At 35.0% G+C, this 72,089-nt stretch overlaps 4 protein-coding genes and 1 pseudogene across 6 annotated transcripts; 3 read left to right on the forward strand and 2 right to left on the reverse strand.

The window, feature by feature from the left end:
- The first annotated feature begins 13,441 nt into the window (after positions 1–13,441).
- On the forward strand, positions 13,442–15,519 carry LOC115966837 (LRR receptor-like serine/threonine-protein kinase FLS2). The gene is made up of 2 exons (XM_031085986.1): positions 13,442–13,853; positions 14,133–15,519. Exons 1-2 carry the CDS (start codon positions 13,753–13,755, stop codon positions 15,517–15,519), a joined length of 1,488 nt encoding a protein of 495 aa, XP_030941846.1. The 5' UTR covers positions 13,442–13,752.
- Positions 15,520–16,326: 807 nt separating this feature from the next.
- Positions 16,327–16,988, forward strand: LOC115967388 (receptor-like protein 33). Its single transcript, XM_031086471.1, has one exon. The coding sequence runs from the start codon at positions 16,327–16,329 to the stop codon at positions 16,960–16,962; it is 636 nt and encodes a 211-aa protein (XP_030942331.1). The 3' UTR covers positions 16,963–16,988.
- A 731-nt stretch (positions 16,989–17,719) lies between these two features.
- Positions 17,720–19,173, reverse strand: LOC115968853 (diphthamide biosynthesis protein 3-like). Its single transcript, XM_031088369.1, has 2 exons — positions 18,794–19,173; positions 17,720–17,992 (listed from the first exon to the last, which is right to left on the reverse strand). The coding sequence occupies exon 1, from the start codon at positions 19,043–19,045 to the stop codon at positions 18,797–18,799; it is 249 nt and encodes an 82-aa protein (XP_030944229.1). The 5' UTR covers positions 19,046–19,173; the 3' UTR covers positions 17,720–17,992; positions 18,794–18,796.
- Positions 19,174–23,973: 4,800 nt separating this feature from the next.
- Positions 23,974–47,160, forward strand: LOC115968000. 2 transcript variants are annotated; one of them, XR_004086626.1, is made up of 16 exons: positions 23,974–24,524; positions 24,909–29,898; positions 29,999–30,187; positions 33,280–33,394; positions 33,972–35,028; positions 37,508–37,955; positions 38,364–38,417; positions 38,507–41,372; positions 41,473–41,586; positions 41,752–41,882; positions 43,235–43,327; positions 43,553–43,822; positions 43,931–44,579; positions 44,941–45,016; positions 45,096–45,870; positions 46,431–47,160. XR_004086626.1 is itself a non-coding variant. In XM_031087188.1 (15 exons), the coding sequence occupies exons 1-15, from the start codon at positions 24,241–24,243 to the stop codon at positions 45,193–45,195; spliced, it is 11,436 nt and encodes a 3,811-aa protein (XP_030943048.1). In that variant the 5' UTR covers positions 23,974–24,240; the 3' UTR covers positions 45,196–45,998. The 2 variants fall into 2 exon arrangements, 1 of the variants encoding a protein (XP_030943048.1); XM_031087188.1 differs by lacking the exon at positions 46,431–47,160 and having other exon boundaries at positions 45,096–45,998.
- Positions 47,161–64,046: 16,886 nt separating this feature from the next.
- On the reverse strand, positions 64,047–70,698 carry LOC115966838 (annotated as a pseudogene). The gene is made up of 8 exons (XR_004086399.1): positions 70,165–70,698; positions 69,935–70,072; positions 69,735–69,839; positions 69,470–69,643; positions 68,870–69,048; positions 66,818–67,057; positions 65,755–65,888; positions 64,047–64,928 (listed from the first exon to the last, which is right to left on the reverse strand). The product of XR_004086399.1 is annotated as an extra-large guanine nucleotide-binding protein 1-like (transcript).
- Between the last annotated feature and the right edge of the window lie 1,391 nt (positions 70,699–72,089).

Genomic DNA, 72,089 nt, shown 5'->3' on the forward strand with positions numbered 1-72,089 from the left:
AAATGCAAACGCGTTGAAAAACGTTTTTAGCGCAATTTAAACTAACACTATATCAGATTCTAGAGGCCTTACAGAGGAGGTGCATTATTTGCATTGCGTTTAAATAAATAATCTTGTACTGGACAGTGAGAATGAGATCACAGTATCATAGAGGAGGACTTCTTTTTGATGAGTCTCCCATTATCAGCACTTTTGAGTTTTTTTTAATACCATGAGGCACCTTCGACTTATCATAGTGGAGGACTTCTTTTTGCATAAGTCTCCCATGATCGGCACATTATTATGCTGAAAACTTGGTTTATTCACTTTATTGGGAGAAAAAGTCCAACCATTATCATGAACTTTTAAGACTTAAGCCCTAGCTAGTTTTATTTAATCAGGATTTTTATGTTGGAATATGAGGTTAGTGAAAGTGTATCCAAATAAACGATGAAAAAAAAAATCCACACCCTACTAATCAAATCCAGTCATGTGCACCATATATCTCCCTTTAAATTTTGTGTAAGCTTGTGATTGCTAAGTAGTAAATGGATTTTGGTTTGGATCAATTGCAAACCAATATAACAACAACATTTAAAGAAGTTGATGAGGAGGCCTTAATTGAATAAATTGAAATTTAAAGGATTCAATTGAACAAATGTTAAGTTAGAAGACTAACTTGAATTTTGGTCAAAGTTAGAGGGTGTGATTTTTAATTTATTCAGAAATTTTTTTTTTTAAAAATGTCCCTATATACAATCTCCAAATGCATAATAATAATAATAATAATAATAATAATAATAATAAAGACTTAATTTTTGAAAAGAAAGAAAGTTTGTATTAGAAAGATTTTACTATCTATTTTTTTAAGGAACATATACCTTGAATTTTAATTTTTTTGGTTTAATAACTTATGCATGACATAAGAGTTGAAGGGGAAAAAATGTTCCATTATCAATATATCTTCTATATAATATTAGCTTATAACCCCATGTAGATGCATAAATACATTTAAAAATGTACAATTAGATGCATATTATAATTCTTACATAAGTTACATACTATTTATGGCCATTATTTTATTTTTTCAACTCTTAAAAATGCTTTGTAAGAATATTATTTAGTAGAAAATGCAAATTGTTCATGCTTATTATTTTTTTTTTTAGGAAAAAAAAAAGTATTTTCTTACTTCTTTACTTAATTTGTTATTGTGATGCAATAAATTTATTTCATTTGTGCATTTTCCTAATAAGATATGAGCAACTAATTTTTAGAACATGGTATATTTTTTCGTTGAAATTTAAATTTTAAATTTTAATAATTTTTTGTAAGAACATCTAGCTTTTAAATAGATTGGAAGTAATTTCATATAAGATCTAAATAGAAGTAGTTTTAGATGGCCTTGAAATAGTTATATTGACACTTAACACAAATTGAAACTCATTTAAAATATAGGGACACTTCAAATTACTCATTTAATGTACTGCTGGCATCTCAGATTTAATATCAAATAGTTCTAGCTCTAGCTATATGGTATTAGTTTATTATTATTATTATTAAAATTTCCTTTCATTTTTTTTATTTAATTTTTAATTTTTGATTTTTTTTAAAATCCCATTTTATTTTGTTTGTTTGATTTTTTATTTTTGGACTACGGTAGCTTGTAACTTAGTCTTTCTTGATTATAGTTATTGTAAGGACTCAATTTGTACCGACCCCAAAATGGTATTGGGTTCGCACGTTAAGGGCCCAAACAATATAATTTGTAGAGCGTGGGCTTGAAAGGCTAGGCCTTGGTCACCGGACGATGGGTAGTCATGGTATTCAGGGTGGATGCATAGAGGTGAGCTAAGGTTGTCCGTGGATCTTGTCCATGAAACTTAATGTTCCTATTCTTCCTTTCCCTTTTCTTGGTACCCTCTTTTTCGGCCCCCTTCTTTTTGGCGCATAAACCTTTACATTATATAGCCCATCTCGGTTGATCCTGACCCTTCATCTGTTGATCAGGCAAGTACCTACTCGAGTACCTGTCCCATCAGCCGCCTCCCCCTACTTTCTGTTAGTTGCAATAACCGAAACCACACTGTTCAAGAGTCTTTTCCCATCAATATGGCTAGGACGTTTGTTAGCGCATTCAATGCAGAGGTGACGTCTTTTCTTTGAACCACTCCCACTCCGTACCCCCATGTGAGTCCCATTCTACTCGCTTTTTCTTCTGGGGGCGCTTTGGAGGCTTCCTTTGATGACGTGTCGTTCTTCCCTTTTAAGTCTTGGGATGCCGAGAACAGGGTCATCCCCGGCTGCATCTCTAGGCTATTTGGTCTTTCACTACTTGTCCTTGGCAACTACTCTCCTCGGTACGGGCCTTGGGTCCTAATGGAAAGTGGGCCGGGTCATAAGTTCTTTGGCCTCACAATAGCCCCTCAAAATCCTGCTGTCCGGATCCTCAGACGGATAGGAGGGTTTTGATGACATCAGGCCTCTATCAAAGCTTGTCAATCCTTGTCACCTATCGGTTCCCGAGACTCTTCGTCTGCCCGAGACACGTTCTTGGAGCCTTTGGAAGGTGAAACGTGTCTTCATTAAATGCGGGCGGCTCTGTTCTTCCCACGTTCAACGACGCAATGGTGATCTAACGGTGGAGATTTCCTTGCCTTTATGGGCGGGAAAATTCATGCAGTTACTTTCGTTGGGAGGTATAAATGATTTTTGGAACTAATTTGTCTTTTCACTTTTGCATTTAAGAGTTCTAGCGCATATATCCTGAGTTCATACAAACTTTCATCCAAATTCAAGTCTATCTCCAGCACAAAAAGCCTGTCCGAGGAACCTTTCCTCTTTTCTGTAAGTTCTCTGTCTTCACTAACTTGTACTTTTTCTTTTCTAGGTTTATTTTTCTCTTGTTCCTCTCCTTCTCCCGTCATCTTTTGAGTTTGTTTAGTAGTTCTTAAAGATGGTTAAATTGAAAAAATTGGTTGATACCGAAGAGGCGATGAAAAAATTCATTGCCGACTATAGGATTCCCCCCAACGTAAGTTTGAGGCACTGTAAGGTAGGGGAGTGGCATCTTCTGAGAAGGACGGGAGAGGTGGTAATTCCCATTCTCACCTTTGTAGAGGGGGGTATGAGAATTCCCATGGGACCGGTAATGAGGAGTTACCTTAGGCATTTCCAATTAGCTCCCACCCAGTGCGCTGCCAATATAATTAGGATTCTGGGTTGTGTGGATGCCTTAAACGAAAAAATTGGGCTAAGACTAACCCATCATGACGTAAATTGGTGCTACAATCTCCAAAATTTGAAGGGCAAATCCTACTACATGAAGACGAGAGACGATAGGGTTCGACTAATCCAGTGCCTCCTCGACTCCAACAAAGGGTTGAACAAGGACTTTTTTATCGTATCTGGGGAATGGCATGATGGCATCCCTTGCCCGATGGTAGAGGGAGAACCAGGTGGGGTATAAAGAGTAGGAGGGTGCCACTCCTTTGCGCCGTCTTAATTTGGTGTGATTCAGCTACTAACCGTGTACATGCCTCTTCTTGCAGATCCAAACGCCTTTCACCGACACTTTCATCTGATTAACTGGGTTGATTTTGAGACTGTTCTTCAAGCGGCGGTTTTTGTAAATGACGAGGATGGTCAAGTCAGAGCCGCTCACAAAATCTTAGGGTACAACCCCCTCCAAAAGCCATTTGTCGACCCAAAGCACGTGATCAGCGCTAACAATCCTCGGCTTCCGAAAATCACCGTAGTCGAGCACGAGTTTTTGATCTCCGAAGGATCTCCTGTCCCAGAGGGCGTCCCATTGGTGGACTCTTCGTCGTCTAATCAGGCAGCGAAGGACGAGGGTAATTTGGGTCTGTCCGATGAGGGTTTTGGGGCATTTGACCAAGCTGACCCATCCGAGGATCCTTCTGGTGATCTGGGTGACCCTGGCTTGTCCGAAGTGGAATTGTTATCAGTGGAAACATCCTCTCGAGCCAAGATTGGTCTTAAGAGAAAGCCCTCGACCAGCTTGTTCAACCTCATCGAGGGTCAGCCGGGGAAGGGTGCACAGGGAAAATCGCAATCCAATGCTCTAACTCCCTCACCTCAGCCCCAGCCCGTCCAGACCAGGTCCTCCTCTACTAAGTCGCAGCCACAATCTTCCCGCCCCAAACTTCCTGCTCCTCCCCAATCAGCTTTGCCTCCTCGGCCGGAGCCCACTGACTCAAAGAAAAAGAGGAGTCTCAAGGGTAAAGAACCCATGGATGGGGGAAAATCTCAATCCTCTCAAGAAAGGGACGAAGCCCCACGAGCTCAAAAACAGTTAAAGATCGGGCCCCAAAACCAGGAGAAAGGGATCGAAACCCAATCCGCGCCGAGTGCTTGGCTTCCTACCCCAATGCTCCACGGGAAGCCATTGCTGGAGAACGCGTCCATGAGGAACCTTGGGGACAATGAAGGTGGTTATGTGGCCGACGCGCTAGGGAGGACCATGCTGCTTCCTAATGATGTGGTGAAGTTGAAAGATATGGGAATGCAGGAGGTTTTCCTTAGCGCGAAGAGGTACTTGGGTATGGTAAGACTCTTGAAACCTAAGACTGTATCAATTCTTGCTCCCAAATTTTCATTCACAATATACTTGTCTCAATTGGCAGGCTATCCAGGCCACCTATAGGATAGAGGAAGAAGTTAAGGGGCAGAGAAAGACCGTAAAGCTTGAGCGCGATAAACGTATTGATGCTGCGCGAACCCTTAAAAAGTCCGAGGCTGACCTCGCAAAGACTAGGGAGGACTTAAAGGAGGCTGCCTGAGATAGGGATAGTGCCATGGCAGGTTTGACTGGTGCCTAAAAACAGGCCGAGGAACAAACAAAGCGCCTACTCGCTGCCGAGGAGCAGTTGCAGATTGCTAAGGAGCAGATCAGTGACTTGAAGAAGAAACTGATCATGGCAGACAACGCTAAGGGTGTGGCAGAATTTGCCAGGGATGAAGCCGTGAGGGCCAAGCAGGAGGCTGAGTTTGCCAGAACTGAGGCCGAAACTACTAGGGACAAAGCCGAAGATAAGGGTTATGAAGCGGGGGTGGCTAATACCCAGGCCTCCCTTGAAGCTTAAATCTCTGGAGTATGCAGGCTATACTGCTCCCAGGTTTGGGAAGAGGCCCTCAAACAAGCTGAGGTGGAAGCTTCGTCCGACTTGTGGAAGGCGAAGAGCGTATTTTATCCTCCAGCCATCCGTGAGACCGCCTCCACTAGCTCCGAAGCTATGAGCGCTCCACAGGAGGCTGAGGCTGCTCAGTCAGAAGCTGCTCAAATCATCGTCATTCCTAGCGAGTCGACTGAAGGAGGAGAGCCTCATGTTGCGACAGAAGCACCGGGAGGTCTGAATCCCGAGATGCCTCAGGAGGTCACCCTGTCTACAGTCAGTGCCCAGATCTCCTGTGCTGAGAAGCCAGCCATCTTTGTTTAGCCCTTTCAAGCCATTCTCCTTACTGATGTCCCCTAGGGCACCGAGGCTGATCTTGCCAAGCCTTCCCAAGAAAGGGATGTCTCCCAGGGTTTTGAGGCTAGTCCCGCTCAGTCTTCCCAGGATGTGGCCCAAACGAAATTGAAGAAGTAAAAACCCAGGCTGACTTTTGTATTTGTTTCTAGTTTAACTGTTAACTAGTTTCCTTTTTGGTTTGAAGACTTTAGAGTTTGCTTGTAGTTGAACTCCTTGACCACATATATGAAATTCTTTTCCTCCTTTTCCCTTTAAATTACATGTTGGTTATCCTTGCCGATATTTATTGTGGTTACGAATCTCATGGTTTTTGATCTAGTTATCTTAACATGTATGAATAGTTGTGCATATGATATACTTGGGATCATATCTCAGAGTTTGAATTTGTACCTATACATATTTCTGAGGGACTAAAGGCATCATCCGAGGTGCCGTGCTTGTTATTGGGCCGTATCTGGTACTTAGATTTTCTTAGAGTATCTAGTTTCCCCATAGGCCTGAGTCCGAGGACCATGCAATACCTTAGTTCTGTCCAAAATTTAGATTTTCTTTAAGTAGTTGGTTTGCCCCTAGGTTTGATCCGAGGACCATGCAATACCTTGGTTCTGTCCAAAACTTAGAATTTTCTTTAAGTAGTTGGTTTCCCCCTAAGTTTGAATCCGAGGACCAGGCAATATCTTAGTTCTGTCCAAAACTTAGAATTTTCTTTAAGTAGTTGGTTTTCCCATAGGTTTGAGTCCGAAGACCATGTAATAACTTGGTTCTGTCCAAAATTTAGATTTTCATTAAGTAGTTGGTTTCTCCATAGGTTTGAGTCTGAGAATCATGCAATACCTTGGTTTTGTCCAAAACTTAGAATTTTATTTAAGTAGTTGGTTTCCCCATAGGTTTGAGTCCGAGGACCATGCAATACCTTGATTCTGTCTAAAACTTAGAATTTTTTTAAGCAGTTGGTTTCCCCATAGGTTTGAATCCGAGGACCATGCAATACCTTGGTTCTATCCAAAACTTAGATTTTCTTTAAGTAGTTGGTTTCCCCATAGGTTTGAGTCCGAGGACCATGCAATACCTTGATTCTGTCCAAAACTTAGAATTTTCTTTAAGTAGTTGGTTTCCCCATAGGTTTGAGTCCGAGGACCATGCAATACCTTGATTCTGTCCAAAACTTAGATTTTCATTAAGTAGTTGGTTTCCCCACAGGTTTGAGTCCAAGGACCATGCAATACTTTGGTTCTGTTCAAAACTTAAATTTTCTTTAAGTTTCGAGGATTAACCCTCGGCCAAGGTGCGGGGCATTGACCTGACGATGGAAGCCCCTAGAACTGCCCGCGCCACTGGTGCTTCAAAACGTAACCCCTAGTGGAACTTTATATTAGGGCCACAACAACAAATTGCTGGAAGTGATGGAGGGGCTTTCGCAGGCCCTTGTTTGACAGGAGCTCGAACCACCGTTTGTGCCAATGCACAAGTCTTTCCCACAGACGGCGCCAATTGTAAGGACTCAATTTGTACTGACCATAAAATGGTATTGGGTTCGCACGTTAAAGGCCCAAATAATATAATTTGTAGAGCATGGGCTTGAAAGGCTAGGCCTTGGTCACCGGATAATGGGTAGTCATGGTATTCAGGGTGGACGCATAGAGGTGAGCTAAGGTTGTCCGTGGATCTTGTCCATGAAGTTTAATGTTTCTATTCTTCCTTTCCCTTTTCTGGGAACCCTCTTTTTCGACCCCCTTCTTTTTGGCGCATAAGCCTTTACATTATATAGCCCTTCTCGGTTGATCCTGACCCTCCATCCGTTGATCAGGCAGGTACCTACTTGAGTACCTGTCCTATCAACCGCCTCCCCCTACTTTCTGTTAGTTACAATAACCGAAACCACACTGTTCATGAGTCTTTTCCCATCAATATAGCTAGGACGTTTGTTGGCGCATTTAATGCAGAGGTGACGTATTTTCTTTGAACCACTCCACTCCGTACCCCCATGTGAGTCCCATTCTACTCGCCTTTTCTTCTGGGGGTGCTTTGGAGGCTGCCTTTGATGACGTGTCGTTCTTCCCTTTTAAGTCTTGGGATGCTGAGAACAGGGTCATCCTCGGCTGCATCTCTAGGCTATTTGGTCTTTCACTACTTGTCCTCCGCAATTACTTTCCTCGGCACGGGCCTTAGGTCCTAATGGAAAGTGGGCCGGGTCATAAGTTCTCTGGCCCCACAGTTATGATTTAAGTTTTTTAATTATAGCTTTAAAGCAATTTTATTCTAATAATCAAACTGAAAAAATCCTTTAAACACATCTAACTGCATACATAGTCAACGTTGTTGTTGTTGTTGGTTTTTTTTTTTTTTTTTGGAGATTGATAGCCAACATTGTTAATAATTATTTTTTGAACAAAACTTAAGTATAATACTTAGACACAGTTCCTTAGATTCTCTTTTTAATATTTAGCCATATGGATTTTTTCTCATAAAATAGAAATGTATTTTTAATTAAGTATTGTCACATGACTGAATTTTAAGAGAGGAATTTAAGGAATAGCACCCAAAGATTATACCTAAATTTTGCCCCCTTTTTTATATATAAAACTAACCGAAATTTTGAAACTATCCCATGTTCAGTGAATTGGTAACTACTACATTTGCTTGAGGCCAGTTTACATAGATCTAATACTCCTGCTTAATTTTCACAATAAATTAGGGTTGCATTTGGATACTTGAATTTGAATTTGGACTTGGATTATAATTTAAAAGTGTTGGATTTGAAATATATTTATTTCAACTCTATAAATATTAAAGTATGTCATATGGATTTATAAAATTCTATGGTTTAGAAAGCTATTTCAAACTCAATAATTTATCAAATTTGAATCTCTAACTTTTTGTAAACTATCCAAATTAAGTATTTAGATTTTTTAATTTCTCAAATCCAAATCTATATGCCCAAATCCTACCATCCAAACTCATAGGAGTATTCTAGTTAATTCTTTCCAAACTATTCCTAAATTAATTTAAAAATTAGAAGAAAATGTTGGTTGAGCTTTTGTTAAAGCTGCGTTTAGATTTTAACGGGGTCATGAGGCACTCAAGTGTCGTTGTTGTGCTCATCGTCATCAAGGATAAAGACATTATTTATGCTAGTCATAAGTCTATTTGCAAGTTTTTCACACTTATGCTTTTGAGTCATTGAATAATATAAATGTTTTTATCACTATAGGCATTAACATTATTCATCTTTAATTTTCTTGAAATTTTGCAAACATAAAGGATATAAGAAAAAGATATAATCCAATGGTGGATTTGTCAAAATTCACCTCCACTAAAAAGATATTAAGTAAGTTTGTAATTTAAGACTATAACTAATTTTGTAGCTAAACTTTGTCCTTCCTAAATTAATTTAAAATTTTCAAGAAAATGTCAGTTGAGCTTTTGTTAAAGCTTCACTTAGATTTTAACAGGGTCATGAAGCACTCAAGTGTCATTGTTGTGCTCATTGTCATCGAGGATGAAGATATTATTTATGCTAGTCATAAGTCCATCTGCAAGTTTTTCATGCTTATGCTTTTGAGTCATTGAATAATATAAATGTTTTTGTCAATACAAGCATCAACATTATTGACCTTTAATTTTCTTGAAATTTTGCAAATATGGAGGATATAAGAAGAAAATGTAATCCAATAGTGGATTTGTCAAAATTCACCTCAAATAAAAAGATATTAAGTAAGTTTATAGTACAAGGTTACAACTAATTTTGTAACTAAATTTTGTCCTTCCTAAATTAATTTAAAAATTACAAGAAAATCTTGGTTGAGCTTTTGTTAAAGCTTCACTTAGATTTTAACGGGGTCATGAGGCACTCAAGTGTCATTGTTGTGCTCATCATCATCGAGGATAAAGACATTATTTATGCTAGTCATAAGTCCGTTTGCAAGTTTTTCACGCTTATGCTTTTGAGTCATTGAATAATATAAATGTTTTTGTCATTACAAGCATCAACATTATTGATTTTTAATTTTCTTGAAATTTTGCAAGTATGGAGGATATAAGAAGAAGATGTAATCTAATAGTGGATTTGTCAAAATCCACCTCTAATAAAAAGATATTAAATAAGTTTATAATATAAGACTACAACTAATTTTGTAGTTAAACTTTGTCCTTCCTAAATTAATTTAAAAATTACAAGAAAATACTGGTTGAGCTTTTGTTAAGGCTCCATTTAGATTTTAACGGGGTCATGAGGCACTCAAGTGTTGTTGTGCTCATTGTCATCGAGGATAAAGACATTATTTATGCTAGTCATAAGTCTGTCTGCAAGTTTTTCACGCTTATGCTTTTGAGTCATTAAATAATATAAATGTTTTTTTCACTACAGGCATCAACATTATTGATCTTTAATTTTCTTGAAATTTTGCAAGCATGGAGGATATAAGAAGATGATGTAATCCAATGGTGGATTTGTCAAAATTCACATTCAATAAAAATATATTAAGTAAGTTTGTAGCATAAGGTTACAACTAATTTTATAGCTAAACTTTGTCCTTCCTAAATTAATTTAAAAATTACAAGAAAATGTTGGTTGAGCTTTTGTTAAAGCTTCACTTAGATTTTAACGGGGTCATGAGGCACTCAAGTGTCGTTGTTGTGCTCATCATCATCGAGGATAAAGACATTATTTATGCTAGTCATAAGTCTGTCTGCAAGTTTTTCACGCTTATGCTTTTGAGTCATTGAATAATATAAATGTTTTTTGTCATTACAGGCATCAACATTATTGATTTTTAATTTTCTTGAAATTTTGCAAGCATGGAGGATATAAGAAGAAGATGTAATCTAATAGTGGATTTGTCAAAATCCACCTCTAATAAAAAGATATTAAATAAGTTTATAATATAAGGCTACAACTAATTTTGTAGTTAAACTTTGTCCTTCCTAAATTAATTTAAAAATTACAAGAAAATACTAGTTGAGCTTTTGTTAAGGCTCCATTTAGATTTTAACGGGGTCATGAGGCACTTAAGTGTCGTTGTGCTCATTGTCATCGAGGATAAAGACATTATTTATGCTAGTCATAAGTCTGTCTGCAAGTTTTTCACGCTTATGCTTTTGAGTCATTAAATAATATAAATGTTTTTTTCACTACAGGCATCAACATTATTGATCTTTAATTTTCTTGAAATTTTGCAAGCATGGAGGATATAAGAAAAAGATGTAATCCAATGGTGGATTTGTCAAAATTCACCTTCAATAAAAATATATTAAGTAAGTTTGTAGCATAAAGTTACAACTAATTTTATAGCTAAACTTTGTCCTTCCTAAATTAATTTAAAAATTACAAGAAAATCTTGGTTGAGCTTTTGTTGAAGCTTCACTTAGACTTTAATGGGGTCATGAGGCACTCAAGTGTCGTTGTTGTGCTCATCATCATCGAGGATAAAGACATTATTTATGCTAGTCATAAGTCCGTCTGCAAGTTTTTCACGCTTATGCTTTTGAGTCATTGAATAATATAAATGTTTTTGTCACTACAGGCATCAACATTATTGATTTTTAATTTTCTTGAAATTTTGCAAGCATAGAGGATATAAGAAGAAGATGTAATCTAATAGTGGATTTGTCAAAATCCACTTCTAATAAAAAGATATTAAATAAGTTTATAATATAAGACTACAACTAATTTTGTAGTTAAACTTTGTCCTTCCTAAATTAATTTAAAAATTACAAGAAAATACTGGTTGAGCTTTTGTTAAGGCTCCATTTAGATTTTAACGGGGTCATGAGGCACTCAAGTGTTGTTGTGCTCATTGTCATCGAGGATAAAGACATTATTTATGCTAGTCATAAGTCTGTCTGCAAGTTTTTCACGCTTATGCTTTTGAGTCATTAAATAATATAAATGTTTTTTTCACTACAGGCATCAACATTATTGATCTTTAATTTTCTTGAAATTTTGCAAGCATGGAGGATATAAGAAGATGATGTAATCCAATGGTGGATTTGTCAAAATTCACATTCAATAAAAATATATTAAGTAAGTTTGTAGCATAAGGTTACAACTAATTTTATAGCTAAACTTTGTCCTTCCTAAATTAATTTAAAAATTACAAGAAAATGTTGGTTGAGCTTTTGTTAAAGCTTCACTTAGATTTTAACGGGGTCATGAGGCACTCAAGTGTCGTTGTTGTGCTCATCATCATCGAGGATAAAGACATTATTTATGCTAGTCATAAGTCTGTCTGCAAGTTTTTCACGCTTATGCTTTTGAGTCATTGAATAATATAAATGTTTTTTGTCATTACAGGCATCAACATTATTGATTTTTAATTTTCTTGAAATTTTGCAAGCATGGAGGATATAAGAAGAAGATGTAATCTAATAGTGGATTTGTCAAAATCCACCTCTAATAAAAAGATATTAAATAAGTTTATAATATAAGGCTACAACTAATTTTGTAGTTAAACTTTGTCCTTCCTAAATTAATTTAAAAATTACAAGAAAATACTAGTTGAGCTTTTGTTAAGGCTCCATTTAGATTTTAACGGGGTCATGAGGCACTTAAGTGTCGTTGTGCTCATTGTCATCGAGGATAAAGACATTATTTATGCTAGTCATAAGTCTGTCTGCAAGTTTTTCACGCTTATGCTTTTGAGTCATTAAATAATATAAATGTTTTTTTCACTACAGGCATCAACATTATTGATCTTTAATTTTCTTGAAATTTTGCAAGCATGGAGGATATAAGAAAAAGATGTAATCCAATGGTGGATTTGTCAAAATTCACCTTCAATAAAAATATATTAAGTAAGTTTGTAGCATAAAGTTACAACTAATTTTATAGCTAAACTTTGTCCTTCCTAAATTAATTTAAAAATTACAAGAAAATCTTGGTTGAGCTTTTGTTGAAGCTTCACTTAGACTTTAATGGGGTCATGAGGCACTCAAGTGTCGTTGTTGTGCTCATCATCATCGAGGATAAAGACATTATTTATGCTAGTCATAAGTCCGTCTGCAAGTTTTTCACGCTTATGCTTTTGAGTCATTGAATAATATAAATGTTTTTGTCACTACAGGCATCAACATTATTGATTTTTAATTTTCTTGAAATTTTGCAAGCATAGAGGATATAAGAAGAAGATGTAATCTAATAGTGGATTTGTCAAAATCCACTTCTAATAAAAAGATATTAAATAAGTTTATAGCATAAGGCTACAACTAATTTTGTAGTTAAACTTTGTCCTTCCTAAATTAATTTAAAAATTACAAGAAAATGCTGGTTGAGCTTTTGTTAAGGCTCCATTTAGATTTTAACGGGGTCATGAGGCACTCAAGTGTCGTTGTGCTCATTGTCATCGAGGATAAAGACATTATTTATGCTAGTCATAAGTCTATCTGCAAGTTTTTCACGCTTATGCTTTTGAGTCATTAAATAATATAAATGTTTTTTTCGCTACAGGCATCAACATTATTGATCTTTAATTTTCTTGAAATTTTGCAAGCATGGAGGATATAAGAAGAAAATGTAATTCAATGGTGGGTTTGTCAAAATTCACTTTCAATAAAAATATATTAAGTAAGTTTGTAGCATAAGGTTACAACTAATTTTATAACTAGACTTTGTCCTTCCAAAATTAATTTAAAAATTACAAGAAAATGTTGGTTGAGCTTTTGTTGAAGCTTCACTTAGATTTTAACAGGGTCATAAGGCACTCAAGTGTCGTTGTTGTGCTTATCATCATCGAGGATAAAGACAATATTTATGCTAGTCATAAGTCCATGCAAGTTTTTCACGCTTATGTGCTTGAGTCATTGAATGATATAAATGTTTTTGTCACTACAGGCATCAACATTATTCAACCGCTTGACTTAGTAGGTAATTGCAGAAACACGAAATTGTTAAGTACCAACTGACGGCATGTGTTCAGTTAGTTCTATCTATAAATACTTTCATTGCAATTTGCATTCCACCACGCATCTAATTAGAACATCATCATGGAGGTTTCTTTTTGTTGCAACATGTTGATGCGCTTCCTTTACATAATCTCTTTGTTTCATCTTATGCATTCGTCTCCTTCCAGGCAACTCTGCCATGAAAATGAGAGGTCAGCCTTGTTGCAATTCAAGGAAAGCTTTATCATAAACAAGTCTGTCTCTTTCTATGATCCTATTGCAAATCATAGGGTTGAATCTTGGAAACTAGAAGGAGAAAAAAGTGATTGCTGCTCTTGGGATGGTGTTGACTGTGATGAGGACACAGGTCATGTGATTGGCCTTGACCTCGCAAACAGTTGTCTCTATGGTTCAATCAACTCCAACAGTACTCTCTTCCATCTTGTTCACCTTCAAAGCCTTAACCTCGCTTACAACAACTTTAACTACTCTCAAATCCCATACGAGGTAGGCAACCTTTTTAAAACTGACATATCTCAATCTCTCTTCTTCTATGTTTTATGGTCAAATCCCATTTGAAATTTCAAAGCTGTCCCAATTGTCATCCCTAGATCTGTGTTGCAATTATGATTATGATTTGCCTTTAGGCAAATACCTCCTGCAATTCAAAGAGTTAGGCTTAACAAGCCTAGTTAGAAATTTAACCCGCATAGAATATCTTGATCTGAGTGGGGTGAACATATTCTCCACGGTGCCTAATATCTTTGCGAACTTGTCTACTTTAAGGTCCCTTTATCTTCATGACTGTGGAATGCATGGGGAATTTCCAAAAGGCATCTTTAAGCTACCAAATTTACTGGTTCTCGACATGAAGTATAACGAAGTTCTCACTGGTTCTTGGCCTGACTTTCAAAATTGGAGCTCTCCCCTTGAGGATATGACCCTTGCAGGTACTAGTTTCTCTGGTGAGCTACCAGCTTCAATGGGAAATCTCGGCTCCCTGATTGCTTTGGATATGTGGAATTGCAACATCTCAGGGTCCATTCCTTTTTCAATCGGTAACCTCACAAATCTCAGTTACCTTAAGCTTTCACAAAACACTTTGGTTGGTAACATTCCATCTTCAATTGGAAATCTTATCCAACTTATGTTTCTAGACTGCTACGCTAATCAATTGACTGGTCCAATCCCTTTTGAGCTTGCAAACATTACACAATTGACTACTCTTAGCTTAGGAAAAAATCAATTAACCAGTTCAATCCCCTTTGGGCTTGCAAAGACACAACTAAGTTTCCTTTACTTGGGTTTTAATGGATTAACTGGTCCAATCCCTTTTGATCTTACAAACCTAACACGACTAACCATCCTTGGCTTGGGCAACAATAAATTGACTGGTCCAATCCCTTTTGAGCTTGCAAAACTAACACAATTAACTATCTTTGCCTTGTCAAACAATCTTTTAACTGGTCCAATTCCTTTTGAGCTTGCAAACCTAACACAATTGACTACCCTTAGCATGAGCTATAATCGATTAACTGGTCCAATTCCTTTCGGGCTTAGGAAGCTAACACGATTAAATAACTTGGATCTTGCAGGCAATAAATTTCATGGTCAGTTTCCAATCTTAATTTTCAATCTAAAGAATCTTAAGGCTCTTGATATTTCTGATAATCACCTCAGTGGTATTAGGTGGATTTGCAACATGACTTCTCTTGATGTCATTGATGTTTCTGATAACTATTTTAGTGGCTCACTTCCTCAATGCTTGCACAATATGCTCCAAGGAAGCAAATTGAGAATGATTAGTTTGAGAGGAAACAAATTCCACGGATTGTTACCAAGATCATTAGCCAATTGTACAATGCTAGAGGCCATTGATGTTAGTAACAACCAATTCAATGACATTTTTCCCTCTTGGTTGGGAAATCTTCCAAATTTAAAGCTTCTCCTCTTGCAATCAAACAAATTCTATGGTAAAATATTAGAAAATCCTGAATCCAATCATGAGTTTCCTAACTTGCGAGTACTTGATCTCTCTTACAATAGTTTTACAGGAAAATTACCCTCAAATTCTTTCAGGAATTGGAATGCCTTGAAATTGGACAATGAAGACCACCTGACATATATTCAAGCAGAAAAATCTTCCCGTGAGGGGAGTTTCAATGCATTTTAGGCTGTGTTTGGTTCGCGTAAAATCATTTCCGGAAAATATGCTATTTTCCGGAAATGCTATTTTCCGGAAAGGAAAATGTTTTCATGTGTTTGGCTGTCACAAAATTCATTTTACGGAAAATTAATTTTGGTGTTTGGTTCGTTTAATCAGTTTACCAGAAAATACATCAAATCCGGCGAAACGCTCGTCCGACGAGCAGCCGACGAGCGTCCGACGAGCGGCGCTCGTCGATCGACGATCGCGCTCGTCGATCGACGATCGCGATGGACGAGCACGCTCGTCGATCGACGATCGCGATCGTTCGATCGCGATCGTCGATCGACGAACGCGATCGTCGATCGACGAACGCGATCGTCGTTCGACGAACGCGCTCGTCGATCGCGCTCATCGATCGACGAGAGACGAGCGCGCTCGTCGATCGCGATCGTCGATCGACGAGAGACGAGCGCGCTCGTCTGTGCTCGTCGATCGCGATCGTCGATCGCGCCGACGACTCGATCGACGATCGCGATCGTCGATCGCGCCGCTCGTCGGCGCGATCGTCCCTCTCTCTCTCTCTGATCTGGGCTCTCTTTTCTCTCTCGCGCGATTGTCCCTCTCTCTCTCTCTTTTTCCGGATTTCATTTGAAGTGAAAATGAAGACAGAATTCATTTTCCGTGGTCAAGGCTTCAAATTTCGGTCAACCGGAATTCGATTTCCGGAAAATAACGTTTTCCGTCACAGCCAAACACCCCATTTTCCGGAAATTGATTTCCGGAATTCGTTTGAAGTCGAATCAAACACAGCCTTACTGGTACACTTATTCAATGAAAATAACAAACAAAGGCATAGATATGGTATACCACAAGGTCCAACAATCCTTTAGAGCCATTGATATGTCAAGCAATAAGTTTGTTGGAGGGATTCCAGAATCTGTTGGAGATCTAAGAGGGCTTCATATGCTTAATATTTCCAATAATATTCTCACTGGACACATTCCACCATCTCTAGGGAATCTTACAAAGCTAGAATCATTAGACCTTTCTCAAAATAAGCTTTTAGGGGAGATTTCACAACAATTAACACAACTTACTTTCCTTGAATGGTTCAATGTTTCTCATAACAATCTCACTGGCTCTATACCACATGGGAAACAATTTGACACATTTGAAAATAGTTCGTTTCAAGGAAATTTAGGCTTGTGTGGGAATCCATTATCAAAGAAATGTTGGAATTTTGATTCTTCACCACCTTCACCTTCAATTTCTGAACAAAGTCAAGACTCATCTGGGTTTCTCTTTGATTTTGGTTGGAAAATAGTTCTTGTTGGGTATGGATTTGGACTAATCATCGGAGTGATAATTGGCAATATTGTGGTAACAAGAAAACAGGATTGGTTCATGAAGACCTTTGGAATGAAGCAACGGAGACGAAGGCACATGAGAAGGGAACCTAGAAACTGAGAACTCACACCTTGCAAGGAAATAAATATGCCCAATCCTTTAAAGTTTTTTTTTAGCCTTTTTTTTCTGTGTTTTGGTGTTTAATTTGTTTCTTCTTTTTTATTTTTTATTTTTAATATTTTGGGTTGGGTAGTATCAGTATTAATCTATATCATATCATGTGTAATGTGTTTACTATGTGTAATTAAAACTGTATTCTACATATCATGTTGAATTAAGGTTGTATGAATTATATCTTTCCATTAGTTTTTTTTGGAAGTTTAACACAAAATCAATAGTATTACTATTGATGTAGCTGTGACAACTAATTGAACGACAGCAACGCAAGAAGAACTCTGCCATCACCTTTTTTCCTGCCTCATCTACTTTAATCACTGTCTAAACAATATGTGGCTGGACTAGTGGTTTTCACTTTTCACCACATTTCCTAAAATAAACAAGATGGACATTAAATCCATTAAGCTATCAGTGTATTGTCTATCGATATGAAACCCCCTGCATACATTAAATACATTCTCAACATAACATTTAACAAGTTGCTGTAACTTAAAGAATTTGGGATAATAATATTCTCATAGAAGGGATAGTACCACTATCTCTCATTTTAAATAATTTTTAGAAAAATGTGAGAGACAACATTTATTTGATTTTGTATGGTTTACTTGGGTTCTTATTTTTATTTTTTTTAATGTCACTGGTCTTAGATCTAGCTTATGACATACAACCATTCAAGGATTTCACAGTGTCATACACCAACTGAGAGATCATCACACAAATTATGTTACGTGTATAAAAGTGTCAATAGGATCTAGGAAAATATATCATAATTCTAGAGAACTTTTCGTGGATGACACTAACAACAATTTCTATAAATATGCTATAATTTCAGTCAACAAACTCTTAGGTAGAATAGCAAAAATCCTCAATCATCAGTTGTACACCTATGACTTGTCAAGCCCGGACAAAACTTAGTTGTGAAAGAATATCCTCATTCCTCTGTACCACTTTTCACCCCCACAGCTCATACAATCTGCAACACACAAGCATTGAAGTCATGAGCAAATGTGTCTTCAATGATCAAAGTAAATATCTTCCATTCTACCACTTTGAGCAACAATACAACCATCATGAATCACAAGCAAACAAAACTTGTAATAGCAGTGATTAGGCACAAGTTAATATACAAGAATCCTCTTTGCTATTAATAAATGTAATGCAAATTCTCAGGAACGCACCACACCACACCAGCCAATGAACTATAGATAAACTGGCACCTTCCTCCACCCATAATGATAAATGATGGAATGGTGGGTTAGAGGCTGTTGATTCAAGACCGCTGGGTGCGTGTTTAAAATACTATTTTGGTCCCTAAATTTTACCAAAAGTTTGTTTTTCATCTTGAACTTTAAAAAGGTTCATTTTTTGCCCCTAAACTGCTTTCTGTCCATAAACTATTGAAAAAAAAATACTTTTTTCATCTCTATTTTAGTCTCTAAACTTTTTTTTTAATTAAAAAAAAACTCTTTACAAAGTTTAGGAACAAAAATAGTATTTACCCATATATTCACACATACACACACATCAGAAATGCATTGATTCCAAACCTTTCAGGCCTTTTTACAAACAAAGAGCACGCAGTTTTGATTGATTCAAATAATTAAAAAACTACAAATTGCAAAGGCAAGCAATAATGATTTTCCTCATATTACGTTTCAACAATTCACAAATTTCCCACAAATTAAATAGCACAGAAAATCAAAAGCTTCCACTTTTAGATGCGTGTATATGAAAAAGAATCAGAAAATTTGATAAAAGTGAGAGAATCGCTTACTTATTAAGCAACGGCGATAGGTTGGGTAGGGGTGTTGTCGTTATTGTTGGTTTTGGAGTCGGCGAGAAAGTCATCGAGGTTGTAGATGACGGTGATGTAGAGAGAGCAGCTAGGGCACCGGGCGATCTCTTCGCCGAGTTTGAGCTCGTCCTTTGTGATCTGAAACAGGTCCCCGCAAGGGCATGGATACGTGTAAGCCTGTAGCTCGGAGTTCCACTCCATGTCCTCGATCTCTACGTCGTCGTACGACATCGTTTCTTCCTTCTCTTCTCCTTGCGTGCCCTCTCGCTCTCTGTGTTCTTTTTTTTTTTTTTTTTTTTTGAGAAACTCTCGCTCTATGTGTCGGCGTCAAGACTCTGAGTTAGGGTTCCGGGTTTACCCCTTCCTAACACGAGGACTATTATTTATGTCAATTTTTTTCTATTCTTTAAATAGGACAATATTTTAAGTAAGGATTAGTACGAATTATGAAAATATAAATTTTAGTTACAAAATTAGTTGTATTTTTTGTTTTAGAAAGAAATTAGTTGTATTCTTAAACTACAATTTTACTCAATATATTTTTATTGGAGATGAATTTTTATAATTATACCATTAAATTACATTTTCTTCTTGGGCCAAAATGGGGATATACCAATTTCGCTGAAACTTTTTAGTAAAATGTTTCATGTCTGAAACTATTTAGGAATATGCCATTATTTTAAACTCAATTTGCCGAAAATCAAGTTATAGACAATCGAACTTATAAAAAAAAAAATTCCTACATGGAACTCGAGTTCCATGCAAGATTTTTCAAACAACTCGATTTTCGACAAATCGAGTATTTCAGACAATGGGCATTTTATTGGAAAGTTTCGGCAAAAGAGGTATTTTGTCATTTTATTCCTTCTTCTTATATGTTTTATACTTGCAAAATTTCTAGAAAATTAAAAATAAATAGTTATATCATCAATAAATTGTTTTAATTACACGTTTTGTAGTTTAGAGTTATGTATAAAATATAAGCTTATAGATCATGTAAGTACGCAATTTGAGTCTCTAACCCAAAGGATAAATGAATTTAGGCCCAAAAAACCTAATACAATGAATTTGTAGAAAGTGGGTTAAAAAACTGGGATTTAATGAATTGGACAACAAGTAAAATGGATTTAGATGACAAGAAAATGAAGATAGACTAGATTAATTTAAAGAAAATCGTCATCGGCACAGTCTGAAGAGATCAATTCTTATATATTTCTCTCAATTCAATTCTTGATAGTTACAGTGTTTTTCTCTTAATTTCTCGATCTCTTTCTCTCATTGCTTTCTTCCTATTTTATACTATCCCTCTCTCTTTATATTTGCCTTCCACGTGTAGATTAGAGTGTTAGTGCTGATCTCTGTCACATCGGCGCCTTCCTGAAATCTTTGGAGAGTAGCTGTAAGGCTAAAAGCTAATTTTCAAGTATCACTTCCTCATTAATGCGGCCAGAGAGTTAGCTACAGAGCATTTAATGCGGTGGTAGCAGCTTTCCCTTAAGATATTTTATAACTTTCTTCTATCTTGTTCCTTTCTGATACTTACCCTCATCCATGGAATGATCCAAAACGTTACCCTTGATAGCAGACCATATCTTCTGACCTTAGCTTTGCTCAGCCGATGAGAGATTCTCTCTTGGACCACCCTTCTGGATGGCTTTAATCAGATTTCACTTCTTCACTTACTAACACGAATCTTTATGAAAGTGTTTACCCGTCCTCGGATTGTCTAACGTCCTCGGATTGGGGCTTGACCCAATATATACATAGATATGGGCTCTTGGGCCTATCACCCCTATAAATCATATAGTAAATAATATCATATTAACACAAACTTTGACATGTGTATTAAGAGTGTAAAAAACATGCAATTCAACGATTAAATTTTCAAAATATGTAGTAATATTTATTTTATTGAGTAAGGTTGTAGTGTTAAGTTACAACTAATTTTGTAGCTAAACTTTGTCCTTTATGAAATCTTTGGTGATAATTTCTCTTTAGTATAAAACACCAATTAATTTTATAAAAAATAAATATTAAAAAAAATACTAATTCTTTTGAACAAAAAAAACACTAATTAATTTTTATTGTAAGTGTAGGAGATAATAAATTTTACTAGTTAGGTTAATTGAGACCCAAATTATATGTCAGTTAAGAATTAAACTCCCCGCCTGTGTACTTTTCAAATCAAACATATTTTTTTTAATAAAAAAGATGTTATCAAGTGAAATTCATCTCCTCTCTTGAATGGAGGAGTGTGAACATGAAACATAGTTGAGGTATGCTATTTAATTTGCAGGGGTCAATTTTTGCATGTGACTTTGCAAATCTTTTACTTTAATATGACTCATCATGTCATTACATGCTTGTGATGCAAATACAATAAGCATGTAGTTTAATTTTTGCAGTGCAGTGTATTAATTTCTTATTAGCCTCATCACACGCGCTTTGCGAGTGTGATAGGGCTTTTTTTTTTTTTTTTTTAATTTTTATTTTATTTTGAGTTTAATGTAAATTTTCAATTTGAATTTATCTATAGTTAGTAAGATTACACATGAGTGAATTTTTAAGAAATTAAAATTTAGGATTTGAAAATAAGTAAGTTAGTGAGATTACACAGGAAATAATTTTTAAGAAATTAAAATTTAGGATTTGAAATAAGTAAACTATTAGGTTTAGTGTGTGCTAGTTTTTTTTTAAAAAAATGTATTAAATGTGCGTGAGATATATTCAAATAAAAAGTATGCTAATTTTTAAGAAAAAAAAGTTTATCTAGTAGTTTTTTTTCTTTCAATTTTGTTGAATTATAATTTTAACCCTATTTTTTTATTTTTTAAGAATAAAGATTATCTAATTAGATTATGGATATTTTTTACATTTTTTGAAGTTATAACTAACTTTCTGAATCCTCTTAATATATAGTGAAGAGATTAACAACTGAACATCCATGTTGCATTGTGCACAAGAATTGTGGATTGCACTCCTAATGATATCTTCAAAGCAATAGTGTTATTGGTAGGAGTATGTGCTGAGGGGTTTTTAATCCAACTTACCGCTCAAGCAACGAAATGGCTTATTAACACTAATATAAACATTCTTTTAAATCAAATTATTTCAAGCACTCCCAAATAGAATTAGACTAATTATAGTTGACTATTTGAATTAGGTAGCACCATTAAACTACAAAGCTTTTAATCTCAACACATTAATTCCAATAAATTTTTTTAAAATTGTAAAAAAAAAAAATTGAATAAAATAAATAAAATAACATATTTCAAACACCTAAGTTTCAAGTCACACTTAAAATTCAAACTACGATACAAACAAAACTATATAATTAGAATAATTGGTTATAATCATGGTTTTAAAAAAAGGAACGATCAAAGAACCGTAATTTGGTTTGATGGTGATTTTTTTATTTTATTTTTATTTAAGTGGAACCACTGATTCTTACAAGTTGGCAGGTTAAAGGTTTAGTACCCTATTGAAACAGTCAGTTCGATCTAATTTTTAAAACTATGGTTGTAATGGTAACTTCCAATAGTCTCAATCTTTTGTGCCAAAAAGAATATAACTTATTACTACTTATACTATTTTGTTTTTGATTAGCAAGCAATAAATTTATAGTATAACAAAAATCATAATAAATTCAAATTAAGTATCTTTATATTTTAAGTTTAGATGCATGAATTTGCATATAATATATAACTGATACAAAATCAATCAATCATCAATATTCAATATATATATATATATATATTTATATATATTAGTAGAAACCTTATGTTGGAGAGTATGAGGTTGTGCCATGTGGTGCATTCTTTGAAGTTCTCTTTATTTAGTTTTCTACTTCAACAAAGTTTGCATTTATATTAAAGTATTAGTTCATTGAATTAGCCAATAAAGTAAATGCATATAATAATTATCTATTGTTATACATTAATTATTTATATTTAAATGAATTTTTTAATTATTTTTATAAACTCTATATAGAAAATAATTTTTAGTTGGAATGATAATAATAAATTTAGAATATGACATTCTTACTTATATTTAATTTTTTTGACAACAATTGTTACAAAAGTCATGAAAAAAAATTAAATATTTGTGAATTCATTAAAATTAATCTTAATCCTTTAAGTTTCCTAACTCCTTTGTGTGTGCGTGTGCGTATACATATGTTTGTGTGGAACTAATACGGTAGTATATATTCTATGTAATTAGAAAAATTACTAATATAATAAATATGTTTATTTTGTTATATTAAGCATAATGAAATTTTAATATCATTTTTCTAAGATTTATATGAGAAATAATAGGTTTTTTTTTTTAATTTTTATTTTATTTTATATGTGAGAAAAAATTGATTTGAAATATGATATTTTTACTCAAATTTAGTTATTTTTGCAACAATTGAAACCATGTCCAACGAAAAGGAATTTTTTTTTTAGTAACACAATCAAGAATGTAAAAAAAAAAAAGAAAAAAAAGAAAAGAAAGATATATGCATTTTTTAGTAGGCATGAAACATGCCTATTTATATTAGCTAATATATATATATATATATATAGCATGATCAAATCACTATACTACCCTTAGTGTATTCCTATTTTGTCAATATATAAAATAATTAAAGATTACAATTTTTTACAATGAAATTTATTGAAATATTTTTTTTATATATCGATAGTTGGGGGTAAGAATCTAAATTCTGAATGTTCCTATTGAAAATTGAGGTGTCAATTAATTAAGGTACAAGATTTTTGGTAAAATTTATCGAAATATTAGAGAAAACTAATAATAAGTTACACCGCACATTGTGCGGGAACTCAACTAGTTATAAATAATTGGAGGGATACTTTGTATCATCAAATTAGAGTTCAATTAAATTGTTGTCTATCATCAAATTATAGTTTAATTAAAAAAACACTTGGTATAAATTTGAAGTGCAATTAGTATCTAATCTAGAATCTAATCGTAGATTTTTAATTCAACTTCCATATATAATCCAAATCACTTTACATATAAATATTTTAGTGAAAAAAAAAAAACAATGAGGTGGTTTTTAATAACTCTTATTTTTACCTGTTAAGTCGATACATATCACCACTATAAAACACCAAGAAACCGCCGTAATAAAACAAAATTATCGTCTGCTCAAAACGCAGCGTTTTCCCTTTTCATTTTATTCACTTCCTTCAACGAAGTTTCTCCTCCGGTACTTCGTATTCCCAGGAATTTGCATTCCCGGGCAAACAGAGTGGAAAATCTTTTTCGCAGTTGCAGAAAGAAAATATCAAATAATGGTCAAGCAAGAGCAAAACAAGAAAAAGTTACAACTGGTAAAAATGAAAGAAAGAGAGAGCAGAAGAAATTCGAATCCTCAGCGATAAACAACAACAAAGAAAGTAGAGATATCAACAGTACTTATGATGCAGCAAGGGCTTCATCACCAACAGCAGCAACTGGCGGCGCTCCTCTCCGTCGCGCTACCAAAGGACGATTCCACTTCCTCTTCTTCCTCCTCCTCCTCCTCCGCCGCCGCCGCCTCCACCGCCGCAGCATCCGACGGAGGAGGAGAGGGAGACGACTCGGCTCGGCTTGGCGCTATCAACTCACTCCACCGCGCAATTCTTTACCCGCCAAACTCGCTACTCGTCACTCACTCCGCTACTTTCCTCGCCCAGGGCTTCTCTCAGCTCCTCTCTAACAAGTAATACTGATGCTTCTCTCTCTCTGAGTTTGAATTTTACGTAATTATAGGGTTTGGTGGTTTATGTGTGAAGTAGTAGATTGGTTTTGATTTTGTTTTATAATCTGTTTGGTTGTTGAGAAAGCAAAATGATTGAATTCTAAGAAAACAAATTCAATTTCAAAACAAATGATTGAAATTGATGTGAGAAAACAATGCAATGAGGTCCACTCTACTTTGCCTAATCAAGTGTTTTTCTTAGGAGATAAGAGAATTTCAATTTCCAGAAAGCAAGATCAAAATCAAAATCAAATTCAAAATATTTAGTTTATAATTTTGCTCTCAATTATTTTTTGGTTAAGTTATATAGTGCTGTGTATATTTTTTTGGGAATTTATGGCTCAGATCATATACGGTGCGACAAGCAGCAGCAATAGCATATGGGGCACTTTGTGCAGTGGTGTGTTCGATTCCTATAACTTCGAATGGGAGACAGAATCATGTTATACTTGGAAGTATGGTTGAGCGGTTCATTGGTTGGGCATTGCCATTGCTTAACAATGTCAGTGGTGCTGCTGATGGGACTACAGAATTGGCATTGGAAAGCTTACGGGAGTTTCTTAATGTTGGAGATGTTGGTGGAATTGAGAGATATGCTTTGCCGATTCTCAAAGCATGCCAAGTACTACTTGAGGATGAGAGAACCTCCTTGAGTTTGTTACACCGGCTTCTGGGTGTGTTGACTTTGATTTCTTCGAAGTTTAGTAGATGCTTTCAACCCCATTTTCTTGACATTGTTGATCTGCTTCTTGGGTGGGCATTGGTACCGGACCTTTCAGAGTCAGATAGTCGTGTTATTATGGACAGTTTCTTGCAGTTTCAGAAACATTGGGTGGGTAATTTGCAGTTCTCATTGGGGCTTTTGTCAAAGTTCTTGGGTGACATGGATGTATTACTTCAGGATGGGAGTCCTGGAACACCGCAACAATTTCGAAGGTTGCTTGCGTTGCTTTCTTGTTTCTCAACAGTTTTGCAGTCTGCTGCTTCTGGTTTGCTGGAAATTAATCTACTTCAACAAATAACTGAACCCTTAAGCAGAATGCTTCCAAGGTTATTGGGATGTTTAGCTATGGTAGGATGCAAATTTGGATGGTCAGAATGGATAGGGGATTCATGGAAGTGTTTGACTCTCTTGGCAGAAATATTATGTGAACGATTTTCCACCTTTTATCCTCTTGCAGTTGACATCTTATTTCAAAGCCTAGAAATGAATCATCCTAACCAATTGATGGGCCCAGGGAAGATCACCTCCTTTCAAGTTCATGGAGTTCTAAAAACAAATCTTCAGTTATTATCTCTTCAAAAGCTTGGCCTTCTCGCATCATCTGTGCAAAAGGTACTGCAATTTGATGCTCCAGTATCTCAGATGCGGTTGCATCCAAATCACTTGGTCACTGGAAGTTCTGCTGCCACTTATATTTTCTTGCTTCAACATGGAAATGATGAAGTTGTTCAACAGGCAGTGGCCTCATTGAGTGAAGAGCTGGAGCTGTTAAAGGGCATGCTGGGAAAAACTTTGGGTCATGGAGATGGGGTCAATAGTATTTTAGACACTAAATCTTATTCAAAAAATGAGTTATTTGCATTGATTAAATTTGATTTGAAAGTTTTGTTGACCTGTGTTTCCTTAGGTGGGCATGGCAGTTTGGTTGGCCTACCAGACACTGCCACCTTGTATCTTAAGAGGTCAGAGAAGTTGGTGTCTTTTATTATTGAGAAACTGAATCCTTTTGACTCATGCATTCGGGCCTTTGTGGAGATGCAGGTCAATATTATTAAGACATTGGAAACACTAACTACCATTGAATTTTTAAGCAAGTGCTCCTTAAGATATCAGAGTAATGGGAAAACTTCCTTGGATGTTGCTGCTGAAAAAGTCCCTGATGACAATCACAGGGATGGGCTTTCATCTGTTATAACTGATCATCTTAGAAAGTACAATCTACTCCTTGTTAAAGCTCTCCATGTTTCTTCTCCTCTTGCAGTTAAAGAGGTAGCTTTAGATTGGACGCAAAAATTTTGTGAGAATATTATGGCTACTTATGAGAACTCAAACACGAAGACTTATTCCTATGAAGCATTTGAATACGCTGGTATTGTTGGGAATATTGTTTTCTCACTTTTAGATGCTGTGTCTGACAGGGAACCAAAAGTGAGGTTGCATGTTGCATTAGTTTTGGAGCTGCTTCTGCAAGCAAGACTGGTGGATCCCATGTACTTTTATCCTATTGCTGAAATGGTCCTAGAAAAACTTGGTGATCCAGATTCTGATATAAAATACACATTTGTGAGGCTGTTTGCCCATGTCCTTCCTACTACAATATATTCATGTGGTCTACATGACTATGGGATACCTACCACATCTAATCCTGGTATTCTTAGGTTAGGCAGTAGTTCTAACTTGCACTGGAAGCAAGTGTTTGCCCTGAAGCAGCTGCGTCAGCAACTTCACACACAACAACTTGTTTCCATTTTGAGTTACATTTCTCAAAGATGGAAGGTGCCTCTTTCCTCTTGGATCCAACGGCTCATTCATAACTGTCGGAGGTCAAAGGACCTTGTTTTTAGTCAAACTGAGGAAGCAGGAAACTTTGGTTCCACTGGTGTATGGTTGGACATCAAAGTGGATGAAGATATTCTTGAAAGAATTTGTTCTGTCAATAATCTGGCTGGTGCCTGGTGGGCTGTACATGAAGCGGCTAGGTTTTGTATTGCCATGCGCCTTAGGACAAACCTTGGTGGGCCCACCCAGACTTTTGCAGCATTAGAGCGAATGCTTTTGGACATCGCACACCTGCTACAGCTTGATAGTGAGCAAATTGATGGGAACTTAAGTATGATAGGGTCTTCTGGTGCTCACTTGCTACCAATGAGGTTATTATTGGATTTTGTTGAAGCCCTAAAGAAAAATGTATATAATGCATACGAGGGGTCTGCTGTTTTACCATCAGCTACTCGCCAGAGTTCCTTGTTCTTTCGGGCGAACAAAAAAGTCTGTGAGGAGTGGTTTTCTCGTATATGTGAACCAATGATGAATGTTGGATTGGCACTACAATGCCATGATGCTATAATTCAATATTGTTCTCTGCGCTTACAGGATCTCAAGAATCTTGTGGCTTCAGCTTTGAAGGACCAATCTAGGACCCAATTGGCTGAGAGCCTCCATAATAGTAGGGCTAGATTTTCTGGGGACATTTTGCGGGTTTTACGGAACATGGCATTGGCTCTGTGTAAGAATCATGAAGCAGATGCTTTAATTGGCCTACAAAAATGGGTTTCTATGGCATTTTCTTCCTTGTTCATGGAGGAAAACCAGACTCATAGTCAAAGTGGGGAAATGGGACCTTTTATTTGGATCACTGGCCTTGTATATCAGGCTCAAGGTCAATATGAAAAGGCTGCTGCTCATTTTACTCACTTGCTTCAGAGTGAGGAATCACTAAGTACTATGGGTTCTGACGGTGTCCAATTTGCTATTGCGCGTATCATTGAGAGCTATACTGCTGTATCTGATTGGAAATCTCTAGAATCCTGGCTATTAGAGTTGCAAACACTTCGTGCTAAGCATGCTGGGAGGAGTTATTCTGGTGCTCTAACTACAGCAGGCAATGAAATTAATGCAATTCATGCCTTGGCACGTTTTGATGAGGGTGATTTTCTGGCAGCATGGTCATGCCTTGATTTAACACCTAAAAGTAGCAGCGAACTGACTCTTGATCCCAAACTGGCCTTGCAAAGGAGTGAACAGATGCTTTTGCAGGCAATGCTCTTTCAAAATGAGGGAAAAATAGACAAGATTCCACATGAATTGCAGAAGGCCAAGTCAATGCTAGAGGAAATGTTATCAGTTCTCCCACTTGATGATCTAGCAGAGGCAGCAGCACATGCTACTCAACTGCACTGCATCTTTGCTTTTGAAGAAGGTTACAAGCTTAAAGGCAGCCAAGACAAGCCCAAACAGCTTCAGTCAATATTAAGTTCGTATGTCCAATCGTTGCAATCTCCAATTAGTAGAGTTCATCAAGATTGTAATTCATGGTTAAAACTTCTCCGGGTTTATCAAACTATTTTCCCAACTTCACTGGTTACTCTTAAAATCTGTTTGAATTTGTTGAGTTTAACCCGTAAACAAGGAAACCTAATGTTGGCTAACCGTCTAAATAGTGTTCTCAGAGATCATGTGTCGAGTTACCCTGAGGAGAGTTTGAGTGATTTCCTTACCTTGAATTTGCAGTATGAGAGCATCCTGCTCATGCATGCTGAAAACAAGTTTGAAGATGCTTTTACAAATCTCTGGTCATTTGTGCGGCCTTTCATGGTTTCTTCTGCATCTATAGTTTCTAATGCTGATGATAATATTCTGAAGGCCAAGGCTTGCTTGAAGCTTGCTAATTGGCTGAGAAGGGATCATTCAGATATGAATCTGGATATCTTTGTTCTCAAGATGCGAGCAGATTTTGACATGGCTGATAGCTCTTTTCTTGGCCAAGATGGACCCTCCTGTGGCAATGAGCACCTAACCTCTAGACCTAAGTTGGGTCCTATTATTGAAGAAATTGTGGGTACAGCTATGAAATTGTCCACTCATCTTTGCCCCACTATGGGCAAGTCATGGATTTCATATGCCTCTTGGTGTTTTAATCAAGCCAAAGACTCTCTTTTTAACCCACATGAACCAATCCTTCACTCATGCTCGTTTTCTCCTGCTCTGGTTACAGAAATTCTGCCTGAGAGATTTAAGTTAAATGAAGTTGAGATTGCAAGAGTCAAATCTTTGATTTTGCAGCTATTCCAGAATAAGGGTAATCCAGAAGGTTTTGCAGATGAACAGAGAGAACAGAATATTTCAATTGATTCTCCCCAACTTAATTTAAGCAATGACAGCCCTATAAGGGCTTTGGTGCAGCAAGCAGTAAATATTATTGAAGCTGCAGCTGGGGCACCAGGTGCTGAAAATTCTAGTGGTGAATGCCTTTCTGCTACAATAGCTTCTCAGTTGAAGTTTTTCTTTTTACGTGCAAATGTTGGCTTGGATGAAACTGACATGTTATCTGTAGTTGATGATTTACTCGATGTTTGGTTGTCTTTGAGGACGAGAAGAGTGTCCCTCTTTGGGCATGCGGCTCATGCTTTTATACAGTATTTGTCATTTTCATCTGCTAAGCTTTGCCATGGTCAGTTGACTGGCTTTGATTGTGAGTCTTTAAAACAAAAAACTGGCAGCTATACCCTGAGGGCTATATTATATGTCCTACATATTCTTCTCAATTATGGAGTGGAGTTAAAGGATACTCTTGTACCTGCTCTTTTGACGATTCCTTTGTGGCCATGGCAGGTGGGATGTTGCTTCTGCGTTATTTTTCTTATTTTATGCTTTTTTGGTCGAAGATTATTCAGTGGCACTGTGGCATTCTGATCACAATCTTATTCTGTAGGAAGTAACACCCCAACTATTTGCACGTTTAAGTTCTCATCCTGAGCAAGTGGTCCGGAAGCAGTTGGAGGGATTATTGGTGATGCTTGCCAAACAATCTCCTTGGTCCATAGTGTACCCAACATTAGTTGATGTAAATGCTTATGCTGAGAAGCCTTCAGAGGAACTTCAGCACATAATGGGTTGTTTGGTAATGAAACTTACTTTCCTTTATTTGCTTAAAACTTTTGTGCATTTGGTTCATTGCAATATGTCTAATGCAAATATTTTTTTAATCCATCATTTGGCGATTGAGCGTATAAGCATTCAAGATTGTCCTTATACTAATAAACCTATAACTAATCCAACCCTCTTTCATTCGTACCGTTGACACTAGTTGTGTGCCTTTGTGTGCATTTTTTTTACCATGGAGGTTATAATATGGCATGTTTGAATGCAGAGTTTGTAACAGCACAGTTTGTGATTCCAGTCTGTCCATATATTTTTCTTGTAATGATAGTCACTTTATCATTGAAAATGTCATAGTTTTTTGTGGTGGCTTCAGAACTCACCAAGTATCTCATTTTAGCTGTTTGGTGGGGATAATTTTTTGACTTGATAAGCACTTGCTGCTTTACTCTATGGTGAGCTAATTTTCTTAAATTCTTGTTTATCATTTCTTTATCTTCTTTATCCTAAGCCATTGCCATTATTGCCCTTTTGTTTCTTATTGGAGAACAACCATTTTTCATTTACATTGTGCTCATTTTAAGGTTCCTGGATTGCTTTTAAGAAGGATGAAGTTCATTGGAAGACAGAACTAAATATAATTTTCAATAGTGGTAGGGTGTATTGTGTATGTGGTGTTTCCCATGCATGTGGCTTCTCACATTGATGCAGGATGCACGAAGAAAATATTATTCCAGTTTATTCTTGTTTAATTTTTGTGGTCAATTGTTTTTTTATTGGTCAATTGGATTTTAAGTCTTGGTAGTTAATTAGGCTATCAGTATTTTATTTAAATTTCCTTGAGTCAAGGGTATTTTTGTAATTCAATAATTTTTCTTTCCTCAGTCAATTAGAATTAGGGTATAGTTTTAGTAGTCCATATAAGTGTGCTATTGTATACCTTTGGAGACAGGTTTGATTAGTAATAAAATTTCTCTTGGAATTTTTTCCAATGGTCTAGTGTTGACTACAGTCAACCCTAGGTCCTGACTCCTAGGTTTGTTCTCTCTTGCTTGGTACTGACCCCGAGGTTATCTATCTTTTTATTTTCTGTTCTTCAATTTTGTTGTTGCATTCGTTTTGGTTTGGTCTTGCGACACACATGCCTTTTAGTTTTGAAGTGCTTATGATATATGCATAATACTTTTTGTTTTTTTATTTATTTATAAATAACATAATTTATTGAAAGAAAGAAAAAAAAAATGTATACAATACGTATGCTAGAGACCATCAATCATGGTGTAGAGTACAATGATCAATGAAATCTAAAAGAGAAGAAAAAGAATAAAAACCCAATGAAGGCAGCCAAGCAAAAAGAGAAGTAAGGAAAAACATCTTTAGTTCTGGAATAGTTCTTTCTTATGCAATGAGGGACCGTTTCCCATATTCTTCTATTTCAATGACGCCCAAAACAACCTCACCAAGAGGAGAACATATCCAAAAGCTCTTAGCAGCATAACCCACTGAAACCCAAACATTCTGAAAATCATACTCCACAATTCTGTAGCTATAGGGCAGTGAAGCAGAAGGTGATCCACAGACTCCCCAGAGTTCTTACACATATAGCACCACTTTGTTACAATAATTTGTCTTTTACGTAAATTATCCATAGTGAGAATCCTACCCATAGCAGCAGTCCAAGGAAAGAAAGCAACTCTAGGTGGAACTTTCTATTTCCAAAGAATTTAGCAATCCCCTAACTTCACTCATAATTGCAAATGGCCTGCCATTATTAATTTCCATCAAATTGAAAATAATTTCCACAATGTAGCGATTTAACTCCCCTCCAAATTTGTTGAATTTCCTTAAGCCCCCCTAATCAATCAGAATAGGAAATCCCTACAATGTTAAATGTCTTCAATTAGACAAAATTAATAACGGCAAGGAATGGCATATACATCACACATCCTAGATCAAGTAAACACTCTGGGGTTCCAGAAAGCCATTGCTACATCCATTTCATTAGAAATTGATGATCTTTTAACAGAAGGGATGAATCTGCTCTTAGGATTCATTAAATCCTTGAAATTTTTGTCTTGGTATATCGTGTTAATTCTTTGAATTGTAAATTCTTTGAACTGAAAAAATCAAATAATTCTCTGTGGTGGAACAAAATATCTCTCATTTCCACCTCGAATAATTTATTTTTTTTGGTTTTCAAAGGCCTACTCAAGTCCACTCCATTGGGAAAATGCTTGATAGTCGACAATTTGAGAAAAAGGAAGATTTGGATATTGGATTGGTGTTATATGTGTAAGTGTAATGGTGAATCGGTTGACCATCTCTTTCTTCATTGTCTGGTTGCTAGGGATTTGTGGTCTGCTTTTTGGTCTATTTGGAGTAAGTTGGGTTATGCCACAATCAGTTGTCGGGCTTCTAGCTTGCTGGCTAGGCCAGTTTGATCGTCATCGAAGTGGGAATATATGGAGAATCATTCCCCATTGCTTAATGTGGTGTTTTTGAAAGGAGAGAAATAGCAGATGTTTTGAAGATATTGAGAGATTCATACCCGACCTTAAGCTTTTTTTCTTTAGAACTTTATTGGATTGGCTGTTTGTTTTGCAAAACCAATCATTCTCTTCTCTTTTCATTTTTCTTGATTCTTGTAATTTTTATTCTTGATTGTTGACCTGTGTACACTCCCTGTGTACTAGGGTGTCCTTTTTTTGATATCAATAAAGTTTATTAATTATCAAAAAAAAAAAAAAAAAAAGTTTCTCCCCCAAAAATTACTTCTCTAGTCGGAGTAAAGACCAAAGGTCTTGAGCGACTGTTTCTGAGGAACAACTCAAAAGATAAAGAAGTATCGTTAATTTCTTCATCCCATTATTTTTATGATCTGAAGTACCAAATGAAATACAATTTACTGTTTTGTGTGTGTAAGTCTAACATCAATTTGCCAATAATTTATTATTGCTATTCATCTTTTCTTTCATTTGATTTTGCCTTATGTTTTGAACTTAAGAATTTTTGTAAATCTTGGGCTTGATAATCCTATACTTTTTTCATGTAATTCATTATGTCCTGATTTATCTGGATCATGAGATGATTAAAACATAATTTTGTTTCATGCAGACAGAGCTCTATCCAAGGTTGATTCAAGATGTTCAACTGATGATTAATGAGCTGGGAAACATGACTGTACTTTGGGAGGAACTATGGCTCAGCACACTTCAGGATCTTCACACAGGTATGCTTGCCTCACATGGAGCTTTTGTTGTTCATCATGCCATTTAATTTGGACAGATTTTTTTTTTTTTTTCATGATCCTATGTAGTGAAGTCTTTACAAGGTAAAATTATTGTATTTATGCATCATGTAACTTAAATATGCTCATGGTGTCTAATATGTGAAATTCAACCCAAAATGTACTGCTATGTGTGTGTTGAAACTTGGTGTGTACACCAGACAAATGTGTTGGTGTTTTCAACATGACCTTAACTTTTAATGAGGGTGGTTGCCTTGGGATGTTTTAACTCATCAATCTGTTCTTTTTAGGATATTTTTAACTCTTTAATTTAACTAGGGTTTTTTTTTTTTAGGAATACTTTAACTCATCAATTATTACATAGCATGTTCTTACATCACAACCAGAAATTATTGCAAAATCATGATCTCATAATTGCAAATGTTACTAGCACCCATGACTTTGGGGTTTTGGCTCATACCTACTGCTGTTTAGCTAATATTTTTTTGTCTCTCCCCCCCCCCCCCCCTAAAAGCACACAGCATATTGGTCTGTAATGTCTCACAAAAATTTCTTGCAGATGTAATGAGGCGCATAAATGTGTTGAAAGAAGAAGCTGCCCGTATTGCAGAAAATGTCACTCTTAGCCAGAGTGAGAAGAACAAGATTAATGCTGCTAAATACTCAGCCATGATGGCTCCCATTGTAGTTGCATTGGAACGTCGTCTAGCTTCAACTTCTCGAAAACCTGAAACACCTCATGAAGTGTGGTTCCACGAGGAGTATAAAGAACAAATAAAGTCAGCCATTGTGATCTTTAAGACTCCTCCTGCATCTGCTGCAGCACTTGGAGATGTGTGGAGACCATTCGATAATATTGCTGCATCCTTAGCATCATACCAGAGGAAATTATCAGTTTCTTTAGAGGAAGTTGCTCCGCAACTGGCTCTTTTATCATCTTCTGATGTGCCAATGCCTGGTCTTGAGAAGCATGTCACACTTTCTGAATCTGACATAGGTCTCACTAATAGTCTCCAAGGAATTGTTACAATTGCTTCTTTCTCTGAACAAGTGGCAATCTTGTCAACCAAGACCAAACCTAAGAAGCTTGTTATACTGGGCTCAGATGGTCAAAAGTATACATACCTTTTGAAGGGGAGAGAAGATCTGCGACTTGATGCAAGAATCATGCAACTTTTGCAAGCTATTAATGGGTTTCTACATTCAACTCCTGCAACTCGTAGTCATTCTCTTGGCATTAGATATTATTCTGTGACTCCAATTAGTGGTCGTGCTGGTCTAATCCAGTGGGTGGACAATGTAATAAGCATATACAGTGTTTTTAAGTCTTGGCAAAATCGTGTCCAGCTGGCCCAGCTCTCGGCACTGGGTGCTGGAAATGCAACAAATTCGGTTCCTCCACCTGTTCCCCGACCAAGTGATATGTTCTATGGTAAAATCATACCAGCACTCAAAGAAAAAGGCATTAGGAGAGTAATTTCACGAAGAGACTGGCCTCATGAAGTCAAGCGTAAAGTTCTTTTGGATCTTATGAAGGAGGCTCCTAGACAGCTTCTTCATCAAGAACTATGGTGTGCAAGTGAAGGATTCAAAGCTTTTAGCTCAAAATTGAAGAGGTATCTTGCAAGGAATACATAGAAGCCCTTTGATTTTTTGAAAGCTTTAATTCATTAAATCTATATACTTGACCTAATTGAACTAAAGCTTTAACCCCATCACTTGGGGTCCATTGATGGAATACTTTTTTGCCATGAAGTTTTATTTAATGCAATATACTCTAAAATCATGGTCATCATGTCATTCGTCCTTGCCTTGAGTCATATGTTCTCTTGGCCTTCCTCTTTTGCCTTTGGCATCGTGAACTTGAATCAATTACTTTGCCATACCTGTCATGACCCAAGGAAAGCATTTGCTGCATGTGCTTTAAATCAACAGTACCAGTCAACTTACAATTGGAGCCCCACATAATTGCTCTTATAACCCATATCAACCTAGTAAACATTTGATGTGGGGTTTAGCTCATGTCCACCCAACAGGGCCAACACCTCAGAATCCAAATCCACACACAAATACATACAATTCAAGATAATACCACACCAGTGATGCATGTTCCTAAATCATCAATTTCAACATCCTTATCATAGCCACATTACCATTGAATATGTTTTTTCATTGCCTACATTGAGTACCACAAAGCATGCAGATTCTTCCATATAGAAGTGCAGAAGTTGTGCCATTATGTTTTACATTGGCAGTGTATCATTTAGACTGGCTGTGTGAAAGATTTTGATCTTTTTTATTTTCCGAAGGATTATATATTAGCAGTGTATCATTTCATACATACTCTAAAAATGAATAAGTCTTACATGCTTGTCAAAAAACTGTAAATATGTTGGAAAGACATGGAAGCTCATTAATATTTGAAATGAAACTTCTCATAAAGCAATGATAAGCCTAACTCATGGTTACTTGAAAGGAAACCTCTTATAAATCAATAAAAAACCCAAAGTTTGCCTGATAGAGCCCAAATGTGACAACTTGATTTTAAGTCACACGTGTAATAATTTATTTATTAAAGGTACATAGGTACCGTGAGTAAATAATATTGACATATGTACCTGTAATTTGTGTAATCTATCAGTAAATAACATGTCATTGATGCATGGTCTATATTAATTACACAATTTCCAGTAAATAATAGTCATTGTGAGTAAATCCAAACGTGCTGATATGTTTATGCATGGTCTAAATTGACATATATCTTATTTACATATGAATACATACCTGCATAACATCAATTTATGCATGGTCTTTTTTATTTGTAATTATAAGTCATTTTTTCTTCCAATAAATTCCTATAGTTTACTAATTGGAGTTCATGACCCTGAACTTTTTGTTCAAAAGTACAATCCCAATTCTTACAATATATGATTGTAGCCATTAGTTATTGGAGATAAAAGAATCCATTCGATGAACAACTTGGCTTGAAATATAGACCTTACTGATATCAGGAGAGATGAGGAACATAATTGGGGGAAAAAGAAAGAAATAGAACTCCAATGGTCCTCTTGGAGTAACACATTTGGTCCTATGTCATGCTGGATTTTGTTTTCCAATTAGAGAAAATAATTAAAGATAACAAGGAGAAAAGAATTTTTCTCAATTCCTTTTCATTGGCTCCCACATTTACCTTCTGCCTGTGGTTTTAATGATGGTCCAGATCATCCTCTCTTCATAATTCAATATTGGGGTTGAAGAATGCCTTCTTGAATTCTTCAAAGATCTGTACATCAAATGCTTGCAATATTTCTTCTTTTGGGTATTAATCAAGCAAACCTTAATGGGTTCGCTGACTATGTTATCAAAAATAAATAAATAAATAAATGCTCTTGCCTTGAACTCCCTGTGGTAGAGGAAACTTGTCAGTAAGTTTAGCTATGATTTTTCACAATCCAATATTCCAATTGGTTTCTGAATAATTATTTCCATTTTTTTTCCTCATCTTATTTGAATAAATAAGCTATGCTTGAGTTTTACATATCTAATAACCAAGGTTGGACAACAGATTCAGAGATGATTTCCACCTTGATACCTAATTTATTAGTGATGGTGGATCACTAAAGCATCTGATGTCACATATACTTATTGTGACATTGTACCATTTGAGCACATCATTATTTTGTGTTTGTGGTTGCATCTTTAATAAATGGTCTATGTCCATTAGATTGTGGTTAATTGTCATTCCAATGTCAACCATGGCTGCTCTTTCCTTCTCTCAATCAAGTCCAAAATGTCTTGGGCTTCACCACAGAGACATCCCATGTATTCTAGGATACTGAGCTAGCGATTTTCATCTAAATTCCTTGTTTTTAATAGGCTAACTCGTGGAAGAGAACTAGTATGAAATTTTTTGGAAGTTGCGTAATAAACTTTGCACTAATAATTTCTACTGTGATTTTTTTTATATAATTAATATCTCCTTTTATAGAGTTTTTATTGGTAGTTACACGCACTCAGTGGGTCTTGAATTTCTTCATTTATATATATCATAAATTGTGAAATATTTCAACTATTAATTGTGATTTTGAATTTTAGGTATTCTGGAAGTGTTGCAGCCATGAGCATGGTGGGCCACATTTTGGGTCTGGGGGATAGACATTTGGATAATATTCTTATAGATTTCTCTAAAGGGGATATAGTACATATTGATTACAATGTTTGTTTCGATAAAGGGCAAAGATTAAAAGTTCCAGAGATTGTTCCCTTCCGCCTTACCCAGACAATAGAAGCAGCTTTAGGGCTGACTGGAATAGAAGGCACATTTAGATCAAGTTGTGAAGCAGTTGTTGATGTTCTTAGAAAGAATAAAGATATACTCTTGATGTTACTAGAAGTGTTTGTTTGGGATCCATTGGAAGAATGGACTCGGGGAGATTTTCATGATGATGCAGCAATTGGTGGTGAAGAAAGAAAGGGCATGGAGTTGGCTGTCAGCTTGAGTTTATTTGCCTCGCGAGTGCAGGAAATTCGTGTTCCCTTACAGGTATGTATCATTTGAAAATTGGAGCTTGTATAGTCCTCTGTGTGAAGAAAATTCAAAGTATGTTCTTGTAAACTGTGTAAACATTTTTTTTATAAGTAATGAACTCCATTGAAAAAGAAAATAGAAACCGTGCAAACATTATTTTATGTACTCATTGTTTTCTTTTTCCTTTTCAATCCTGGTGGATGGGCCTGGAACACATCTTACACATTCATTGCAATGTCTTTGTGATAGACTGTATTGAATTATTCATATTTTGTGCATTATCATGAAGTTTTAGAATCTGCATTTGTTTTAATAACAGCAAATGTGGTATTTATCACTTTGCATGCGACATGTTTAGTATTCTGTCAGTCATATCTTTATCTGGAACTTCAAAATTTCTTATTGTTCTTCAATCATGACCAGGAACATCATGATCTTTTATTGGCCACCCTACCAGCCATTGAATCTTCTCTTGAGGTATGAGCACTTATAAAACCAACAAATTTTGGCTGCTTACAACCTTTGAGCCTTTTATTTTATTTTGACTTTGATGATTTGTGTACCAGAGATTTGCTGATGTTCTAAATCGATATGAGAGCGTCTCTGCTCTTTTTTCTCAAGCGGATCAAGAGAGATCTAAGCTTATTCTGCATGAGACGTCGGCAAAGTCAATTGTTTCTGATGCAACTATAAATTCAGAAAATACTCGTGCGTCCTTTGAAAGTAAGGCTCGAGAATTCGCCCAATCAAAGGCTGTGGTTTCTGAAAAAGCTCAAGAGGCAGCAACTTGGATGGAGCAGCATGGAAGGATCATTGATGCTTTACGCAGCAATTTTATTACAGAAATAAATGTTTCCATAAATCTGAGTGGCATGGAAGAAGATTTTTCTCTTACATCCGCTGTTCTGGTGGCAGGGGTTCCATTAACTATTGTTCCTGAGCCCACACAAGTACAATGTCATGATATAGATAGGGAAGTTTTTCAGCTCATAGCTGAGTTAGATGATGGACTCTCTTCTGCTAGAACTGCACTCCAAGCATATTCTTCGGCTTTGCAAAGAATCCTCCCGCTAAATTACCTTTCAACTAGTGCAGTGCATGGCTGGGCACAAGTTCTGCAACTTGCAGTTAATGCGCTATCCTCTGACATCCTCTCTCTTGCCCTAAGACAGGCTTCAGAACTTATGGAGAAAGTAAATGGGGATAATCCTGATTCTGTCAAAAACAGTCATGGCGATTTGTGCCTTAAAGTGGAGAAGTATGCAGTAGAGATAGAGAAAGTCGAAGAAGAGTGTGCCGAGTTAGTCAACTCTATTGGCTCAGAAACTGAATCTAAAGCTAAGGATCGGGTTCTGTCTGCTTTTATGAGATACATGCAATCTGCTGGTCTGGTAAGGAAAGAAGATTCCTTGTCTTCTATTCAATCAGGACAATCTAAATATGATGGGACAAGGGATGCAAGATTGCGAGGGGAACTGGAAGAGAAGAAGGAGAAGGTGTTATCTATTTTGAATACAGCTCTAAGTTCTTTGTACAATGATGTTAAAAGTAGGACATTAAACATATTTAGGGATTCCACAAAAGGAAGAAGTGTAAATAGTAGATTGCAGTATGATTTCGGAACTATTTTCTCTGAGCTCGAAGAGCAAGTTGAGAAATGTGTTCTCTTGGCAGGGTTTGTTAATGAAATACGACGTATCATTAGTAGGGAGATACCTAGCATCGATGCAGACAAAGACCATTCAAAATATTTTTCTGAAAGAAATTGGGTTTCTATCTTTGGAACCAGTTTACATTCCTGTAAGAGCCTACTTGGGCAAATGACTGAAGTTGTTCTACCAGATGTTATAAGATCTGCTGTTTCATTTAATTCTGAAGTCATGGATGCATTTGGGTTAATCTCACAAATTCGGGGTTCTGTTGACATGGCACTAGAGCAACTCCTTGAGCTTGAAATGGAGAGGGCATCTCTGGTTGAACTGGAGCAGAATTACTTTATCAAGGTTGGCCGCATTACTGAGCAGCAGTTGGCTCTTGAAGAAGCTGCTGTGAAAGGCAGGGATAATCTCTCTTGGGAGGAGGCAGAGGAGCTTGCATCCCAGGAAGAGGCTTGTAGGGCACAGCTGGACCAACTCCACCGAACTTGGAGCCAGAGGGATGTACGTACTTCTTCACTCATAAAAAGAGAAGCTGACATAAAACAGGCCTTGGTTTCTTCAGAACGCCATTTCCAGTCTCTAATTTCTGTTGATGAGGAGAGGGAGCAGCATAATGTGACAATAAAAATGCTATTATCCACACTAGTTAAGCCCTTTTCTGAATTGGAATCTATGGATAAATCGCTGTCTTCATTTGGTGTTTCTGCTACTTCTCACTCAAAGGACATTCCTAATTTGGTGGATTTGATGAGTTCTGGATACCCAATGTCTGAATATATCTGGAAGTTTGGGGGCTTGTTGGATAGCCATTCTTTTTTCATTTGGAAAATAGTTCTTGTGGATTCTTTTCTTGATTCATGCATACATGATGTAGCTTCATATGTTGATCAAAATTTAGGATTTGACCAGCTCTTCAATGTTGTAAAGAAAAAGCTAGAGGTCCAACTTCAGGAACATATTGGCCAGTACCTGAAGGAACGAGTTGTTCCTGCTTTAGTGGCTTTATTAGAGAGAGAAAATGATCATCTGAAGCAATTAACAGAGGCAACAAAGGATGTTGCTCTTGATCAAGCGAAAAGAGATGCTGGGGCTGTGAAAAGGGTTCAACTCATGCTGGAAGAATACTGCAATGCTCATGAAACAGCTAGAGCAGCAAGGTCAGCAGCTTCCCTTATGAAGAGGCAGGTGAATGAGCTCAGAGAGGCTCTTCATAAGACTGGCCTAGAGATTGTTCAGATGGAATGGATGCATGATATTACATTGACATCCTCCCACAATACTAGGGTCACATTCCACAACTTCCTTCCTAGTGATGATAACCTTTATACTATCATTTCAAATCTCAGCAGAGCTAAATTGCTGGAGAGTATGCAATCAGCTGTGTCAAAGATAGCTAGATCAAAGGAGGGCCTGCAGGCTTGTGAACGAAATTCTGTCACAGCAGAAGCACAGCTTGAGAGAGCAATGGGGTGGGCTTGTGGTGGCCCAAATTCTAGTGCAACTGGAAATGCTTCAGCCAAGAGTTCAGGAATTCCTCCTGAGTTCCATGACCATCTGATGAAGCGACGGCAACTGCTATGGGAAACTAAAGAAAAGGCATCAGATATTATGAAAATTTGCATGTCATTATTGGATTTTGAAGCATCAAGAGATGGCATTTTCCGGTTTCCAGGAGAGATTTACCCTTATAGGACTGGCGGGGATGGCAGGACATGGCAGCAAGCTTACTTGAATGCGCTCGAAAAATTGGAGGCGAATTATCATTCTTTTATGCGTGAGTTTAAAATATTCCTCAGAAGTTAATTTTTATTTTTTTATATTAATTGCAGTTCCATATGAGTTATAAATTTATCCTTTCTTGTTTCTCATGTTAGGTTCTGAACAAGAGTGGAAACTTGCACAACGCACCATGGAAGCTGCTTCAAATGGCTTATATTCTGCAACTAATGAACTCTGCATTGCCTCTCTCAAAGCAAAGTCAGCTTCAGGTTACAAAGCTTATGTTAACATCACATCATTATAAACATATTTATGCATGTCTCATATGTGGCATAGACGCGTTCATTGATTTTAACACACACACACACACACACACTCACCTTCATCACTGCTACACCAATTATGTAAAACATTCTGATTTCTTGCATTTACAGGTGACCTGCATAGCACTATTCTTGCTATGAGGGATTGTGCATATGAAGCCAGTGTTGCATTATCTGCATTTTGTCGTGTTTCAAAGAACCATACTGCTTTGACTTCTGAATGCGGTTCCATGCTTGAAGAGGTGTGGCCTTATGATAATTGATGCCAATTGATACTTTCTAATTTTTACCACATGTCTATATATACTGTCATGTGGAATATGATTTCAACTTTTTTTATTCTGAATTACATGATTGAGGATATGCTGCTATAGATATGTTCTCCCATATCATTGGATGCATGAGCATATGAGATTGGGCCTCCTGAAGTTGTGGTTTATAGCTTTCCTCAGACATAATGACATATGGCAGTTTTTGGGTTTTCTGAACTGTTTTAGGCCTGATTTTCACAGTAAATTTCTAAAAGGGTAATGAGTGAATCATGTCCTTCAGAGCAGAGTCTTTTACCTTCAAGTAGCTGAATTTATCCCTGACCTGGGATTGCTAAGTTTATTATGATTAATTTTTTCATTTACTAATTACTTCATGTAATAAAAAATTCTATCATTAACCATTCTGAAATTGGCAACATGTCAAAAGGGGAAGACAAGAGTTTACTGATAAGCTTTGTAGGCTTATTGCTTTTACAGTGGGTGGCCTAAGATTAAGTTCCTGTATTGAAAATTTTGTCTCACTGTTTATGCACTTTTCCTTACTTTATTCATACCTCCCCCCCCAAACAACTTTAATTAATGCAATTTATTCATGTGATCCAGCAAAATCATATAGTAATCTGATTCATCTAATATCCTTAGTCTGATATTGATAGCTTACCAATATTTTTGTGCCAGCAATGTTCCTCATGTTATTCTTATCCTCATTAGAAAAATTTTAGGTTATCAAGTTTAAAACAAAGGAACAAAGATATGCACCGAAGAGTGTTTTAATAAAACAGTGAACTAGAAGAATGATAATATTTTAGTTTTGAAAAAGCGTGGATATCTGGCAGACCCTACTAATTTTTCTACCTCAACCCATAATTTAACTTCTAATATAAAAAAAAAAAAAAAAAAAGTCTAATGATTAAATGAATATATCCAAATTTGTAATTAAGAATTTCATTTTTTATGGATGCTTTAAATTATATCATTCTATTAGCTTTTAGGAGTTAAATGATGACAGATAAATTTGACAGAAAAATTATTCCTCTTTTTTTATTTTATGTTTTCTTGATAATTTAATAGTTACAATGAGAGAGGGAGGATTTGAACCTTGGATGTTTCTGTTGGAAACACCAAAAGCTACCAACTAGTTGAGCTACAAGGCTCTAGGCACATCAGTCATTTCTCTTACTGGCCCTTTTATCTGTTCTATTATGTTTCTTTCCTATTCTTTTGCAATATTTGATTTTTCAGGGCCAGTTATGAATTTCAAAGATTCCCAACATTTTTCTCTTCTTGCTTTTTGTATGTCACTAATGCTTCTTACTTTTTAGGTCCTTGCCATAACAGACGATCTCCAGGATGTTCATAGTCTGGGAAAGGAGTCTGCTGCAGTTCACCACTCTCTTATGGAAGATCTTTCTAAGGTTTTTTCTCTCAATTTGTTTGTTATTTACCATTCTCAATTAAAAAAAAAAAAGATTTCGTTAGTTTGTTTGTCACTAATTTTGTGCTTTTGTAAGTAAATAGGTTGTTACATGCGACTCACTTTCCAGATATCACCAAATTTAATCTATCTTCTTAGGAGCTTTGCGGATCTAGGTCTGGTTTCAAGTCAACAATGTATTTTGATTTTCTTATTTTCTGTGCAGGCAAATGCAATCCTTCTTCCACTTGAAGCGGTGCTGTCTATAGATGTAGCTGCAATGACTGGTGCTATGTTTAGGGAACAGGAGACCAGTAAAGAGATACCTCCCATTCATGGACAGGCCATATACCAGTCTTACTTTTTAAGAATTAGGGAGGCTTGTCAGACCTTTAAGCCCTTGGTACCATCACTTACATCTTCTGTGAAGGGACTCTATTCCATGTTGACCAGGCTAGCACGAACTGCAAGTCTACATGCTGGCAATCTTCACAAAGTATTGTAACCTTTTTTAGATTAATCATGTGGGCTATATTTTATTATTACTATATATATTGAGAATAGCAAGATTAATGAACGTGAATATATTCTTTCTCTTGGACAGGCTCTTGAAGGACTAGGAGAGAGCCAGGAAGTAAAATCACAGGGAATTAATTCATCGAGGTCAGATCTTGCTGGTGATGCTACTGAATTTGCTGACAAGGAGGGTGGAAGCCTCTCCATATCTGACAGTGGAAGCACTGAGAATTTTCTTGGTGTTACTGTACTTTCTTTGCAAGATAAAGGATGGATATCTCCACCAGATAGCATCTGCAGTAGCATCTCAGAATCTTGTATTGACCCAGCTGAAGAAATTGTTCCAGATTGCTTAAATAAGCTGGCTGAAGATATGGGACAACTTTTACATGGGTCTAGTGCCACAGGTCAAAATACTGCTCCATTTTCTCAAACTGACTTCCGAGAAATTTCACATTTTGGGCAGTTAGAATCCAAGTATGTGGAGGTTAATGTTGTTGATACAGTTTCTGGCAAGTCAGTAGTGAATGAGCTGAATGAATGTCTCAAAGTTGGGACATCACCAAGCAATGAATCTGTAACTGTCCCTTCTGACAGTTTGCATTCTTTGAATGAGAACTCAGATGAGAAGGCTGGTGTTAAGGACGAGATATTTGCATCAAACAAAGTTAAGACTGAAGATGAAGATCGTGAAGCTCCTGTGCCTAATATGCATGGTGGTAGTCGAGTAGGTCGGGGTAAGTACCAAGTTTATCCTATCAAATTATTCATATAACTTGTTTCCTTGGTGCTCGTCTTTCTGAGTAAAATCTATATAGTATGGAAAACTAAACAAGCTCTCTGTTGAAACTTTAACTCATCCCTCCCTATGTCCAAATTATTACTAGAGCAAGACATTTTTTCTTTTATAAGATTCACTCATTCAGTCACCCAGGAAATAAAATTATTTCTGCATTTCATTATCTGTGGGCTTTTCTCTGCTGCTTACTGAAGTCTTTAACAGTATGTGATTGTTGGGTGTTAATTTTTACCTAAGAAAAAATTGGGAAAAGAGGACCAAGTCGTCACTTTCTTGTTTGTATTTTTTGCCATTGCTAGGTAAAAATGCTTATGCATTGTCGGTTTTGAGGCGAATTGAGATGAAACTAGACGGTCGAGATGTTGGTGACAACAGGTATCTGTTTTCTTTGGAACTCTTTAATAGGTTTTAAGTTATAATCCTTATTAACAGTTTACCTTTGTTGGACTTCCAGGGATATTAGTATTGCTGAGCAAGTGGATTATCTACTTAGGCAAGCCACAAGCATAGATAATCTGTGCAACATGTATGAAGGTTGGACACCATGGATTTGAACTTGTGGATCCTATGTGCTATAGATACAAGCTATGATCTCAAATTACCTTGTTCAAGATACAATGTTAGGCATGTCAGGGGTTTTTTATTCACATGCAAAAAGACAGACTTGGGGTCTGTAAAATTTGCCTACCTACAATGAAGTCATTGCACCTATTTTGATGTTACCTCAGCTAGCCCCATATTTGTCTTCACATCTCTTGCTTCCCCCTGACCTATATTGCTTGAGCAAGCCCAGTATTTGGCTTCAGAACCCGCTGTTTTTTACTCAGAGAGAGCGAGCCATGGGCATCTTCAGTGAGAGATTTGCCATGAATTACAAAGAGCTCCCTTGGATGGTGCTACACTGTTTTGCCCGAGCCTCCCTTCCAAGGGGTCAGAGTTCTTCAGGCATAGTATATACACCAATCCTCTCCAAGACATATCATGTTATCATGAAGTCCCTTGCAAGATTTGCTCATGTCACTCGCACAGCAGACTCAAGTCTTAAATGAGCTCTGTTTCGCAGCATCACAAGGGACTTGCTTGGCGACCTTCCAATGCGTAAAAAGCCTTTTTGTTGATGTGATGACTTTGCATAACTGCTGCCCACACTGTGAAGGGATTTCGAATCCTAGATGTCTCCGTTGGAAATATTAAGGTGTCAAATGAGCTATAAGGCTCTTGGCTGCTAGGTAATGGCTTTGACAAACTATATTTTCTTGTTTACATGGTTGTAGATTTCTAGTCTTTTTACACTTTTTTTTCTCTCTCCTTAACTTAGTCTGAAATATAATAAGATAATTCTAGTATATTCATAGAAGCTTTGTGTTTTATTTATTGATAAAACTTAGGTACAGTTTCTCAATTAAATTCAAACATGTGGTTTAGTTGGTCAATAAATTACAACATTTTTAAATTTAGTTATTGTGGAAATAGATAAAATTATTTGTATACTCAAGTGATTGAATTTAATTGGAGAATTTAAGTTAAACGCTTAATTTATTTAGTTATTTTTTCAATACCCCAAGAATCATTACCAAATTGTGTGAAAATGCGTATAATATTGTTTAAAAACTGAAAACATGTTGCTAAAATACTCTACCAAATGGGTCCTTAATATTTTGGACTTGGCTGGTCTAGTGTTTCAGTGTATTGAATCAGTTAGGACGATGACACATCAAAATTAGAGTTGTCATTTCTTGCTCTTTTTTTAAACAATATAATTTAGTCGTTGTATGCTGAACCTTATCAGGTATGCACAGAACTTGGAGATTCGACATTTTTTTAAACATAAAGTACAAAAATATACCAATGGCTTGCTGTGGTTTAGGAACTTCCTGTGGCTGTGGGGACAGAAGATAGACTAAAACCGGACAAAATGTGTCTATTTTGCAAAGCACACAGATAAACAAGAAGGTTTGCGCTTTGTATATCAATTATTACAACCCTTCTACACCACTTCTCAACCATCTTATATAAACTTGACTTCACATCTCAAAAATATTATCCATCCAAAAGCTTCAAATATCTTCAAGGAACTTTTAACAACTTTTCCTCCTTTCACGATTTGTCTATTTTTGTTACTAAGAAAGATTTTTTTAGTCATGTCTGGGCTGGTGGATATGTGGACTAGTATGATGTCCAAGCTGAGAGAAAAGGGTCAAACCATGTTTTCTAATGGCTCTAGCCTTACTAATGCTGAGTCTAGCCAGAGGATTCAAGCCAAGGAAAAGGAAAAGGAAGAGAGCTCAACTGGGTTGGTCCCAGCTTTTAGCCGGTTCATGCGAGTCAACTCGCCTGTGGTGTTGTATTCTGAGGCTTCAGTTTCTATACTTGAGTGTTTGAGTGCTTGAAAATTGAAATGTAATGTCACTTTAGTCTTTTTATCTTTTCCTCCTTTTTGTCCTGGGCCCTTCAGTTGTGACATGAGTCTATGGGGGCCAAAAAGATGTGTAAATATGGCGGTCTTGAAATTTTAATAAAAAAAAAAAAAAAAAAATCTACGCTTTGGAATAGAAGGTATGGCTCCTCAATCGCGTAGTTAAAAAGTAAAGATTTATGACTGCATTAAGTGCTAATGACCTTTAGGTGAAATAATATTTGTTAGTGTTTCTAATGAAAGATATATAAGGTTCCAATCTTCTCATTCTCACTTAAATTGTATTTAAAAAAAAGGGAAAAAGTTAACAGATGCCGACTTTGGTTTAGGAATTTTTTTTTTCAAGCCTTAAGATATGAATTGGGTAGGTTCAATCAAAACCTGTTCTACAAATGAAAATGGGCCAAGCTTTAATGAGAGGTTTGGAAGATAGTGCCTAATAATCTTGCTCAATTTGTCTTGATGACACATTAGACCACCAGCCCTTCACCACTTCACTTTGCAAGTATGAAGTGTCACATTCTTAGTGGTGGCTTCCACGTGATTGCATGAGGATGGTTATCTAGATGGACAAATGGGAGAGGAAGAGAATATCCTTACCAAATAGCAAAAACCATTGGACCAAAAAAAACCAAGGATCTTATTGAAGGCTTAAAATGTTTGATAGGGTTTGAGGACCAAATAGCATTCTTGTCTTTTTGAACTATTAGGGATGAATCTACACCGGGCAAGTTGAAAGAGAGAAAGCAATAGCACCACGCGGTTTACAATTACACCTCAAACGGTGGCAGTGGCAGTTTCCTTCGTGTGCTCAAAGACTAATCTTCTATTATACCACGATGGCAATTAGTAAGACACACAACAATACACACTAGTCTTCCATAACTAAATGCCAAAACAATATTAACATCCAATGGCTGATTTTGAATGGTTTGATTTGAGTGTTTTAAACAAGAATCTTCGAATTTTCATAATTGCTAATGAATTTATGGTTTGTATGTCAATATGTATGTTTATGCTTGTGATCAATTTTGATTAGTCATTTGAAAGTCTATAACTGACATAATTTTTTTTGGTATTAAGACTTAATTATTATTGTGTTTTAGTACATATGACACACCATAAAGTATTGAGAATCTGTAATGGCTTTTTGCAAAATATTTATGGAAAATAGACTATGTATATGTATTCAAATAAAATTTTTTTTTTTTTGGTTGAGAATACTAAGTATTTTTAAAACAAACACACGGAGAGAGGAAGAAGGTTTTTTAGAAAAATTTACAGTGGTGTATATTTAAAAGGGCTTCTATATTCAAATAACTTAGTAGAGTTGAGAAGTCAAAAATTTCACACCCCTTTTGCATTTTGAATTACTTAATTAGTACCTGACTTTAAAGCTTGCATTTCAATATTACAATGAACTGATTGAATTCTACCATATTCAATTGTAGTTTTCTTGAATAGTAACATACTGTCAATTTCAAGAGTTTTTGACCGCTGTCATTTACTTTTTGTCTTTTTGATTCCTTAGCTTATGGATTAGATTTTGAAGTGATAATAATGATGATGATGATAATCTATATATAGATAATTATATACCATTACAATCAACTCATTATCACTTCTGTGACTATATCATCATATAATATTGTAGTCATTATCTCTTTCATCACGGATTTTGAATGTGAACTCACCTATAAGAAAAATCGGACGTTTCAATCGACTTAGAAGTCAATGGTTATCCTTTTTAGAATTCTGTTTTTGTTTTTGTTTTTCCCTTAAAAATTAGTATTATTTTAGTTTTTAAAATCCTAATTATCTATTTTAAAATAAATATATTAAATTTTATCATACCATCAATATTTAAATAACTTTTAAAATCAGATAATCATTGTAACTATCAATAACACATAAAAAATCTTGTAACTAAATTGACATATTTAATGTTTTCAACATAAGGATTCAAATCCCTCTCTTCTATAAAATAATAAAATCAATCCAATTATTTTAAATTAAAAAAAATCATTAATGAAGTGGCAAAATCACAATACTAACCCCTTTTTTTTTTTTGAGAAGGAATATTATTCCTTTTAAAAAGAGGGTCTGGTGCTCTTAAAATATTTGTTAATGATCTATTTTAAAAAGGTTTTGATGTCACTTTTATGAAGAAAAAAAAGCTTTCAAAAAAATCAAATGTTTTTTCCAATAAGAAGTATTTAAAAGTATTTATTAAAAACAAATGTTCCTAAGACATCTAATAATATAAGATGAATAACATTTTATAAAGTTGGGAGTTATTTTAAGAATCACATAGAATCCTCCTAATCACCACATGTATTATTAAACAAAGTGCATCCACAGGCCACAGGTGAGGAATTATTCCAAGTTTGTAGAAAATAATAATGCACAACCAGTCATACACTATCAAAGAATATCCTACATTATATACTGTGTGCTACCACGTTAATCCAAGGTGCGCCCACACAACACGGCCACGCCTCGAGATTTTGAACACAAAACCAAAACAAAAGTGAACCATTTGCTTCTAAGAAAACCACAGCCTCTCTCCCTTTTTTCATTCTATATAAACCCACGCATGCCTTGCTTCACAAACTCATTCACTCAAAACGCAAAAAGTTATTACATACAAAGAAAGTTGTTCTCTACGTGATTAAAGTACTCGTAACTAGCATGGCTGCAGTGGTGGAAACGTGGATAGGGGAGCTAACAAAGCTTAAAGAGAAGGTTAAGGTTAAGACCCAGAAGCCATTATTTTCAAAAGCCAAAGAAGAAGTTGAAGAAGAAAAGGAAGGTGCTACCAAGGAAGCAAGAATGGTTCAAAGAGAAAACATGTTGTCAGAAACCACAGTTTGTTTGCTTATGGATCGGTTTTCACCTTGGTGAGGCTGATCATGAAAGTATGGTATACAAAGGAGAGGTTGCTAGCAAAGGAAGAGAAGAAACAAGATTGGAGTTATATAATTTTAATCCATAGGCTTTTTTGTTTCATGGATTTTGAATGATCTTGTACTATATATGTTTCACTATTATCTTGATAGCAGAAAGAGAGAATACCATGAATTAATGTACTGTCAAGGAGTATTTTAGTTTGGGTACCTTTCTACCAAAGTGAAACATTCTCTCGTTTGGTAAATTTACTGTATCTGCAGAGGCAGTTAATTATTGACGAGTACCATGTTATCCTATTGCCATATACTTTTTTTATTTATTTTTTATTTAAGAATACTAAGTATTTTTAATATTTTTAACACACACGGATGGTGAGAGAAGAGAAAGTTTAATTATTTTGGTCATTTTAGATATTATAAATTTCTTTAAAAAAATCTTATCCCCTCTTCCTGTGTGTGTGTTTTAAAAATACTTAGTATTTTTAAAAGAAAAAATAGTAAGTTAATCTCACATTGAAAAATGAGTGTGAGTAAATGAGGTTTAAAATTTGTGCTGTGTATCCAAGAGTTAGGCTCTTTTAGATATACATTACTGTAAATTTTTTTTAAAAAGCCATATACTCTTATGTAGTTATTCAATATACAACATTTAATTATTTATTAAAGGTGGAGGTGGTTCAATATATCAATTGGCATATATGATGCTTTTGCCATCTGCAGCTGCTGGATAATGGTTTTATGAGAATTTGATAAATTAGATTGTTAAAATGGGGAAGATGGGATTTGAATAGTGGAACAAGATGTCAATTGAGTTACAAGGCTCTCGGCTTCTAGATAAGGGTTTTGACAAACTATATTTTCTTGTTTACATGGTCTTACCTTTCCAGTCTTTTTCCACTTTTCTTCACCTTTCTCCTTCAAATTTTCTGACTTATAAGATAATTCTAGGATATTCATAGAAGATGTGTTTTATTTATGCGAAGTGTTACGTTTATAACATTTTCACAACAAATCATAGGTGATTAGTTATTATTAGTTCTAATTTGAACCTATTACTGAAAGGACTTTTTTGCCCTACCAGTAACAACTTGTAATAATTTGCCAGCTACGATTTGTTGTAAAAGTATTGTGAAAATGTTATGGATATAATATTTCTCTTTATTTATTAATTAATAAAATTTAGGCATAGATCCTCAATTAAATTCAAACATATGGTTGAGTTGGACAATAAATTACTACATTTTTAAATTTAATTATTTGGGGAATAGATAAAATTGTTTACACTGTAAAAGTCAACATAGTTAGTCATGTGATTGAGTTTAATTTAAGAATTTAAACTAAACACTTAATTTATTTAGTTGTTTTTTCAAAACCCCTAGAATCATTAGGTTAATAATTTAGACTTAAACTAGGCCAAGTAGTAGTACTCTAATGTATTGAACGAACAACCATTAAGATGATGACGCGTCAAAAGTAGACATGTCACCATGGTAACCGTTCAGTGAAACTCTTGACAAACTTGCCCTTCCTATTTCTTGCTCTTTTTTAACAATATAATAGTCGATGTATGCTGAACCTTATCAGATATGCATTGAACTTGGATATTGAACATTATTTTAACATAGAAGTACATAAATATACCACAGGCTTGCTGTGGTTTAGGAACTTCCTGTGGCTGTGGGGACAAAGAAGATAAGACTCTATAAGCAGTGAAGCACACAGATAACAAGAAGGTGTGCACTTTTTATATCAATTTTACAACCCTTCTACACTTCTCAGCCTTCTTATATAAACTTGAGTACTCCACATCTCAAAAATATCATCCATCCAAAAACTTCAAATATCTTCAAGGAACTTTTAACAACTTTTCCTCCTTTCACAATTTGTCTGTTTTTGTTACTAATAAAGACTTTTTTAGTCATGTCTGGGCTGGTGGATATGTGGACTAGTGAGATGGCCAAGCTGAGAGAAAAGGGTCAAACCATGTTTTCTAATGGTTCGAGCCTTACTAATGCTGAGTCTAGCCAGGGGGTTCAAGCCAAGGATAAGGAAGAGAGCTCAACTGGGTTGTTCCCAGCTTTTAGCAGGTTCATGCGAGTCAGCTCGCCTGTGGTGTTGTATTCTGAGGCTTCAGTTTCCATGCTTGAGTGTTTGTGTGCTTGAGAATTGAAATTTAATGCCACTTTTGTCTTTTTTTCTTTTCCTCTTTTTTGTCCTATGGCCACTCAGTAGTGAAATGAGTCTATGTGGGCCAAAAAGATGTGTAAAAATGTCGGTCTTGAAATTCTAATAAAAAAAAAAAAATCTACGCTTTGAAATGGAAGTATGGCTTCTCAACCGCATGCTTAAAAGAAGGGAAGATTAATCGTCTCTGATAAGTGTTTTTATTATTATTAAAGCAAGACTTCAACCGGTTTTTTAGGATGGACGAAAATTGAATTACAAATTTCTTATTCGATATTTATTAGTTGTGCTACTAAACACCGGATCAAATTAAATATATTTGTAGTTTCAATAGAAAAACTTATTATATGAATCTTTTCTCTCTCACTTCAATTGTATTTTATATATATATAAACCCTCACTGATAAGTGCTGAGGCATAGTTTAAAGAAAAAAAGTTTTAAACTCCCAAGTTTGGATCTATAGAAAAATCTGTCTCAAGCTTGGCATGCTTAGGCCTAAACAATCAAGCCTAAAGATACGAATTGGGTAGGTTCAATCTAAACGTGTTCTACAAATGTAAATGGACCAGGCTTTTATGAGGTTTAGAAGATCGTGCTTAATAATATTGCCCAATTTGTCTTGATGACACATTAGACCAGCCCTTCAGCACTTCACAAGTCTGAAGTGTCACATTCTAAGTGGTGGCTTCCACGTTATTGCATAAGGATGGTTATCTAGATGGACAAATGGGTGAGGCAGAGAATATCCTTATCAAATAGCAAAAACCATTGGCAAAAAAAAAAAAAAAAAAAAAAAAAAACAAGGATCATATTGAAGGCTGTTTGATAGGGTTTGTGGACCAAATGGTATTCTTGTTTTTTTGAACTTTATGGGATGAATCTACACCGGGCAAGTTGAAAAGTAGACAAAGTAATAGCACCACGCGGTTTACAATTACTCCTCAAACTGTGGCGGTTTCCTCAGTGGGCTCAAAGACTAGTCTTCTGTTATACCACGATGGCAATTCGGAAGATACACAACAATGTACACTAGTCTTCCATAACTAAATACCAAAACAATATTAATATCCAGTGGGTGATTTTGAATGGTTTGATTTGAATGTTCTAAACAAGAATCTTTGAATTTTCATAATTGCTAATAAATTTATGGTTTGTATTTCCATATGTGTGTCTATGCACGTGATCAATTCTAATTAGTTATTTTAAGATCTAAAACTGGCTTAAAATTTTTTGGGATTTAGACTTGATTGTTATTGTGTTTTAACATGTATGTCATACCATAAAGTATTGAGAATGTGTTAATTAGTACCTGACTTAAAAGTTTGCATTTCAATATTAAAATGAATTGATTGAATTCTACCCTTTTTCAATTGTAGTTTTCTTGATTAGTAACATCCTGTCAATTTCAAGAGTTTTTTTTTTTTTTTTGACCGCTGTCATTTAGTTTTTGTTTTTTTTTAATCCTTAGCTCAAAGATTGGATTTTAAAGGGATAATAACGATGATGATGATGATGATGTATAATAATATACAGATAATACACCATTACAATCAACTCATTAATATTTCCGTGAACTAAGGGATAAGTGGATTGATCCCACTACTTCTTAAGAAGAATTGGACGTGCCAATTGACTTAGAAGTCAATGGTTATCCTTTTTAGAAGTCTCTCCATTTTTTTTTCTATTTTTTTTCCCATAAAATTGGTACTCCATTATTTTTGTTTCTAAAATTCTATTAATCTATTTTAAAATAAATATATTAAATTTTATCACATCATCAATATTTAAATGACTTTTAAAATCCTATAGCGGTATAGCTATTGTAACTACTAATGACTTAATTAAAAATCTTATATAAATACTTGTAGAGTGTGAGAAGGACAATGGTCAGGATTTAAGTTTTCAGGAAGGAGATTTATACACATATACCCTTAAATTAGATTAAAGTAGAATTTTATCTTGTATATATATATATATATATATATATAAAAGTTTCCAACATAAAGATTCAAGTCTCTCTTACCTAGCAAAAAAAGTCTCTCTCTTCTATAAAATAATAAAAACAGTCCAATTATTTTATATATAAAAAGTCATTAATGAAGTAGCAAAATCAAGTACCCCTTAAAAAAAAAAAGGTCAGATGCTTTTTGGATATTTATTAATGAATCATTTTGAAAAAGTTTGGATATCACTTTTATGATAAATATAAAAAAAAAAGGTCAAAAAAATCATTTTTTTTATTATAAAAAATGTCTAAAAATATTTCATAACCAAATGATCCTAGGACATCCAATAATATAATTGATGAATAACATTTTAGAAAATTGGGAATTATTTTAAAAATCATAGAGAATCCTCCTATTTACCACATGTATTATTACAAAGTGCACCCACAGGAAAGGAATTTTTCCAAGTTTCCAAGTTTGTACAAAATAAAGCACATCCAGCCGTTCACTCTCAAAGAATATCCTACATCTCATAAAAAAAAGAAAAAAAAAAAAGAAAAAAAAAGAAAAGAATATCCTACATTATATACTGTGTGCTACCACGTAAATCCAAGGTGCGCCCACACAACACGGCCGGCCACACCCCGATTTTGAACACAAAACCAAAACAAAAGTGGACCATTAGCTTCTAAAGAAAACCACAACCTCTCTCCTTTTTTCATTCTATATAAACCCACCTGCTTTGCTTCACAAACTCATTCACTCAAAACACAAAAAAAGTTATTACATACAAAGAGAGTTGTTCTCAACGTGTTTAAAGTACTAGAAGCTAACATGGCCACAGTGGTAGAAACCTGGATGGGGGAGCTAGCAAAGCTTAAAGAGAAGGTTAAGGTTAAGACCCAGAAGCCACTCTTTTCAAAAGCCAAAGAAGAAGCTGAAGAAGAAAAGGAAGGTGCTACCAAGGAAGCAAGAATAGTTCAAAGAGAAAACATGTTGTCAGAAACCACAATTTGTTTGCTTATGGAACGGTTTGCACCTTGGTGAGGCTGATCATGAAAGTGTGGTGTACCAAGGAGAGATGCAATCAAAGGAAGAGAAGAAACAGGATTGAAATTATATATGAATCCACATGCTTTTTTTTTTTGGTTTCATAGATTTTGAATGATATTGTACTATGTTTCACTATTGTCTTGATAGCTGAAGGAGAAAATACCATGAAATGTACAGTGTACTTTTCAGAGGATTTTAGTCCGGGTACCTTTCTACCATCGTGTAACATTCTTGCGTTTTGGTAAATTTACAGTATCTGCAGAGGCAGTTAATTATTGACGAGGACCATGTTATCCTATTGCAATATACTCATATTTAGTTATTCAATACACAACATTTAATTATTAATGGTGGTTCAATATATCAATTGGCATATATGGTGTTTCGGCCATCTGCAGCACCGTGGATGTTTTCATTGGAAACATCAAGATGCCAGTGAAGACTGTGAAGCTATAAGGCCGCTATCAGATAACAGCTTTGACAAATTGTATTTTCTTGTTTACATGGTCTAAGCTTTCTAGTCACTTTTTTTTTTTTTCGAAATATAAGATAATTCTAGGATACTTATAGAAGATGTGTTTTATTTATGAGAAATTATACTTTTATAATATTTTTACAATAATTAGTTATTATTGGTTTTAATTTGAATCTGTCACTAAAATGAATTTTTAATTTACTTTATCAATAATAATATGTGACAACCTATTATTTAAGATTTTTTTATAAAGTATTGTGAAAATATTGTGGAGATAACATTTTTATTTATTTATTTATCTATAAAACTTAAGTACAAATCCTCAATTAAATTCAAACGTATGGTTAAGTTGGTCAATAAATTACTACATTTTAAAATTTAATTATTGTGGAAATAGATAAAATTGTTTGCACTGCAAAAGTCAATAGTCGTGTGTTTGAATTTAATTGATGAATTTAAAATTAACCCTTAAATTAATTTATTTAGTTATATTTTCAAAACCGCAAGAATCATTAGGTTTTAATATTTTAGACTTGAACTGAACTTATTTGGATGATGATGCTTCAAAAGTAGACATGTCACTGTAGAAACGGTCCAGTGGAGCTCTCGAACCAAGTTTTGCCCTTTTTATTTCTTGCTCTTTTTTTATATAATAGTCGTATGCTGAACCTTATCAGATATGCACAGAACTTGGAGATTCAACATTATTTTAACATAAAAGTACATAAATATACCACTGGCTTGCTGTGGTTTTGGAACTTCCTGTGGCTGAGGGGACAAAGAAGATAGACTAAAACCAGCAACAATGTGTCTATTTACAAAGCACACAGATAAACAAGAAGTTGTGCGCTTTGTATATCAATTATTACATCCCTTCTACTATATATACTTGACTTCACATCTCAAAATATCTTCCATCCACAACCTTCAAATATCTTCAAGGCACATTTTACAACTTTTCCTTCTACGATTTGTCTGTTTTTGCTAATACTAAGAAAGATTTTTTTAGTCATGCCTGCGCTGATGGATATGTGGACTAGTGAGATGGCCAAGCATGTTTAGGGATTTAATCTTTTTTCTCTCACTTAAATTGTATTAAAAAAAAAAAAAAAAAATTCACTACTTAGGAATAGTTTAAAAAAAAAAGTTTTGACTCCAAGTTTGGATCTATAAAAAAATCTGTCTCATACTTGACATGCTTAGGCCTAATCAAGCTTACAGATACGATTAGGCTTAATTAAAATGTGTTCTTTAACCGTTCTAATTTTTAAAATCTTAGTTCTCCAAATGTGAATAGCGGAGCTTTGATGAGAGTTTTGGAAGATAGTGCCAAATTATAGCCCGATTTTTCTCGATGACACATTGGGCCAGCCCTTCACCCAGTTTACTTTGCAAGTATGAAGTGTCACATTTTTAGTGGTGGCATGCATGTGATTGCACGAGGATGTTATCTTGAAGGACAAATGGGAGAGGAAGAGAATATCCTTACCAAATAGCAAAACCATTAATATTGGACAAAAAACAAGGATCTTATTGAAGGCTTAAAATGTTTGATATGATTTGTGGACCAAATAGCATTCTTGTCTTTTTGAACTTTTTGGGATGAATCTACACCGGGCAAGTTGAAAGAAAGTAATAGCACCACGCGGTTTACAATTACACCTCAAACTGTGGCAGTTTCCTTTGTGTGCTCAAAGACTAGTCTTCTATTATACCACGATGGCAACTAGGAACACACACAACAATGTACACTAGTCTTCCCTAACTAAATGCCAAAACAATATTAACACCCAATGGGCGATTTTGAATGGTTTGATTTGAGTGTTTTAAACAAGAATCTTCGAATTTTCATATATACTAATGGTTTAATTTTAAACATAAATTTACGGTCTATATTTCAATACGTGTGTCCATGCATGTAATCAATTTTGATTAGTCATTTATAATTGACTTAAATAAAATTTGGGATTAAGACTTAATTGTTATTGTGTTTTAGTATGTATGCCACACCATAAAGTATTGAGATTTGAGAATGTGTTATGTCTCTTTGCAAAATATTTATTGTAGATAATATATGTATATGTTAGCTTAGTAGAGTTGAGGAGTTAAAAAATTCACACCCCCTTTGAATTTTTAATTAGTTACTCCTAACCTTCAAAGCTTGCTTTTCAATATTACAACAATCGAATTCTACCCTTTTCAATTGTAGTTTTCTTGATTAGTAACATCCTATCAATTTCAAGAGTTTTTGACAGTTGTCATTTTGTTTTTGATTCCTTAGCTCAAAGGTTGATTTTAAGGGTCACATTAATGGGTGTCTTAGGGTAATTATTAATAAATTATATTAGGAAAATTTTGATACTATTTTTATGGAAAATATAAAAAACTGTTAGCAAAATTAATTACTTTATCATTTTCTCATAAAATATTTTTAAAAATAGTTCATAAACCAATGCCCTTAGTTGACATTTCTTTGATTTTAATGTGATAATAATGATGATGATGTGAGTTCTAGTTCGCTCAACTAGTAAAGTTTTTGATGGTTGAATAAGAAATCTGAGGTTCAATCTCCTTCTAAAAAAAAAAAAAACTCGATTAATATCTTGGTCTAATGATAAATAGCACAATTATCAGAAACAGACACTATTGGTTGAAATTCTATGAACTCAAAAAAAAAAATGTTGATGATGATGATTATGATAATCTATAGACAATATGTTGGATTAAGATGGCTTGACCCCGGTTAATTAATTCAATTACCCAAGTTGATTAATTAGGTCAAATTACATGTAAATCGTGGAGGCACCAACAAATCACCAAATAACTAATAGGCAGTGGAAACTAAATTGAGATGGTGATTTGTTGACAAATGGGGAAAACTTTTTGTAAGGCAAAAACCCACCGGGTAAATTTAAGGTCACCACTCCTATGAATTTACTAATCAATAATCAAGCGGTTACAAGTATGAAGAATCTTACCATTACCCTGGCCTATCCCAGAATAGAAACCTACAATTGAACCCTCGTTCTAATATTCAATTGGACTTGATCTTGTAATAGCCTTCTTTTCTTTGATACACAAATCTCCAATTTGTGACTAACTTATTTGCTCAGATCTTAGTACATGATTAACTCCAACAATTTGAATGATTGTTGTTAGTTGCAAATTTCTTCACTTCATGAATGATGAAGATCGGGTAGCACTTAGTTACAAAACCCTATGGTGTACAAACGCAATAGCTTCTCACAGAGAAAATTAAACTCTTGGTCCCTATATCCGTGTTTGAGAGTTTTTAAAATAAGCCTTATACATGTCTAAGGTTGTGAGAAAAGAAACCCTAAACAAATACATCAACATGGGCCGAAATTCAAATCTGGAAATTCTGAATTCGTAAAGCTCGATAGATCGAGCTTGTGTGGAGCTGCTCATTAAATCTCAATAGCAGCTTTCTGTCGAGTTATCTGTAGAGTTTTAGTAAAACAGCTTTTCTTCACTTGTTTTTGAAAGTGATCTTCATGTCTTTAATACAACTACTTGATATGTATCAAACCCCACTTAGATTTACCCAATTTACAAGTAAAGTGCATTTTGTCAAAAGATTAGTTATTTACATAAAAAAATATGACCCTAACACAACATATAAATATACCATTACAATCAACTCATTATCATTTCTGTGACTATATCACATAATATTGGAATCACTATCTCTTTCATTAAATAAGTGAACTGAGGTATAAGTCATAAGTGGATTGATTTGATCCCACTACTTCTACTCTTACATAAAGGGGAGATTTAATCCTAATGGATTTTGAATGTGAGCTCACATATAGACCTAGAAGTCAATGTTATCCTTTTTAGAAGTTTGTTTTTTCCCATAAAAATTAGTATTATTTTAGATTTTAAAATCCCATTTATCTATTTTTAAAAAATATATTAAATTTTACCACCTCATCAATATTTAAATAACTTTTAAAATCCTATAACCATTGTAAGTATCAATGATGCCATCAAAAATCTTGCAACTAAACTCACATTTTTTAATATTTCCAAGATAAGGATTCAAATCTCTCTCTTTTATAAAATAATAAAATAAGTCCAATTATTTTATATATAAAATAAGTACAAAATTTGGTTACAAACTTAGTTGTAGTTTAATGCTACAATTCCCACTAATAAAATTAACATGATTACATAATTTTAAAACTAACTTTTGAATTGCATTTTTTTTAAAATGTTCTTAACGCACATTTCAAATTTCTTACCAATCAAATGTTATTTACTATACAATCTATAAACTTATTTTTTATGCATAGCTCATTTAATTGATAAAATAACTATTGATATTTGATAATTTTACAAGTATTAAGGATATAAGAAGAAAATATAATTTATTGATGGATTTGTCAAGATTCAAATTTAAGAGTATAGTTGTAGCCTTAGGCTACAACTAAGTTTGTTGCCAAACTTTGTCTAAAAGAAAATCATTAATGAAGTGGCAAAATCAAGTACCCTTTTAAAAAGGGTCGGGTGTTTTTAAATTATTTGTTAATGAATTATGAATCATTATTTTAGAAAAAATTTGATACTACCTCTACGAGAAATATAAAAAAAAATTATTAAAAAAAAATGACAGGTTTCGGGGGGTATTTCAGTCATTTTTTAGGTTATGGGGTAATTTGGTCATTTTTTAGGTTTCAGGGTATTTTAGTTATTTTTTAGGTTTATGGGGTATTTTGATAATTTTTTAGGTTTCAGGAGTATTTTGGTCATCTTTTAGATTTCGGGGGTATTTTGGTAATTTTTATGTTTCGGGGGTATTTCGGTTACTTTTTAGGTTTATGGGGCATTTTGGTCATTTTTAGGTTTTAGGGATATTTTGGACATTTTAGAGGTTTTTGAGCATATTTTGTGATTTTAGAGATATTAGGGCTATTTTGGTTATTTTAGAGGTTTTATGAATATTTTTCTAATTTTAGAGATTTTGGAGATATTTTGGTCATTTTAGTGGTTTTTGAGCATATTTGGTAATTTTAGAGATATCGAGGGGTGTTTTGGTTATTTTAGAGGTTTTATGGGTATTTTGCTCATTTTTGAGATTTTGGCAATAATTTTAGATGTCCAAAGGTATATTGGAAGTGTAGGAGTATTTGGGTCATTTTAGATATTTAAGGGTATTCAAGTAGTTTTAGAGGTATTTGGGTTAAATTGGTGGGTTACTAATTAAACTAGCTTGTAACCCGATGTATATGCATAAATATACTTAAAAATATACAACAAGATGCATAATATAATTCTTTTATATATATAATTCAAATATAAATATTATTGATAGTTATTTTTATATTTTGTTAACTCTTTAAAAAATTTTGTAAGGATATTATTAGATATAAAATGTAAATTGTTCATTTTTAAAAAAAAATTATTGTGAAGCACTTTTTGTTTTTGTACGATTCATTTATTCTAGACTCTTTAGTTTTTGTATTTAATAACTTACTTATATGAATATTTATGATGTGGTCCCACATTTTAATCTAAAATTAATAAATAAAACTCTTTAAGAATAAATAATTTAGGACACATGGTACAAAATTGAAACTCTAATTTAAAATTTTAATTTAAGTCTCTTTCAGCTTCACCAGTTCACCTATTATTATATATATATATATATATATAGATGTTATAAATAGATAAATGAGTAATTATACACCAAACTCACACCAAACTCATTTATGACCCAACCTGTACATTTGCTACCCTACCTATAAAGAATTTTTTTTTAACTTTGTACAAAAGAACGCACAGCCAGTCGTACACTCCCAAAGAATATCCTACATTATATACTGTGTGCTACCACGTAAATCCAAGGTGCGCCCACACAACACGGCCGCACCTCGATTTTGAACACAAAACCAAAACAAAAGTGAGCCATATGCTTGTAACAAAAACCACTGCCTCTCTCCCTCTTATCATTCTATATAAACCCACATGCCTTGCTTCACAAACTCATTCACTCAAGACACACACACAAAAAGTTATTACATACAAAGAAAGTTGTTCTCTACGTGATTAAAGTACTCGAAACTAGCATGGCTGCAGTGGTGGAAACGTGGATAGGGGAGCTAGCAAAGCTTAAAGAGAAGGTCAAGGTTAAGACCCAGAAGCCATTATTTTCAAAAGCCAAAGAAGAAGCTGTAGAAGAAAAGGAAGGTGCTACCAAGGAAGCAAGAATAGTTCAAAGAGAAAACATGTTGTCAGAAACCACAGTTTTTTTGCTTATGGACAGGTTTGCACCTTGGTGAGGCTGTTCATGAAAGTGTGGTATGCCAAGCAGAGGCTGCTAGCGAAGGATGAGAAGAACTAAGATCGGAATTATATATTTTTAATCCATATGCTTTTTTGTTTCATGGATTTTGAATGATCTTGTTTTGGCTTGTATGTACTAATAGTTTAGATTTTGTTCATAAGTTTCTTCTTGGGCCATGTAGAATGGATTACTTCTGATGAAATCATTGATTTTCTGGTACCCGTGACTAGCTTCTTTTTCAATTTTAAGGATGTGTTCAAACCATTTTATCATTATTACGAAGAAAAAGATGAGAGAAAGAGAGTCGGTTAAAATGGTTTGATGTGCAAGTGTGCAAAGGAGAACAATTAGTTCATTAGTGAGGAAGAGTGAATTGATTCAAGTCGATGGAATAAAAAAATGTTATAGAAAGACTTTAAATTACCAATAGTAGAATTGTAGAAGTAACAAAAGATGAAATTTCAATTAAGGAAGTTACCGTGTATATAACTTATAATAGAATAAAATGATAGTAAAAGAATACATATGACCAGTCATGCACGATTAGTTTGATAAAGATTCATTATCAATTTCAAAATCTGAGGATTAAGGCTTAGTAGTAGTGGCCGTTGTTGTAGTATTATTCAATAGAATGTTGTTGTTGTATTATTAAATAGAAAACTGCTAAGTTGATAGTTAGGCTGTGTTTGATTGCTGTAAAACGTTTTCCGGAAAATACATATTTTCCGGAAATGCTAATTTCCGGAAAAGGAAAATGTTTCCATGTGTTTGGTTGCATTTCAAAAAATTTTCCGGAAAATATTTTCTGGTGTTTGGAAAAGAAGAAGGAAAACACAAATCCAAAAAAAATCATCAACGATCGCGATCTCGCCGGCGTGATCTCGCGATCAACGGCAACGGCGCGATCTCGCGATCGACACTTCGCGAGATCGCGCCGTTGATCGCGATCAATGGCGCGGGCAAGATCGCGATCGACGCGTCGCGAGATCGCGATCTCGCGACGGCGCGAGATCGCGCCGTCGATCGCGATCTCGGTCGAAGGCGAGATTGCGATCAACTGCGCGATCTCGCGACGGCGCGATCTCGCGAAGGTGAGATCGCGTCGTCGATCGCGATCTTCGCGGCGTCGGACTGGAGCTCGCGAGATCGGCGCTGCCTGGAGCTCGGAGTCCGCCGGCGATCATCGGACTGACTGGAATGTTCTTCTCCTCTCTCGCGCGCGCGCTCTCTCTCTCTCTCTCTCTCTCTTTTTCCGGAAATGCTTTGAAGTGAAAATGAAGGCAGAAATTCATTTCCGTGGTCAAGGCTGAAAATTTCGGTCAACAGGAAATCAATTTCCGGAAAATAATGTTTTCCGTGACAGCCAAACACAGAATTTTCCGGAAATTGATTTCCGAAATTCGTTTGAAGTCGATTCAAACGCACCCTTAAATTGGTCTATTTGTGCGAGCAAAAGTGATTTTTTGAAATTATTTTTGTTATTATAAATTTGATTAGATTGTATTAATGTAGAATAATTTTTTTACCTTTGAGCTTGGTGTTAATAGACCTCCTAGTATATGGAAGTGCCAATATGGACACAGGATAAGTGATACTATATGATACGGTCAAGAGTGATATATCAATTATTTATTTATTTTTTATTTGTTGATAGGTCAGTGATATATCAATTCTTGAAAGATACTTTAACTAATTAATATCTAAATAAAAATAATTAAACATATGAAATGTTAATTAGAAGTATTTTATAAACATATGGTCATTAATTTGAAATATCCATGCTTTCTAAACAGCCGGGGGAAAAGAATTTACTTAGGCAGAATGAAGATTCCATGATATTGGAAATGCTTAAGGCACTTGTTCTTATTCCTCATTGGATTTTCTACTTTCTTTCACCCTTGTAACTTTAGTGACCATCTTTATTGTACTTGGCTATTCATCTATGGATATTCTATAAAATCATCCAGATGAGTGAATAAGTGGACAAATTCTTATTCAATTTTGTTCTTCATTAGCTATTCCCCCTTTTTCTTCTCTTGGTGATTTATGTGTGTAGATTGGAAGATTGTGAAAGGATACATAAGCACAAACGTTGCCTCCATAATGCAAAATCATCAGAAAGCAACACATAGGCATACAATTTTGAATATTCCTACAGATATTTGTGACCATTCTAAAATATCAAAGGGTCAGCATTAAGGACACATAAGAACACATTCTTCTACTTGTTAAATCTGCAAGGTCCTACAAGACTTCAATTCTAACATTTTGAAAAGAAAAAATTAAAAGAAAAATATCTAGCTTTCATGTATGTCAAAAATATCTAAACAGACTCTCTATTCTGTTCTCCTATACATGTTTTGTGTGAGTACGTACAAAATTTTGTGAAAAAATGCTACTAGTCTGACAAGTCATTTTCGAGCAAAACACACAAGGAGCTTGCCTCACTGTCAGTAGAAGACAACTCGAAATTTAAGTAGGGTTCCTCTTCTTCATCCCACATGATAATCTCCCTTGCATATCTAAGAGCTTCATCTACTGTGTCATTTTCCAACCCGATCACTAGTGAAACAAACAACTTGTTATCTGTAAGAGAACGGAAAAGTTCCTTGAACTTCATTCCTATATGGTGGGAAGCACGTTGAGCCAACGAGGGGTAAGTGCTGTTGTGACAATTCGGGCTGACAACAGGCTTGAAGTCACGAAACCATTCACAATGTGTGAGAGGGACTTGTTCGATCTTTTCCACAAGCAGGTCAAACTTGTTGAGAATCAAAAGAAAGTTCTTGTTCTCAAATGTTGGATGAGTGACTATGCTTTCGAAGAGCTCTTTGCTTGCCAACATCTTGTTGGTTAAAACTCCATTACGGTCAACAGAATATTCGTCATAGTCAGTCAAGGCAACACAAAACAGGACAATAGCAGTGTCTTCAAACATGTCCAACCACTTGCAGTGTTCTCCTAGGCTTCTGGGATGCACTCTAATTAGTTGGTACCTGAAAATTCTAAGAAAAACTCTGGTAAGATAAATCACGAAAAAAGCTCATGAAAAGAAATGACAAAAAATATTCATCACCTATAAAAATAGGGATAACATAGCACTTTGTAAGTAAATAAAGCAGTGTGTATTCCACTCTCAATGCAACTAAAACATACATAGTTTAGTGGGAAAATTAATTGATATTTTGTTTCCTAGAATATCCTCTAACAAAAAATAAAAATGAACTAAGACAAACGAAACTAAAATTGAACCAGGTTTTTTTGTGTATCAACATTCGACCATTCACGAAGTTTAAGTATTTGACATCAAAACTAGAGCCTTTTATTTTCAAGAACTATGAGAATGCAAGGGCAAGGATAAGCTGAAATGAAGATCATAATATGGAAGGCTGAAGTTGCAGTTCCTTGGGTTTAACGTTTTATGAATCAAGTAGCATCAATACAAGTAAGAACAGAATTTTCATTCTTATAGTTTCCTCTGTAATGGCAGAACAGATCACAAAGACTTGTGCCTGTTAGGTACTGCTTTTTTAAATAACCCCATTTTTTAAAGGCTGAAAATTAAACTGTACCAAACGGGCACAAAAAAAAATATCTTCCAATATTTAAGAAGTTTCAATCTTGTCCATGTCTCAGATTCTATCGTTGATGACTAGTTCTTGGTTGAAGCTGCTAAAACTGCATTGCCCAAAACATTTTTAACAGAAATATGGATAAAAACGGTCATGAAGAGATTTTTACCATAGTCAATCAATCTTGATAAGGATCAAGGCGTTTTTGTTCATGTATGAAATAATCAATGAAAAAAATGGGAGAACTGACCTCAGTGAATCATCTTGTGTTGACTTGGGAAATGAAAAATCCACGCAAGTAAGGCTATTGGATGAGTTAATCCCATCAGCATACAAGATGTCCATGTCAGGGGGTTCGTAATCTGTCCTAGAAATCTCGACAGCCTGCATTTGGAAGACATATTTAGAAAAAGAATAATTACAAAATTTTTTCTTAGTAATCATAGCTGATACACTTGCCATATTCCCATCAAAAAGCACACAATCTAAAGGGCATAGTCACTACTAAAATGACCACTAGAACACTGATAATTGTATAAAATCTAAGCTTCAGAAATGAACAAGAGTTTCCTGCATTAATTGGATTCACATAACCTTGATTTCTAATTCTAAATATGACTGGATCAATTCAGTCAAACTGGTGCCTTGTTCAAGTTTTATTTTTTGTAATAAGTAACGAAAAATTTTCATTAGATATAAAAAAAACCTAGTACACTCCTTATCAAAAAAAAAAAACCTAGTACACTGTACAAAAAGAGAAGTAAAATCAATGCTTTCAAGTTTTTAACAAAAAAGCAGAACTAATGCTTTCAAGTTCAGAACTATATTTCCTCTAATTTTCATTTCAAACCAACAAGAAAACCCAAACCCCACACTGCACCCTCTCCCTTTCCCAAAAAATTCTGCTACAACTGCAGAACTTATGAAGTACAATACAATCCAAACAAACGATTCATACCCAATATTAGGAACAAGGGATACATGTAAACATTAATGACCATTGAAAAAATCAAGAATGGCTGGCAAGAATTAGCGCACTGCAAGATTACTGTTGCAGCCGCTACATCTAAAAGCTGAAGGATGATGCCCTTTAAAGTAACAAAAGAATTTTTATTGTTACAAGAGAATTTATACTGTTATTCTACTTATCACTGTGAAACAAGCTATAATTGTGAAGATTGTTAAATTCAACCAGAACTCATCATAGGGGATTAAAATAATTAAAAAATAAGGAAAAAAAAACACTTATTGGAGGTTTTATGTCTTAGAAACGAGAGTGAGAGAGAGAGAGAGAGAGCAGAGAATAATCTCACCCGATCTAGGAAATAAGTAGCTACTCTAGGTAGCATTTGTAATTCATTCCTCCGGTAGTATGTGGCTTGAATGGCTGCGTCCTTCCACATCTCCTCAATAAATGGTGCATATTCACAAGTAGCAGCTGGAAATATGGCTTCCAAATTATCTGAGCAAAACTTGGAGGAGCCAATTTGAGAAAGTTCTCACTCTTGCCCCAACAGAATAGCTTGTTGTATCGTCAATCTGAATTGTATCACCTGTTGCGAATAGAAAATATGTTCATCCTAAACGAAAATCTTAACAGTAATATGATAATGTAATTTGATCAACAAAAGGTACACCATAACTTCACAACAGGAAAGCAAAGGATTTCGAACCAAGAGGAAGCATCAAAAGTACTTGTAAAGAGCATGGCACTAATCCACCACAATAGAACAGGTCCTGAGCTGTTTAAATAACTAGCCATTTGGACAGATTATTTTGGAAAACCTCTAGTGATCAGTATTATACACATAAAAATCAAAACAAAGGCATTAGAAATTTGTCAGCTACATGCAGTCATTTGAGTCTACAATTTCAAATTTTAGCAGTAAAAGGTACTCTAAACACAAATTTTGCATTTGACCTTTATTTCCCTTAAATTGTTCAAGACGTATTCAATTTCCCTCTGGTTATTAACTAGAGGGAAAGTACACATGCTACTAAGATACAAACTTCCGCGTTGCTGGGTCCTAGACTATCACCAAAGTGCTCAACTACTCCCAAATGGCCAAGTAATTAAGGATTACAGAGAAATTAAAATAGATGGCTATCTCAAGATACTCTTGAGTCCATCCTTGACATGTACTCTATGTACTTTCTCAAGGTGGAAGAATGAGAAAACAAAGAATAAGATTTTTTTTTGGAATAACTGAAAAAGTCCAGTGATCAACCAGTTGGCTTCTATAGTACAGGATGGTCAAGATGTGGTTCTGTTAAATTGGGGATTCAAAGAATCCAATTCATGTAGCTCTGCAAATATTTCCCACTAGTCATGTTGTTAAATGGAGAAATTGTAAGAAAAACAGTAGGGGAAAACAAATATCCCTAATAAAAATAATAATTAATAATAAACAAGTTGTATCCTCTTTATTACTAGAAAAGCTCTGTGAGACAGAACTCTAGAAGAACAGGTGGTAGGACTTAAATGCTTTTATGGTCACTGTTAGAATGTTAGTTATGTACCCATATTTACCATTTTCAAACAACTTTAAGCTTTTAGACAAGAGGTAGTTTATCCTTGTATCATAGTAGGTGATCATGAGTTCAAATCTTGTCTCCACTCTTTCTCCCATTCTAAAATTAAAAACTCCCATGTATTGGACCCTGCTTACGTGGAGTTTGGGTCCATACATGAGGGGAGTATTAAAATAATGGCCTGTTAGCTTCAGGCTCATCAACATGCTGGACCACAACTGGGCAGGAACCCTCCATTCCAACTGAAACTCGACCTCAAAATGGATCTATTTTAAGGTATTAAATTTACCCACTATAACAGTTTAAGCCTTTGGGATAAGTGATAATTCATCAGTGGCAAAAGACAAAAATGAAACTCCTGCAGCAAAGCAGCAAAGTCACGAGATTCATAAAATAATTGAAGATATTGATCTTGTTGTAGGGAAAAACACAGAATAGAATCTCACAGAAGAGACCATAGTATAGATTCTGAAGACTAGGACATAATGAAGGAGAAAGTAATGATATAAATGTTTTCCGATCATCCCTGCCACTATCATCATCCAAAACCTGATCCCAACTATTTAGTAACTAAATGCATGGATCCTGTGTTACATTTGAAGAACTTTACACAGGTAAGAAAAAATGGTTCAAGTTGTGTGTGTGAACACATGAGCATTCAGTTAATTGTTGCATACTATAAAATACTATCTATGCATATTGAAAAATGAAAACTAACTTTTATGCATTTTAAACATACCCTTAACATAATTCTTATAGATCAATTGACAAAACAAAAGTAGCATATAAGCTCTATAAAAAAGAAAATTAAGTAGAATCAACTCTTATCATACCTGAAGGTCCAGACTTATTGATAACACATCTTTTCCTCTTCTCAAGCAAACTTTCTTCTTCAAATTGTTCTCGTCCCTCAAGAAGTATTCCGAGATATCCAAATAACTTTCTTTGGATCAATAACTTGATAGTTTGGCGCTCATCTTCAGAGAAAGGAAATACCATAGAGAATCTTGGCCTAATATAAGCAAAAACAGTGTTTCCAGTGTCACCAAAAATTAAAACACCATTTAACAATACAAATGAATGTCCAGGTTTAACCGTATCAAAACCACATTTTCAGTATCGGAGTTTTTAGCACCACTAGAGAAATTGTTAGTTATCATCATGTTTCCCTGCATTAGTTAATTAACTTTGATGGAAAAGTATACATAAAAAGAATATGAATAAAACAGAATAAGTTTTAATACTAGTTTATGGTAACATATAATCCTCAGACAGAGAGAGATAAATTACTGCCACAATACACTAATCTAACCTTTGTCATCACATTTCACAAGGATTTCAACATAATTATAAAATTGGTTGAGTATTAAGAGTAAAGAACTAAGCTATGAGATGTTCACCAAAGTTTAATTTACCGTACATGAATATTTTACCTGTTTATATATTGTACTTGTGCCAGATTTTTCATAACCAACTAAAAGAAATTTATGAATAGATTTCTGTGCAAGGTTGTCTCGGATTTCTCCATTCACTTCTTTCTCTGAAGGATTTTCAGAACCAGGAGGAACTGGCAGAGACAAGACTGTGCAAACCAGCTTTGTTCTAGTCTGTAAAGAGAGAATTTGCACAGTTATTTAAGTATAATAAGATGAACTAGGTAAAACAAGCATGCCAATGCTCATCAGTATGCAAACTTACCTTGTCCCATATTTTACTCTTTTCTTTCTTATTCGCCTCTTCCTCATATGTCCCGTCTTCACTCACCCAAAGGTGAGGCTTTCCTTCACAATGCACCCCAGCTGACTGTAAACATTTATAAGAATAGCATTGATCTTACATGTTTAGAAAGCTCAGTACAATCCAAAACAACCAGACTGAAATGAATTCAGCACACCAACCTTTAGCATCCAAAGCTCTTCTTTAGTTATCTCCCTGCTGTTTATCCATACTTTTGCGTTTCCGTTGCTAGCATTCGTCTTGATGTGGCCCCCAACATTTTGCTGGGAGGTAATGATCTGGGAAGGCTTTTGTCCTTCCTGTTCATTCAAATCACAACAATTATTCCACTATGGCGGAATAGAAAAAAAGAAGATAATATAAAATGAACTAGTAGATTTTTGGTGCCCACCTTTCCCCAGAAACCAGAATATTTGTCATACCAATAGTATCCTGGTCTCAGCTTTTTTGGTGGGTATTTGCAGTTTCGTAATTGGAAGAGCTCATCTTTACTAAGGGTCTCACCGTTCACAAAAACAAGCTCTGGTGGCACCTGATTCAGTTTACATAGCATCTCAGCATTCATTATATTTTTAACTTCCAAATCAGTAAGCAGCCTCTGGAGCAACCTAGAACACTTCCCCAATTTCCCTCGCCTAGCCTCACGAATCCTAAAACCAATGCAAGTAACACATTTCCTTCCTTCTGGCACTGACCCCATTGCTCTCAGCACACAGTCATAACAATAATTGGCTCCACAAACAATGCAAGCCTCTTTCTCCATGAACCGGTTTCCCTTGAAACATCGATAGCATACCCCTTTCTTCATACTAACACCACACTCCTCAGAATCATCAATTTCCTCAAGAATTACCACTTCAGTCGATTCGAAGTCAATTGATCTAACTTGCACAGGTACCAGGTACTGGTACAATACACGAAACATCTGGAAATCCAATAACTAATTAATATTTATTTTTAGAAATATTTAATTTTTTTTTTTTGGACATAATTATGTTTATTTTAAGTCACAAGGCTCAGTACTAACATATATTATATTATTAAATGAGATTAAATTTTATAAGGATGTGGGTGTAAAATTCCAAGTTTTACATCCTATAATTCTAACATATCACATTATCATATCATATATTAAAGAATTGATACAACCACATCAAATCAATTCAAATACCCATCAGAAAAGTCAACCTAACTTAGAGTTTATTGAAATTTTATTTGGTGTGGAAGGATATTATTGAGTTCGTTGTAAGTAAAAAGTTGGTGTGACAATTTTTTATTAGACAGTGTAAAACATAAGATTTACACTATATCCTTACCAAATTTGGACCCTATGCTATATATGTTTACATTGTACTAGCAATGTAAGATTTACATTGTAGACTAAATGATTGTCCACATTTGCAAAAATAACTAACTCGTTTCTAAATTATGTAACAAAGAATTTTCCATATTATATTAGTTAATACTAACAAATGTTGTCCATAATACGTAACTCATCACAAAAAGGGCTAGGGTTTAAATTCTCCTAAGTCCTACCCATTGTAGTAATTGTCAAATTATTTAAAATATATATATATATATATATATATATATATATACTCATATATTGGACACTTAAATGTGACTTGTGAATATTTTTTTTAAAGGAAAAAGAGAGAGAGAGAGAGATAAATAGAGAGGCTAAAGTGACAAAGGAGTGTAAAAACAGTTCTTTTGTAATCTCTTTAGGGTATGTTTGGTTGGAATGATAGAAAAGTGAAATAATAGAAAAGTGAAAGGATAAAAGAGATTTAATTTTCTCTTATATGTGTTTGATTGAAAGGATGGAAAAATGGAGATATGAAAACTCATTTATTTGGTTGAGAAGAAAATGAAAGGATGAAAAAGAATAATGGTATAAATTGACTCATATGCCTTTATTAAAAAAAAGCATTCAATTCAAAAATAATAATTTCAGATCGAGTTGATTAAAACAAAAATCATGCCCAATTAGAAAAAAAAAATTAAAAAAAAAAACCCAAAACCAATCATGCCTACTGCCTAGTTTAGAAAATGAAAATACATCCCAAAGTTTCATAAATTTGATTTTGCCGAAATTTGGTTCCGCTAGCAATTTAGCCTATGGTTAGCAATTCACCCTATGGTTAATTTATACTGCTAATGTGTTTTATTTTTACCAAATCAGCACCTACTACGTCGTTTCAGTGATCAAGAGAAACTCTAGCTCAAGCACAAGCAAAACTACGTCGTTTTTGGCCTAAAGTTAAAACACAAATCTCTAGCTTAAACGACATCGTTTCAGGCCAAACTCTAATG

The sequence above is a fragment of the Quercus lobata genome, chromosome 11, assembly GCF_001633185.2.
Source record: "Quercus lobata isolate SW786 chromosome 11, ValleyOak3.0 Primary Assembly, whole genome shotgun sequence".
In the NCBI taxonomy this organism is placed as follows: Eukaryota; Viridiplantae; Streptophyta; class Magnoliopsida; order Fagales; family Fagaceae; genus Quercus; species Quercus lobata.

Coding starts and splice junctions, on each gene's coding strand:
- LOC115966837 (XM_031085986.1), top strand. CDS start 13,753: ATGGTTCAATCAACTCCAACAGTACTCTCTTCCATCTTGTTCACCTTC. Junction 13,854..14,132: donor ACTCTCAAATCCCATACGAG/GTAGGCAACCTT, acceptor GTCTACTTTAAG/GTCCCTTTATCTTCATGACT.
- LOC115967388 (XM_031086471.1), top strand. CDS start 16,327: ATGAAAATAACAAACAAAGGCATAGATATGGTATACCACAAGGTCCAA.
- LOC115968853 (XM_031088369.1), bottom strand. CDS start 19,045: ATGTCGTACGACGACGTAGAGATCGAGGACATGGAGTGGAACTCCGAG.
- LOC115968000 (XM_031087188.1), top strand. CDS start 24,241: ATGATGCAGCAAGGGCTTCATCACCAACAGCAGCAACTGGCGGCGCTC. Junction 37,956..38,363: donor AAATTCGTGTTCCCTTACAG/GTATGTATCATT, acceptor AATCATGACCAG/GAACATCATGATCTTTTATT. Junction 44,580..44,940: donor TGGTAGTCGAGTAGGTCGGG/GTAAGTACCAAG, acceptor TGCCATTGCTAG/GTAAAAATGCTTATGCATTG.